Genomic DNA, 52,032 nt, shown 5'->3' on the forward strand with positions numbered 1-52,032 from the left:
CTGCAACCGGGCGCCCTCGCCGCCGCCGCTGCGCCTGCCTTGGCTCTCCAGCCCACCCCTGGGCGGCGCTTCCGCCGCGCTCCGCCTCTCCTCCCGCCGGCCCGGCCCGGCCCAGCCCAGCCCGGGTTCTGCAGGGCTGCGAGGAGGCGAGGCGGAGCGGGCAGCGGCCCTTCCCGGAGACCGAGCGCCCGGCGGCGGCGGCGGCGGCGGCGGCGGGTCCTTTGCGCCCGCGGGATGGGCGAGCCCAGCTGAGCTGCTCTTCGCGGGCGCCGCCGCCGCCGCTGCCGGCCTCGCCTTTGTCTGCCCACCGCCGGATGGAGCCTGCGGGGGCCGGGCCGGAGGGGAGCCCTGAGCCGCCGCGCGAGGGCCCCGCCCGGACCCTCGGCAGGCCCCGCAGGATGCCGCCGACGCCGCCGCCCCTCGGCTGAGAGGAGCCGCTCCCAGGTGGGTCTCCGGCGGGCGGGCGGGGGGGCTGCGGGGCGGGCGGAACCGGGGCGGGGGGCGCTGCGGGGGTGGAGCGGGGGCTCAACCAAACGAAGGGGGGCGGCGGGGGACGGGCTGGCCGCGCCGGGAGTGGGATGCGCAAAGGCGGCGCGGCGGGGCTGGCCGGGCGCCCGAGCACTGGCGCCGTCCTCCCGCTTCTCCCCCGGCCCGGGGGACTCGCCGCCCCGCGCCCCGGCTCCCTTCGGCCGCCCCCACCCCGATGCTGCCGGCAGGGCTGAAGCGCCTCGCAGGGCGCCGGTGGCGGATTTCCCCCCGCCGCCCCCGAGCGAGCCGAGAGGCAGCCCCCCCGAGGTTGCACGTCCCCCCACTCCGCGCCCCGTCCTCGCCGCTGGGCGTTGGGTGCGGATTGCCTGGGCCAGGAGGGCCCCGTTGGGGGAACGGCTGGGCAGAGGAGGGTTGCCTCCCCCGGTCCAATCGCCCCCAATATCTGCCTCTGCAGCTTCTGGCGTCCCTGCGGCTCCCGAGCAGAATTGCAGCGGGGGGATCTGCTGGTGCTGCTTCCCCCTCCCCGCCTGTGCTCCCTCGCTCGTTCTCTCTCTCTCTCTGCCCTCCCCCGTGGCTGTCCAGGCTTTCGGAGAAGGGGGGTCGCTCCTCTCCCCAAGACCTGACCCCTCCTCTGGAAAGCCCCTTTCCCCCTCCCGGGCCCTACTGACACTGGCACTGCCAAACGCCGGGCGGGCACAGCACACAAGGAGGCACGTCTGCAGCGCCGCGTTTGCTTTCCCGTCCCCCCCTCCACACACACACACACGCAGCCGGGGAAACACACTCAGCCGCACCACAACATGGGCAGGCTATGAAGAGACCCCGGGATGGGTCCGGATTTATGCCTGTGGGCTGTGCTGCCTCGGGAGGGGAGGGGAGGGGAAGGGAGGGGCCTCCCCCAGCCCCTTTGACAGGAAAGGGGGGAAGGCCAGGGACGCCCAGAGCCCCCCCTCCCAGTCGTGAAATGGAGAGCCCACCACAGCTGGGGTTCTGTGCAGACCCCGGCTCCTCCTCCGGCGGCAGTGTCCCCCCTCCCCCTCCCCTAAGCTGAGGCTCAACCCCCATTCCTCCTGGGTTGTTCCTGCCTGGGGGGGCTGCTGCTATTACCTGTCCGTTTACCTGGCCAAGCCCCCTGATGCAGCGTTGAGCCTTTCCGATTAAATTTACCCTCCCACAGGAATAACGGTGGCTGATCTCCCATGGACCTGGTTGCAATCTTTTGCCACACAGGGACACTCTGGGAGTTGTTTACTCACAAGTAAAATCCCACTGGCCACCTATGGTTTGCTCTTCTAATTTGTAGCTCTCCAGACCAGAGGTTTCAACCTCAGCAACTTTAAGATGGGTGGACTTCAACTCCCAGAATTCCCCAGACGGCTCTCTTAAACTTGACCAGGTTAAAAAAAAAAAAATTCCACTCCAGACCAATTTTTCACCTGGAAGATTTGTGGGGAGCAATAAAGTCCCAGTCATTTGGAGAGAGGCCCAACCCTATTGTAGCTATACTCAGGTGTAACACTATGCCAGGATTTTAAACCATCACCTATTGACAACCCACAATAGCCCGCATATAAGTCCAGACCCAAACAAATTGCAATGTGCATTTAACATAAAATACTTTTCCTTTCTGTTTTCTTCTCCTTTTGCTGGTATGCTCTTCAGGGTGGTGAGTGACAATGAAAGCCACTAGAAAGCTCCTAGGATAATTTGAAAGAAAGTGTTTTCATACCCCTGAGATAAAAAGAGAGTAGCCTCTTTCGCAAACATGGATGTAATAAAAGAAAACAGCTATATTACATCCAAGGAATGAGGGTTTTTCCTAAAACGGCTCCAGGGAAAACGGGCAGTGGAGAAGAGGGAGGGAAGGAAGGGAGGAAGGAAGGGAGGACTGAAAGGGGATGGAGGAGGAAGGTGGAAAGAGAGGGAAGAAAGGAGGAAGGGAGGAGGAAGGAAAAGGGAAGGAATGAAAAAGGAAGAAAGGGAGGACTGAAAGGGGAAGGGAATGGAGGGAGGGAGGAGGAAGGGGGAAAAAAAGGGGGGAAAGGAAGAAGGAAAATAGGGAAAGGGAAGGGAGGGGGAAAGGAGGAAAGAAGGAATTTCCTTTCTGGTAGCAAAAGACCATCAGCCTGATTTCCTGTGGCAGAGAGTTCCACAGACAGGGCACTACCAAGGCCTTGGCTTGCCTTGCCACCCTGCCAGGCCAGCTAGTAAGACCAAGGGCCGCCTTGACCCCTGGGCCGGGTCTCCTCTGGATTCCAGGGCCCCGTCCTGGGCAGAGGAAGGCACGCCCGCTCTCCTTCGCCCTCCTCCTTCCCCACACTCAGCAGCTCGTGTTGCACGCTGGAGGGATGCCATGGTGGGGGTGATCAGGCCAGGCAGGGGCTGTTGTGCCCACTTGCAGGTGCCATCCTTGTGCCAGGTGTGGGGAGAGCCACCCGTCAGCATCAGGCCAGGAACAGAAATACAGTCAGTCCTCAACTTACAACCATTTGTGTGCTGACAGTTCAGAGTCCTAACGGCCCTGAGAAGAGAGGCTCACGACCGTTTTTCACAGCATCCCCAGGGCCGTGTGGCCACAATTTGGAAGCTTGGCAACTGGCATGTACTTAGGGCGGTTGCCCTGACCCTGAGTCCTATCATCCTCAGTTGAGACCTTCCCAGCCAGCTTCCAAGACGCCAACGGGGAAGCTAGATTCACTTAACGACCGTATGAATCATTTCACAGCTGTAGTGATTCTCTTAGGTGGCAAAACAGCTTGTAAAATAGGGCAAAAGTCGGTTAACCACGACCTTCTGTTACCTAGCAGTGGACATTTTGGACACAGTTGTGATAAGTTGAGGACTTAACAACTTGCATTTAACACAGTTGCCTCGGTCAGTTTGCTCAGAAGCCGGTGGCCAGGATGCCTGTTGGGCTCTGATAAAAAGGAGGCAGCTCCTGATGGTCCATGGAGTCCTTGGTGCTCTCGGAGCAGGGTGGTTTTCTTGCAGACGTTTTGTGACTCAACTAGGGAACATCATCAGTGCTAGAAGGGGGTGGGGTTAGTGGGGAGGAGGAAGAGGACTGTGGGGTCCTTTGTGCTCTCTGAGTGGGTGATTTTCTTGCGGATCTTCCATGACCCACGTAGGGATGTTGCTCCTCCTCACAGGGGTCTGGTGGGCTCTTTGCCTCCTCCTCCTCCAACCTCCAGATGGGCCCAGGGGGCGAATATCTCAACCCTGGGGAGGAGAGGAGGGCCCTGAGGGGCTTCTATGCCTGCTAGGGAGTGCTGCTGTCGTCCGCCTGCCCGAAAAAGCGATCTCCTGCAGCAAATGCCTCGGTCCTCAATCTGCTCTGCTCGCTCAGGAGAGGCTGACCTAAAGGGGGGCAGGGAGAGAGGGGGAGGCTCGGCTCTTCCGGCATCTGCTGGTCAAGAAGCAGCTGTTTTGTGGCAGAATTGGGGCAGGCAGGTAGCTGCAGGAAGGCTCCTCTGTCCATTCTCTCCTCTCCCTGGTTATTCCCTCCCCCCACCCCCCCACCCGCCCCTCTGGAGCCGCTACAGACAGTTTCGTGGGGAATTCTCTGCCAGTGTTTGGACAGGCGGCCCTGTCTTCCCTTCCACTTGAGCCCCCAATTCCCTCCCCTGTCGAGCGCCTGGGAGCAGCAGCAGCAGCAGCAGCCAGGTGTGTCCAGGATTAGAGCCCCGAGGGAGTTTTCTCCTGCAACCTCTTGTCAGCCTGGGCAGGAGATGCTTTGGGGGAGGAATGGGGAGGGGGGCAAGGCCCACGTTGGGCACAAGGCAGTGAAGGCTCCGTTGGACGGGCGCTTCCTCTGGGGAGAGAAGAGAGCAGCGTCCCCGTTGGAGACCTAGAGAGCCAAGGGGTCAAACGGAACCGCTTTGCACATCGTGCGTTGATTGAAATGTTTCTCCATATTTGATCTTTGGGGCTGGTTTGGGGAATCGCCTCGGCTTACAGCCCCCCATGAGATCAAAACCTCAACGATCGCCAGCCACACAACTCGGGCTCTGGAGCCGCCAATGAAATTCAATGTAGAGAAGAGTCAAGTCCTGCACTTAGGCGAGAAAAACCCAAAGGACACATATATAGACTGGGTGAAACCAGGCTCAATAGCAGGAACTGGGAGGGGGGTCTTGGTGGACAACCAGCTCAATAGGAGCCAGCCGTGGGCAGCAGCAGCCAAAGTCAATGCAATCCTAAATTGCATTCACAGAGGGATACAATTGAGATCAAGGGAGGTATAATACCACTCTACAAAGCCTTAGTAAGCCACACCTAGAGTCCTGCATCCAGTTTTGGTCACCACACTATAAAAAAAGAGGTTGAGACTCTAGAAAGAGCGCAGAGAAGAGCAACCAGGATGATGAGGGGGCTGGAGGCTAAAACGTACAATGGATGGTTGCAGGAACTGGGCCTGGCTAGTCTAGGGAAGAGAAGGACCAGGGGAGACAGGATAGTGGTCTTCCAATAGTTGAGGGGCTGCCCCAGAGAGGAGGAGGGGGTCAAGTTATTATCTAAAGCACCCGAACAAGGAATAATGCATGGAAAGTGAACAAGGAGAGATTCAACCTGGAAACAAGGAGAAACTTTCTGACAGTGAGAACAATCTGCTTCCGGGCCTCTGATCTGCAGAAAAATCCCTGGGTTGGGGGTTTACACACAGACACACACAGACACACACACACAGACACACACACACACAGAGACACTTCCCCAGAATTGCCACAAAGCTGCCAAGGGCTGGATGCAGTTCTGGGGTACCTGCCTTCTGCTGTTTAACCAAAGGCAGAAGGCTCTTCATGGACCCCAGATTCTGGCAACCCCCAAAGCTTGGATTTGGGTTTGCAGAGCCCGCCAGACCTTCACCTGAGCTAACAAAATACAAGGTAGTCCTTGACTTAACAACCATTCATTTGGTGACAGTTCCAAGTTGCAATGAAACTGGGAAAAAGTGACTTTTCATCGTTTTTCACACTTACAAACTTTGAGCGCCTCCAGAGTCTGGACACCTGGCAACTAGGTCATATTTTGAGAAATTTGGCTCTCGATTGGGGTCATGGTCGAGGACTTTCCCGTGTAGCTGCTGAGCCTGTAAGGGACATGGTGGCTTATTGCAGGGGGTCCCCAAACTTGGCCCCTTTAAGACGTGTGGACTTCAACTCCCAGAATCCCCCAGCACCAGCAGAGTTTACTCTCTTGCAATCCCTTCCTCTGCAATCTCTCCTCTTTGGGGGAGAGGAGAAAAAGAAAGAGACACGGCTGGCTGGCTGGGGAATTCTGGGAGTTGAAGTCCACAAGTCTTAAAGTGGCCAAATTGCCTAGACAGCAGTTACAGACAGTCCTTGACTTATAACCTGGTCACCACGGGGAGAGGGTGGTCGAAGGTCTTCCTGGATGGGTGAGAGGTGGGACTTCGATGGAATGGCCACCTTTGTTGGACCACACCCTGGTCCCCTGGATGGGGAGGGCGGGTCCTGCCAGGCCAGAGCGGTGGGGCGGGGAATCGTGGCCCTAGCAGCCCAGCCAAGGATCTGCGGGGTGTGGAGCGTCAGAGTGGGCAGGAGTGGGAGTGGGCTCAGAACTGCCCTCCCGCTGCCCTTTCTGACCACTCTGCCACCCCCCTCCCCAGCTGCAGAGGGGGGCTTCCAGGTGAGGGTCTCTCTCTTCCTTTCACCTTAAACTTGGGGTGGGACCCAACTGTAATTCTCTGGGCTTTGAGGGCTTTCCCCCCTCTTACTCCAGAGAGGATCCACTCGCTTTCTTTTAACAAGGAAACCTCTTGCGTTCCCAGGCCGAGGCCACGTTTTCTGCCGTTAAATGGGATTGGATATCCCCTGGGCATGACGGAGCCACGGGCCAGCCAACCTGACCTCCTGAGCAGGGAAACCCTTCCTTCCTTCCTTCCTTCCTTCATTCCTTTCCTTCCTCCTTTCCCTTCCTCCTTCCTTCCCTTCCTCCTCCCTTCCCTTCCTTCCTTCCTTCCTTTCCCTCCCTTCCTTCCTTTCCTCCCTCCCTCCCTCCCTTCCTTCCTTTTTCCCTTCCTTCCTTTCCTTCTTCCTTCCTTTTCCTTCCTTCCTTCCTTCCTTCCTTCCTTCCTTCCTTCCTTCCTTTCCTTTCCTCCCTCCCTCCCTCCCTCCCTCCCTCCCTCCCTTCCTTCCTTCCTTCCTTCCTTCCTTTCCTCCTTTCCCTTCCTTCCTTTCCTTCCTTCCTTCCTTCCTTCCTTCCTTCCTTCCTTCCTTCCTTCCTTCCTTTTCCTCCTTTCCCTTCCTTCCTTTCCTTCCTTCCTTCCTTCCTTCCTTTCCTTCCTTCCTTCCTTCCTTCCTTCCTTCCTTCCTTCCTTTCCTTCCTTCCTTCCTTCCTTCCTTCCTTCCTTCCTTCCTTCCTTCCTTCCTTCCTTCCTTCCTTCCTTCCTTCCCTTCCTTCCTTCCTGCCTGCCTCTCTCCCTCCCTCCCTTCCTTTCCTATTCTCCCTCCCTCCCTGGGCAGAGTGTTTGAGGAGCAGCCCCCCCGCATGCCATCCTGGACTGACCGTCCATCCTGCCATTGGCAGGCGACCAAGGCCTGTTCCTGAGCGGAGAGCAGTCAACCTGGCACAGCTTGGCAGCCCCTCACCTGATGGAGGCCTTTATGGCACTGGAGACAGTGCCATAAATATGAAGCGGAGGAGAGCCAACAAACCCCCCCACCCACCCGGCCTTTGCCTTTCAGGGGGGCTCTGCTCCCCCCTTCCCGGCTGGAGGCTCCTGGCTTTAAGGAAGGCAGAGAAATGCGGGTGTGACCCTCCCTGCTCTCCCCCACCCGGTGACTGAGCAGCTGGGAGGCAGCCCAGGGAAAGGGGGGAGGTCTTCTTGGACCCCTCCTCCTCCTCCCAAGAGTGGTTCCGCAGCTGCTCTCCTTGGGTCCTCCCTTCCCTTCCGAGGCTGCCTGCCTTCCAGACCCTTCCCTGGATTTTTTTTGGGGGGGAGGGGGGGCCTTGCACAGGGAGGCTTCCAGACACGTGAGCTGCAGTTGTGCAAGGCGTGCAAGTTAACCCCCAAGAGGCTGCCAACGCTGCTTACTGGCCTCCCTGGGGGCCCTGGGGTTGCTCTTGCAAGTCCTCCTTCCCGGGTCCTGCTGGGAGGGTGGGCCCTGGGAAGCCCCAGCTGCGCGTGGTTGGGGGGCCTGCAGAAGCTGAGATGGGGTGGGGGTGGCCTCCATTTTCCTCCCCACCCGTGCCCATCCACCCACGCAGAGAGAGCTCCAGCCCCCCCAAGGCAAACGCCCCGTGCCTAGCAGAGGCTACTCAGAGCAAGCGGAGGCCTTGGATCAGCAGCAGCCGAGCTGGGCAGCTGCAGACATAAATCAGGGCTGGAGACCAACTCGGAGCAAAGAGACGGCCTCGCTCGCCTCGGGGCCCCCTTGAGCGCTGCAAGGCCCCCCGGGAGGGGAGGGGGGCCCACAGGAGGGTCCGCCTTGCTCGGTAGCCCCAGGAGCCGGAGGAGGAGGAGGAGGCTGAGAGAACCTTGGGGGGGGGGCGGAGAAGACACAAAGGTGTTTTTCAAAACCAGATTTTCTTTGTGTCTCCTTGAGGATGTTTCGCTCCTCATCCGAGAAGCTTCTTCAGTTCTGACTGAACGGTGGTGGAGGATGGAAGGGTTTATATTCCTTGCGGTCGCCTGGTCGTCTAGCTCTCTCTCTCTCTCTCTCTCTCTCCCCGAGTCCTTGAGGCTGCTTGGCGGCTTCTCTAGGCCCTTCGGGTCACCTGGATGGGGCCATCGACGTGGGGGGGGCAGGGGGCGGGGGGAGACCTGGGCCACTCGGACTGCTGGGGGTGGGCGGGGAATTTGTATTTCTGAATCCCGCCTTATCGCCTTACATGAACGGAGAAGAAAAGGAGGGAAATTCAGGCGACGTAGGTCACGGGTTCTCCTTGGCATAACGCCGTTGTTTCCAAAGTGGTCAACCGGAGGGAAGATTTGCAGCTCTGGGCTGAACCGTGGGCTCCTTGGCGCGCTCTGAGCTGGGTGGTTTTCTTGCAGACGTCTCGTGACCCAACTAGGGAACCTCATCAGTGCTAGAAAGGAGGAGGGTTTGCAAAGGAGAAGGGGGTGGGAGGAGGAGGAGGAGGAGGAGGAGCCATCTTGGCTGGAGAATTCTGGGAGTTGAAGTCCACAGACCTTAGAGTTGCCAAGGTTGGACCACCAATCTTTCTCTCCTGGCCCAGATGCGGGTTGCCCCTGATCTGTAGGGCTCCCCAAATGCAAATTGATATATATATATATATATCAATTTGCATTTAATCCACCAAGCTTGCTTTCCTTTGCCTGGCAGTTTCCAGAGGTGTTTGGGAGTCTAGGCCAACCTTTCCAGGATGGGCACCTTGCCAGCTGCAGCCCCTCCCCCTCCCCAAATATCCGGAGGGCCCCAGGTTGGCAAACATCTGTTTTATTTAAGCAGGGAAGGCAGGGAAGGAAGGAGCTGAGTCGGGGGCCTTGGATGGGAAGCACATTTCCCATTGCCTCTGCTCTTATCAATCGCTTCCCAAAGAATTCCATTTGAATTTCTCCTTGGGGGGTTTTAAACAGGTACGTTGGCAAAGAAACCAGGGGGGCTTTTGATATTTGGCATTCGGTTTACTGCATTTGAGCTAGATTTTGAAAGTCTTTTCTAGGTTGAGTCAGGAAGGGGCACGGATGAAGCATGTTAATAGGTGTAAATGTATTTGTAAATGCCAGGTAGCTAGTTATCTGTGCTTTAAAGAACAGAGATAAACATACATTCATCATCCAGCTAGAATACACAAAAATTGCTTTTGTTGGTATTGTCATCGGTGACACCAGGGAGGAGGGTTGGGGTTATTTATCCATGAGTTTTACTTCCCCAGTGAGGAATAAAATCTTCCTAGTTCCACCCTTTCGTTTTCCTTTCTGGTGCTGTAATTTTGCACATCTCTTGGTTTAATGCTCTGTGCAAATGCTAATTTGTAGGGTTTGTGTGCACTTATTTATGATTATTTATCACATTTATTTGCCGCTCATCCTGCTACGAGGTGACTATTTTTGTCCAAGGGAAAGATCACAACAAGCTTTTTGCTAAAATCGGGTTTTGTAAGAGGGATTCTGGATCTCGAGTAGTGCTGAGTTCCAGCCTTCCTTCCCCGCTCTCTGAGACTGACGATACCAGCCTACCTCACAGGGGTGTCCTGAAGATAGGTGGATAGGGTCAAAGCCCCCGAGGGCAGGAAAAGAAGCCACGGGTGGAAACTCACCAAGGAGAGGAGCAACCTGGAACTAAGGAGAAACTTCATGGCAGCGGGGACAGTTAACCAGTGGAACAGCCTGCCACCAGAAGTTGGGAATGCTCCAACACGGGAGGTTTTTAAGAAGAGACTAGAGAGCCACTTGTCTGAAATGGTGTATATTGGAGTCTCGTGCCTGGGCAGGGGCTGGACTAGAAGACCTCCAAGGCCCCTTCCCACTCTGCTATTCCACTCTGTTTATAGCTAGGAAGCCCTTTGCTCCTCTCCAGCCTTCTCTCCCGGGTGGTTCCCCCTCCGGCATCTTGTGTGGAGGAAGACCAACTGAAGGGGTTTCTTCTTTAAATCCTTCTTAAAATTGGATTTCTGCCTCTTTCCCACCTTTAATCTGCTCTCCGCCCCCTGCAAGGAAAGAGAGAGGCCAGAATAAATAGCGGATGAGGAGAATGGAAGGGTTGCCTTGGGGGGGGAGGGGGGGGCTCTTTGATTGATGCTTTGAGTAACTAGGGGAGCCTTTGATTGGCGCTTCGAGTTCTCCAGGCGGAATCTGGGTTCTGATATAAGATATATATATATATATGATAGTTGGTTCTAACTTGCCAAAGACTGAAAAAAGGCGGTATGGAAATTTGAACCGGTAACTTGCAAACTCATGCCAGGCGGTCACAATTACAACCACAATTGAGCCCAACATTTCCGTTGCTAAACGAGACAGTTGAGTGAAGTTTGCCTGAATTTTAACGGCCTTTCTGGCCACGGTTGTTAAGTGGGTCACTGTACTCTGTTAAATTAGTGATCAAGTTGTTCAGTGAATCCGGCTTACCAGTTGACTTGGCTGTGCCAGAAGGTCGCAAAGGGAGATCCCATCACCTGCAACCGTCGTAAGTGTGAGTCAGTTGCCAAGCGTCTGAATTTGGGCCATGGGACCACGGGGGAATGCTGCAACGGGTGTAAAGGTGAAGAACGGTCACGTCACTATTTTCATTGTCACTTTGAACGGTCACTAAACGAGCTGTCGTAAATCGAGGACTACATTATAATATTAAAAAAACCCAGGCCGCCTGAATAGTTGAAGTCCAGGCCTCTTAGAGTTGAGAAGCACCCGTTTCATGAAAGAGAGAAGAATTTGGGAAGATCTAGCTCCAAAGTTGGCCGCTTTAAGACTTGTGGACTTCAACTCCCAGAATTCTCCAGCCAGCAAAGCTAGCTGACCATAGAGCCCTGGGGTTAGAAGGGACCTTGGAGGTCTTCTAGTCCAACCCTTTGCTCAAGCAGAGCTGGCTGGGGAATTCTGGGAGTTGAAGGCCACATGTCTTAAAGTGGCCACGGTTGGGGATCCCTGATCTAGGGAGTCGCTTTTCAATTCAGTTCAGACGTGCTGAGCTTGGGTCAGAGGATTTGCACCAGGGCCGATGAGCTCTTGTTAATGCCTCACCCAGAGAACATTATGGGATGCTGGGAAGGGTAGCCCGTCATGTGGATTGTGTCGACCGTTGGTCAAATCGTGTCAAACCAAGTCCGGTACCCCAACAATTCCAAGCTGGCTGGGGGGATTCTGGGAGTTGAAGTCCAGGCCTCTTACAGTTGCCAAAATTACTGCTCTAAGTGTTAATCTCCTGCCCCTCGGGGGGGGGGGCTACCCCCTCCATCCCCGTGAGATCAGCAGGACATGCTCCTTTCCAGCAAGACCTCCCCCCAGCCCCAGAGATCTCCCTGCTTGGCAGCCCAGCAACATGGGCTCACGAACACCGGCCTGGGGGGAAATCCTTACACTTCGGTGGGCGATATAACCTTCCCCCTCCCCCTCCTTCGCCGTTCCCCAGGCGGGGGGAGGGGGGAACAGAGATGGGAAGAGCAGGGCTCGTGCATCAGAGAGCTGCCAGCCTTGGGGTGGGGTAGGGGCTACCTTTCCTCTCCCCCCACCCTGTGGGGCGGCCGGCTCGCGTCGGCTTAGCGTCGCCCTCGCCGACCAGGGAGTTCATTAATCCCAGGGCGAAAGGATGTGGTTTTAGGGAAGAGCCCTCGCTGGCCGGGCGGAGGGTGCTGTATTCGGGGTGTGCCTGGCCGGGAAGCGTTAGGGGCGGGTTGCAAACAGCATGAAATAATCAGGAAGCGGCTAGGAAAGGCCACCCGCCAGTCGCAACGCACGGAGGTGCACTAATTAGGAGGACTCAGCGGCCTCCGGGTTTTTCTCTCCTCTGTCCTGCCCCCCAAACACATCTGTGCTGGGGACCCCGAATCCACCCCCGGGAAAGACCCCCTTCTGCAAGGCTCCAAACCCTAGTGGGTGGGTGGGGGATGAGCCAAGGTCGTTCGGCATCTGTTTGCAGCATCATGGATTTGACTCAGGCGCGTGACCAGGCAGCCAGGCGGCTCCTTCCCACCAACTCGGAAGAGGAGGCCCCCCTCCGCCTGTGTGGCCTCTTCCCGGGTTGTGTGACTGTCGCACAACAAGTGGGGCGCGTGGGGTGCCTCTCTTGCATGGCACGGGTGCCCTTGCCCCGCCCAGGGGCCGAGCCAAAGAGGGCGTAGAGCTGCAAATTGCAAGCCCTGGCCCCCTCCTCTCTCGTTCGCCCCTTCCCCCTCTCCCACCCTCCTCTCTTCCTCTCCCTCTCCTTTCCTCTGTCTCCTTCCTTTCCCTCTTCCTCTCTTCTTCCTCTCTCTACCTCCTCCTCTCTCTTCCTCTCCTTCCTCTCTTCCTCTCCCTCTCCTTTCCTCTGTCTCCTTCCTTTTCCTCTTCCCCTCTTCTTCCCTCTCTCTACCTCCTCCTCTCTCTTCCTCTCCTTCCCCCTTCTCTTCCTCTCCCTCTTTCTCTTTTACGCTGCCTCCTTCCCTTCCCCTCTCCTTCTCTACTTCCCTGCCTCTTTCTGATGTGGGTCAGTGTTGAGGTGTAATCCGGACGGGCTTTCTGGTTTTCTTGGGGTGCAGGACGCACAGCAGGGCCTGGGACTGAGAAACGGATTGGCTGAAGATGACGCTTGTCAGATGTTCCAGATTTTGACTTCTCTCTCTCTCTCTCTCTCTCTCTCTCTCTCTCTCTCTCTCTCTCTCACACACACACACACACACACACACACACACACACAGTGGTGGCCAGATTCCCCCCCTCGATCTGTCTGTTGTTCTGCTAAGAGGTTAGAAGCTGGAAGGAGCGCTGTAATTACCTCTAACAGGAAAATAGCCGGTCTCGCCACTAATGTCAGCTCTCCGCCGGCTCTTCTCGGAGAAGGACCGTCCGCAGGGGCGGCTCAGGGCCAAGGGGGTGGCCGGGTCCTCCGTGCCCCTTGCTTCAGTCGGTGACAGCCCCCCCCCCAAGGAGCCCCCCCCCCTCTCTGACAAGCTCTCCCCCAGCACCGACTTTTCAGGCCAGGCCTAGAGGCCAAAATCTCTTGGCACTTACGAGGTTTTCCGGAGGGGCTTGGGCTAAATGGGTCGGGGCAAGGGTCTCCAACCTGGGCCTCTTTAAGCCCGGCAGGCTTCAGAATTCTGGGCCTTAAAGTCCCCGGAGCTTGAAGTGGCCCCGGTTGGAGAGCCCTGGGTTCGGGGGCAATTTTTAATTCTCCGTTCTCCCCCTGCGGGTGGTCTTCGCGGGTTTGGGTGGAGGTTTCTTCTTCCTCATATTTTCCATCTAGGGCAGGAGACCTCAGGGGCCGACAAAAGCCAGGGGGGCACCTAGGCGTTGGTTCCCACGCCTAAGGCGGGACTAGAACTCCCGGCCTCCTGGCTCCTCCTCTGGTAGCCAGTTCAAAATGGCCTCCTCCTTTTTTTAAGGCAGGGTCTCCAACCTTGGCGCTGAGCCTGGAGGACTTCAACTCCCAGAATTCCCAGCCAGCTTTGGAATTCTGGGAGTTGAAGTCCTCCAGGCTTCAAGCGGCCAAGGTTGGAGACCCCTACTTACGGGATACAATGTCCTTATCAACTTTGTGGGGGGCACAAAGGGTGATCTTGTATCCAGCCAGATGTTCTGAGTTTGTGTTAATTGGTACTTTTTAACTCAACTATTGATTGGCAGCCTTTGATTTTGGCTATTATAGGCTCTTGCGTCCCAGAAGCTGGGAAGGGCTGACTTTCCTCCCCACTTCCAAGGGCAAAGCCCCCCCCCCGGGCTGCCTCCAGACAACCAAGGCAGGCTGGGTCTCCCCCCCAAGGGCCACCCCAGGGTGCAAGCCATCCTTGTGGGGGGACGGGACCCTTTTGGGATCACGGGGTGGTTTCTGGCTTCTGGATGCGTCCCCCCTCAAGCGGGGGGTGGGTGGGATCTGAGCCTGGCTGATAAGGCGGCACGGAGGCGTCTCTGCTGCCAGCGGCTCAGGGCTGGCATGGAAATGGACGTCGCCGGCCAGACAGGCGGTCAGCGAGATAGCCTTTCGCCCGCCCGGCTGCTGTGGTGGACGGGCAGGAGATGGGGCGGTGGAGCAGACCGTAAATCTGAGCAGCCGGTGGTCAAGATAAGGCCAGCAGAGGCAGGCAGCCCCCTCTCGCCCAGCCCCCCTGGCCAGAGACCATCATGGCTTGCAAGCAAAGGGGGGCTTGTGCGGGTGGGGGGGGGGAACGCGGTCCTGAAAAGGGAAGACAGGGAGTCCTTAAGTTACAACTACCAGAGAGCCAGGCATTTCCATCAGTAAGAGCGAGGCTCCTTGGAGTGAGATTTGTCCCATTTTACGACCTTTCCTGCCACCGTTGTTAAGTGAATCCCTGCAGTCGTTAAACTAGTTATCCGGTCGTTAAGTGAATCTGGCTTCCCTGTTGGCTTTTCGGAAGGTTGCAAAAGGGGATCACGTGACCCCAAGGGGACGCTGCGACCTTCGTAAATATGAGTCAGTTGCCAGGCGTCTGAATTCTGATCACCTGGCCAAGGGGATGCTGCTGCAATGGTCAGAAGTGTGAAACACGGTCGTATAAGTCCCTTGTTTCAGCGCCATTGTAACTGCAAACAGTCACTAAATGAACCATTGTAAGTTGAGGACTAGCTGTACAGAAAGTCCTCGACAAAGGAGCCGAATGAAGCCCAATGTTTTTTTTCTAAGCAAGCAGTCCTCACCTTACAGCGGTTCACTTAGTGACCATACAGAGTTGCAACAGCACAGAAAAAAGGGACTGGGGACCGTTTTTCACCCTTACGACCATTGCAGCCTCCTTGTGGTTATACGTGATCAAAACACAGGCTCTTGGCCACCGGCTCGTGCTTATGACGGTCGCTATGTCCCCTGGGGGCCACGTGATCTCCTTTTGCGACCATCCGACAAGCCAAGTCAATGGGGAAACCGGATTCACTTAACGACCGTCTTAATAACTTAACATCTGCAGGGATTCAAGAAAGGTTGTAAAATGGCACAAACCTTGTTTAACAACTGTTTCATTTAGCAGTGGAAATTATGGTCGGAAGGGAGAGAGGAAGGGAGAGAAGGAAGGAAGGAGAAAAGGGAGGGAGGGAGGGAGAGAAGGAAGGAAGGAGAAAAAGAAGGGAGGGAGGGAGGGAGAGAAAGGGGGGGGAGGAGAAAAAGAAGGGAGGGAGGGAGGGAGAGAAGGGAGGAAGGAGAAGAAGAAGGGAGGGAGGGAGGGAGGAGAGAGATACAGGACTACCTCTATCTTGTCTTGCCAAGGTTGGCCGGCCGTGGTTGCAGTGAAACCCGCCCTGCCAGCCACCAAACTCGGAGAGCACCACAGCCGTCCAACCAGAGTTGGGTCAATTCTCTCCCCTTGCCCCCTTTTCAGGCTCTGAACTGGCCCTGGGTGCCAAAATCTAACACCGGCGGTGCGCTTGGCATCCCCCGATGGTGCCCAGGAATCCGTTGGCATCTCACGTGTCCATCAGCTGCGTCTTCGGAGGCCTCGCAGGTGGCACGGCTGGGCTCGGCCACTTCACACCTGCGCTTCCATCCCTGGTGGCCGTTGTGGGTCTGACACACTCTGCCTCCCGACGGAGCGCAGGGGCTTTTCGGTGGGCCTGGGCTGGCGAGTGCCAGGGCCCCCTCTGTTTGGGACCGGCCTTCCCCCGGCCTCTCCCTCCGCTGCAGCTGCTGCACCCAGGCGGCTCGTGATGTGCCGGGTGAGCCTGCCAGGCCCCCGCATGGTTATCACGGCCTGTTCCCTCCCTGGCTGCACGCCGGCAGGAGCAGCCGCCACAGCCTTCCAGCCGGAGCAGAGCTGCGGATCGATGGGGCACCTGTCCCTGGTGGAGCTGCCATAGAGACGGAGGTGGGGAGTGGGCGGGCAGCAAAAGGGGGCAGTGGGATGCGGGGCAGCCAGGAAATGGGGTCTTCTTCTGCTCTGCTGCAGACACACAACACTTCATTTAGTGCAGGGGTCCCCAAACTCGGCCACTTTAAGACGTGTGGACTTCAAACTCCCAGAATCCCCCAGCCGGCAGAGCTTACTCTCTTGCGATCCCTTCCTCTGCAATCTCTCTCCACTTTAGGAGATTGAGAGAGAGAGAAAAGCAGGCCTGGCTGGCTGGGGAATTCTGGGAGTTGAAGTCCGCAAGTCTTAAATGTGGCCAAGTTTGGGGACCTCCGGTGTAGGGTCTCCTGCTTGAGCAAGGGGTTGGACTAGAAGACCTCCAAGGTCCCTTCTAACCCCATGGTTCTATGTTCTTATGGTCTATGTCCAACCGCCTGCTCAAACAGGAGACCCTAGACCAGAGGTCCCCAAACTGGGCCGCTTCAAGACTGCCGGACTTCAACTCCCACAATCCCCCAGCACCAGCAAAGCTTACTCTCTTGCGATCCCTTCCTCTGCAATCTCTCTCCACTTTAGGAGATTGAGGGAGAGAGAAAGAAACAGACGCAGCTGGCTGGGGAATTCTGGGAGTTGAAGTCCACCAGTCTTAAAGCGGCCAAGTTTGGGGATCTCTGATTTAGTGAAACGGCCCAGGAAAAAGGGACTCAGGACCCTTTTTCACACTTACGACCATTGCAACATCCCCACCGTCACGTGATCAGAATTCAGATGCTCGGCCACGGATTCATATTTATGACGGTTGCAGCATCCTGGGGGGGGGGGATCACGTGATCCCCTTTTACGACCTTCTGAGCAGCAAAGTCAAGGAGGAATTGTGGTCATAAGTTGAGGACTATCGGTACGGTGGGGGGAGGAGGGGGGGCTGCACTGGGCAAGAGGGGAACCCGGGGGATTCCTGATCATCCCCTACCACAGGTATGCGAGCTGTAGTAGGGGGTGAGTATTCGGGAAACGGGGGGGTGGTGGGGGTGTCCCTCTTTCTCACGGTATGAAAATAGCAAATCTTGCAGTGGTTGGAAAAGCTCAGATTGCAACCCCAGGAAAAGATGGCCGGGGATGATGGGAGCTGCAGCTGGGCAACCCTCCGAGGGCCACTGGGAGCTGCCTTCCGCTTTGGCCAGTAAAGGAGGTCCTCAACTTACGACCGCCATTGAGCCCCAAATCCCCGGCGCTAAGTGGCTCGGTGGCTTTTGCACAACCTTTCTTGGCCACCCGCGGTTCAGTGAATCCCAGCAGTCGTTTAATGAGTCACATGGTTGTTAAGTGAACCAGCCTTCCCCCATTGACTTGACGTAGCAGAAGGTGGCAAAAGGGGAATCCCATAACCCAGGGACCATCGTAAATAGGAGTCACCTTCTGAATTGGGGTCTCATGACCGCAAGGAAGCCACAACCGTCGTAAGTGTGAAGAAGGATCCTGAGTCCCTTTTTCCAGCGCTGTGGCAGCTTTGAACGGTCCGCTGTAAGTCTCGGGTGACCTGTGAGCGATGACTTGACTGGAGCCACTTCCAGGAGAGCAGAGTTTTGGAACAGGGGGGCAACCCCCCCACCCCCCGCCCCGCTCCAGTTGGCCAAGGGGGCCTTGGCTCCTGCCTGAAGATCTCCCGGCTTGGGTGCTGCCTTCCGGTTTGCTCCTCCTCCTTTCCCGGGTGGCCCCAGGTGGGTTTTGCTCTTTGGGGTAACCGGCTTTGTTGACACGAGTTCTTAGAGGCCGACGGAATAGAGGCTGCAACCGACGCGGGGAAAGCAAAGGGGAGATGGGATGGACAATACGGAAGCAGGATCGGAAAGGAGGGCCTGGCCACTCCGGATAAGAGGAACACACCTAACGCCGGAGATGAGTGGCTGGACGGCGGGAGGGGGAAGGTTTGGAAAGAGGGAGGGAGGGAGGGAGGGAGGCCCGGAAGAAGTGGGGATATGAACTCTGCAACAGGTGGGCAGATTTCTGGATTAAGTAGCGTTTTCTTTCTCCTTCCCTTCCTCATCTGTTTCCTTCTGCCTCCCCTTCATTCTTCCTCCCTCTCTCCAGGTACTCCTTCCTTCATTCCTTCTTTCCTCCCTCCATCTCTTCCCTTCCTTCTTTTCATCGTCTCCTTCCTTCCTTCCTTTCTTCTTCCTTCCTTCTTCCTTCCTTCCTTCCTTCTTTCCTCCCTCCATCTCTTCCCCTTCCTTCTTTCATCGCCTCCTTCCTTCCTTTCTTCTTTCCTTCCTTCTTTCTTCCTTCCTCTTCCTCCCTCCATCTCTTCCCTTCCTTCTTTTCATCGCTTCTTCCTTCCTTCCTTTCTTCTTCCTCCTCATCTCTTCCTTCCTTCTTTCATTCTTCCTCCTTTCTTCCTCCTTCCTTCCTTCCTTCTTCCTCCCTCCTTCATTTCCTTCCTAGTTCTTTTCATCATCTGCCTGCCTGCCTGTCTCCCTTCTCTTCCCTTTTGTTTTGCAATTACAAATTCCATTAATGGGTTCTGGATCTTGCAGGCAATTCCTAACATTGCAAATGCTTACGAGTATAGCCAAGGACAGGAGGGACAGTTTAGGAGCGTCCTTCCATGCCAGACCACTGGAAACCATTCTCCCCAGTAGGCCCTCCAACCTTGGCAAAGGAAAACCTTGGGGACTGCGGGGAGGGTCCGGCCTCCCTCCTTTCTGGATGCTCCTGGGGGGACGTCCTTGGGCCAGAGAGGCCGCAGGGGCAAAGGGGACCCGGCTGGGAAGGATGCCAGCCAGGGTCCCCTCCCCTCCCAGTTGTGGGGGGGGGGGCCGGTCGGGGAAAAGACGCGGCTGACAATTTACGGGGACTGCAGCACAAAGGATGCTTGAAGAGGCTGCACTGAGCCAACCAACCAACCAAGCGGCCGTAATTATCTGTGATAATGGAGGACATTATTCAATTCCGTGCCAGAGAAAGTTCAGCGGTTGGCAGAGGACGCGGGAGAAGTTTTCAAGAAGCCACGGTGCCCTTTAGCTGTTGTTCAGCCATAGGGGTGAGCTAGGTGTGAGGGGGGCGGCGGGGGGAAGCAGCAGTGGCTCTTCCTGCAGAAAACCAGAATAAACAGGGAAAGGAGTGTGGCATTCACACGGACACAGACACAACGCGCACACGTGAAGGGGGAGCAGCGTTTGGCACAAGAGCCAGACCGTGTTTGGGAACGGAGGGAGGAGTGCAGAAAAGGGCAGAGGTCCCCTTTTGGGGGGGGGGGTCTTCTGCACAGAACTCTGACCCTCAGTGGGGCTGCTTCAGAGACCCCCTGGGAGCCTCCAGCGTAGGAGGGCAGAAACTGGGGGGGTGGGGGGCTTCCCTTTAGATCCGACTCAGTGGACACCCCACCGCTGCCCTCAGCAGCCTTTCCTCTGGTGGGAAAAGCCAAACGCTGGGAGGAGGAGGAGGAGAGGAGGAGGGGCGGGAAACCAGGGCTGGGCTGCCTCTGAATCACAGGATCCCAGGACTGAAAGGGACCTTGGAGGTCGTCTAGTCCAACCCCCCGTGCAAGTCAAGGGATCTTGCGTCATCCTGGGCAAATGGTTGTCCATTCTTTTCTTGAAATTGAGCGGCTTCGGAGGAGGGGGAGGAGGAGGAGGAGGAGGTACGGCAGTGGATGGGGCTGTCCCACAATTCCTACCTCCTCCAGCAGTCTCGTGGCCAGCAGGGATGATGGGCATTGGAACCAGGCAGCTTTGTGGGGCCTGGGGTCCTGCTCCGACCCTCAGGACCCCCAGGAGCAGGGCAGAGAGGTTTCTGGGCAGGTGGGCAATTTTGAGAGGCACTTGGGGGGTCCCGTTTTCAAAGGGCTGCCCTGACGAACACAGCCAGTCCAAAGCCCCCCCCCCACCTGAAGCCAGCAGACCCAATGAGATCTGCCCCCCACCATGTTCATAGCCCCCCACTCTTCTGGGCACACAACGTTCCAGACAGGGCTGAGCATAAAACGGCTCCCCCTCCCCAATCTCCCCCGCACCAACCTTTTTAATCTAAGGATGTCTGGGAAGTGAGTTGATGTTTCATTTCATCTCTGGGGTCTCACTGAAGATGAGTGAATTCCGCTACATCAAGAGTCGGGTGAGCAAAAGGGGGGGTGAGGGGGCTGGAGCTTGCAGGCCCCTTGGTGGGAGACCCTCCTCGTCTTTCTCCGCCAGATCTTGGCCCCTCCGAAGAAGCCTGAACTCGTTCTGTCTGAGGCTCCTTTGCCAACCGGCAACCTTTCCTTCTTGCAAGTCTCGGAGGAGAAAAGTTATTTTTAGGGATTTTTAACAGCCCTTTTTGGTGTCTTGTTTATTTATTTGCTCAAAGGAGGGTGCGAAAGCGTGCTGCATTCCTGGGGGGAGGTTGTTGCCTTTGAAAAGCGCTGCTGTTGCCGCTTGGCGTTTCTCTGGGGAGGGGGCACACAGGAACACCCCAACCCTTCCAAGTTGGCATCCTTGCCCTGCGGGGCGAGTACCCCCAGGGACCGCGCAATCTGGCCACCAGGCTTGTAAACCAGGGTTAATGTCTCCGGGCTGTGGGGACGGGCCTGCCAGTTTGTGGCGAGTCAGTCAACGGGGTTTGGAAAACCAGGGCTTAAGCGCGGTGTGTGAACTCAGTTACTCCGCTGGGTGCAGCCTGGCGCCCGGTGGGGCTATGTCTCCCAACTCCTGGGAAGGAGAGAGAGGCCTCGTGGAGACACAGCAGGCACTTGCAGGTGGCTTTTGGGCTTTGTAGTGTGGAGGGGACTGGCTGGCTGCCATCCAGGGATTCTCTGAGAAACAGGAGAACCCAGCAGAACCAGGCGCTTCTGGTCACCTGCAGAAAAGGTGCCCGCTTCTGCCAGGAGTCGGCAAGGCAAGCGGCCAGCCTGCCAGTCGCCTTGGGAAGAGAGACAGCTTTTCAGCTGCCTGGTTTAGGACAGGGGTCTCCAACCGTGGCCCCTTGAAGCTTTGCTGGCTGGGGGATTCTGGGAGTTGAAGTCCACCAGGCTTCAAGTAGCCAAGGCTGAAGAACCCTGGTTTAGAATACAGGTAGTCCTTACTTACAAAATTCACTTACTTACTTACTTACACTTACTGACCGAAGTTACAATGGCACTGAAAAAAGCAACCGTTACGACCGTTTTCCACAATTATAACTGCTGCAGCATCCCCTTGGTCACGTGATCAACGTTCAGACACTCAGCTGCCGGTTCACACTTACGGTGGCTGCCGTGTCCCTGCGGGTTGCCTGGTCCCCTTTTGCGACCTTTTGATAAGCAAACTCAACGGGGAAACCAGATTCACTGAACCACCGCGGGACCAACAGAACAGCTGCAGCGATTCACTCAACTTGGGGAAAGGAAAGGGAGGGGCAAGACTGGTGTCTTGCTTAGCAACGGAAACGTTGGGCTGGGTTGCGGTCATAAGTCAAGGACCAGCTACGGCTGTGCGAACGCGGATCGTGGCCTTCAGACTGATGAAGCTCATTTTTAGAAGGGGGGGGAGAGAAATGTGCCGCTCCTTCGGGGGGCTTTTCGTTTGTTTGATCTTTGCCACTGTCTCTGGGCTGATTTAATCTCCTTTAATGGATGTATTTTTAACTTGTTCGGCTTCTTGTGCTGTAAATTACCCAGAGAACCTGGAGGCGTAAAAATACTTCAGCTAGATTAATAATATAATATGAAAAATGATGAGTGGCGAAGGGCTGGCGTTTTGAAGGATACAGGTGGGGATGAAGTTGTTTTTTCCCCCCCGGTGGGGCTACTCCTGCCTGGCTGAAGGTTGTTGGACCCTCCTAGTGGGGGGGCATGTTTGGCCCCTGCCTTAGAGGGGTCTGGGGGGGTGTTGGGGCCCCAGAGGGTCCCAGTGAAGTCAGCAGCAGCCAATCTCCGCTGAGGCTGCAGCTGGAAACAGCTGCAGAAAAAGAGATGGGAGGCCACAGGCCTAGGAAAGGACCCCCAAAGCGGCTGCCCCCCAGGAACAGAGAAACTGAGAGGGGACCCCAAAAAGAAGCAGGAAGAAATGTGATTGGTGTGATGTGCGTTTCTCCACCTTGGCAACATTCAGATGCATGGACTTCGACTCCCAGAATCCCCCAGCCAGCAGAGGTAGAAATCCACACATCTGGCCAAGATTGAGAAATGCTGATTCAGCCCCCAACATCTGTCTGTCCCCGGTATGTTTCTCTGTATAAGTAACATGAGGAAATGCATAAAATTTCCCCTGCATAACAACCTATTCTGATTTAACAGACTTTTGCTTTTAACAGACACCCTTTCCTCACTATTGGTCCGTGAAATCAGAAGGTTACCGTAACTCAGGGGAGGCTGCTTTCTGTCCTTTGCAGAATCGGGCAATGAACTTTCCGTCTCTGGGCTCTGAACCCTCATTGGAGGAATATTTTTTCTTCCACCACCCAGCGGCTCTTTTGCGAGGAATCAAATTATATCTGCTCTCTCCCTCCCACTCCTGCACACGCATACACCAGTCTTATTGCTGATGCCAGGTATCTGGGCAGCCCCCAGCCTCTGCTTTGCCTGTCACGCTCTCCCCACCCCGCCAATCTAACCCCAAACTCTGACTTAAACACACGCACTCCTGCCACGTTGCCTCCCCTTTGCCCAGTTGCTGGGCAGACTTAAAGCCAGAAAAGCATTTTTGCATCTCACGCTGCAAAGAGTCGATGCCGGCGCCTTCTCCCCCCCACCTTCCCTTTAAGAGGATGGAGATCAGTTGGGAGACAAGAAGAGAGAAATTGTGCTCGATTGCAAGACATGGAAATGACGCCGAGACACACTCAGACGGGCGTGGCGGGAAAGAGAGGATGGAGACGCAGCGGCTGCTGCTGCTGCTGCTGCTCGGAAGTTCTTCCCCTTTGCTCTTCCCGCAACATCTGCCGGGCATCCCCAGAGCCCCATCTGGGGACAAGTAACATTGGGGGAGAAGCCACGGGAAGAACCTGGCTGAGTCTGGGGAGCATTTCCATTGCTAAGCAAGGCCGTTGTTAAGCGAGCCGCCTCTCATTTTACATCCCGTGAGAGGCAACTCCCTGAAAAGCCGCCTCACTTAGCGACGGAAATGTTGGACTCAGTCGTGGTCGTAATTTGAAGACTGCCTGTAGCACAACGAAGGAACAATCCGGGCCGAGGTTGACGTCCTTTTGGGAGGGTTCTGGCCTGGGGGGGGGGGTTTGCGAGCGGCCCAAAATTCTGCAGCATCCTCTGATGGGGTCCCTTCTGGATGCTCTGGACGATGCAGGACCAAACGAAGCTCTCCAGACCGCTGGACCAGCCAAGCCCAATTGGAGGCAGAAAGGAGGCGTGTGAGTCACTCTGTCGCGCCAAGCCATGGTTTGATCCGGCTAGTCAAGTCTGCCTTCAGGAAGGCTGAGCGGAGGTTCTGGAACCTCCGGGGAATAGTCAGTCTAAATAGAGCTGGAAGTGCTAATTATTCCCCATTGGGAGGCGTGGGGGCGGGGGCACCAGGCCTCCTGCCCCGTCTGGCACCCACTTGGCATGGTTCGCGTCCCTGGGGCTCACGACTCCTTCCTTCCTTGGGCATCTGGGCCCATCTGGGGACCACAGGTGTGGCAGCTGTGCCAGGGCCGGCCTGGAGGATTGGAGGCCCGGGGTGCCCGTCAGCCTCTCGGGCAGGGGGACAGCCTGGGCTTCTGGCCTGCCTGGCCTCCGGTTGGCCCAGGCTGCTCTGTCACTTGGGGGCCCGGAATTGGAGCCCCCCCCTCTCGGTTCCTGATCGGGCGCTTTATCTTTGTAGGCAGAGGGGCAGAGTCGGCACGTGGGCTGGTGGGCACAAGGTTGGCAAAGGCTCACACTCGGGTTCGAATCCCCTCCCTGCCCCAAGAAGTCCCTGGAGCTGGAAGGTCCACCGGGAACCGCCCTGTGCTCAGGGGACCCCCCCTCCTCGCTCTTGGGGCCCGCTTGCTTCCTTTTCCCCATTGCTTCCTGGGAGAGGGGGGGGCTTTAAAAACGATGCCCAGCGGTCAGCCCATGCGGGAGAAAACCCCGCAAGGCTCTTGGAGCAGCCGCTGAGCCGGCTCACCGCGATTGGACGCCTGCCCGGGGGCTGGGGAGCTGTCCGGTGCTGAAGGGGGGGTCTTTGGGGTCCTGACTCCACCCCTCCCAGGAACACCGGTTGGGTGGGGCTCTTCCCGCAAGCTCCGGCTTTAATCCGGCGCGTACTGAATGCGGCTCTTGGCTGGGGGATCCCCGCTTTAAGCCTTGCGCTTTTCCACTCGCTTTACGCCAAGAGTGTAGCGGGGCTAAGCCGCTCAGCGTCTCTCTGGATTGCAGCAGCTGGGAAAACCTACATCCCGGGGAGGGGGCTCGATCCGGCTCCCTAATTCTCAGCCAGGGGCCCGCGGGTGGAGGGGCAGCCCAGTCCGGGTTACCTGCGGTTTGCAGGGTGCAAAGTTGTACATCTTGGTCGACTAATTCTGCAGTTTACCCAACCCTTCCGATCTTCCTGGGTTCGGGCAATTCCTCCAGCTTCAAGGAACGGAGGCATCCGCAGCAGGGCCAGAAAGTCCAGAGGGATGCAGTCCAGGGTCCCTGGTCTTGTCCCGAGTTCAGATTGAGCAGTTGCGGTTATACCTGCCATCCTCTTTTGCTTCCTAGTTGGGCCTTGAAACTTCTGCAAGGAAACCTCCCAGCTCAGAGATCATCACAGACCCCACCATCCTTTTGGGGTGATATGCTGATGAGCCCAAATGGTGCCAGTCCTAGGAGTATTGAGAGGTTTCTAGCAATAAGGGGAGGGGGAGGAGGAATTGCCTGGTCTGGGGCTCAGTCGATCTCCTTGGAAGGGGGACCCCGGGGCTCATGGCCGCAGGCGTGAAAACACCAAGCTAGTGCCGGCAATTGCACGACAGTCATTTCCCCTGGTGTGCGGTTCCCCTGGCGACAGAGTTTCGTTTGCATAGTTTGGGCTGTTAAAAGAAACGTCCCCCTCTTTGCAACCTTTCAAAATCATTTTGAAAAGCTATTTATTCTCGGGAGCCCTCTCCTCAAGATTTTACGGCGCCCCTTAGTCAAAACCACCTTTTTAACTTCAAAGTTTGGTTTGATTTAAGCGTAATTTGTCTTTTATTAGTTATTAAGTTGTTAATATATTAGGAAGACGATCAGCTGTCTGGAGAAGGCTTTTCCTTTCTCTGAGCACGGTTAAATAAGCCTAATCATTACCCTCCTCGCTTTCTTCCTCCCTTCCGTCATTAGCTTCGAAAACGCCTCTTTTAATAGCCCTGGGATCTAGTCTTCTAAATTCCTTCATTAGCCGTACCTGGAGGATGTCAAAAAAAAAAAAAAGAAAAAATCGGCTCAGCAGAATGGAGAAGAAGCAAATTCTTGTTAAAGTCCAATAAAAAATCCTGCTGTGTAAAAATCTTGGGAAAATACCTGGTATTTAGTGCTTCACTGCTGCAAAGGAAATCATTTTTGAAAATATCACTTGATTGGGTCCGATTCTTCTTCTCTTTTTAAAAAAAAGGGGGGGTATGGGTTGATTTCTTGGTGACAATGAACAGAAGGACCTAAAGTTTCCTTAAAACGAATTCCAGGTATGGATCTCAATCAGGCGGCTTTTGACCCGGCCGTGTGTGTCCTCTCTGTAGCTGTCTGTCCGTCGGTCGGTTGTCGGTTTGACAGCTGCTACCTAGTTGTCAGTCAGGGATGGGTGGCGCCCGTGTTGAGGTGGCGCCAGGGGCCACTGCATGACCTCGGGGACCCGGCCTCCAGATGAACGGTGCCTTCCATCCCATAATCCCCGGCCGCCTGGCCTAGTGCTTTGCTTGGGGTCAGAGACCCACACGGGTGTGCAAGAAAGCTAATGGCCACCTGCCACGCTTGCTCTCCAGCAACAAACACACTCCAGGAAGTCCTCAGCTTATGACCACAACTGAGCGCAAAATGTCTGTTGCTAAGTGAGACAGCGGTTGAGTGAAGTTTTGCCCCATCTTGTGACTTTTCTTGACACTGTTGTTAAGTGAATCGCTGCAGTTGTCAAGTTAGTAAGATGGTTGTTAAGTGAACCTGGCTTCCCCATTGACTTTGCTCGTCAGAAGGTCAGGGAAGGGGATCACATGACCCCAAGGGGACACTGCGACCGTCGTAAGTACGTGCCAATTGCCAAGCGGCTGGATTTGGATCACGTGACCACGGGGATGCTGCAACGGTTGTAATCATGAGAAACCGTCATAAATCACTTGTTTCCAGTGCCGTTGTAACTTCAAATAGTCACTAAATAAATAGTTGTAAGCCTTTTTCATACAACGGCAGGTAGAGGTCCCACAGGTAGACCAGTGTGCCTGTGTCAGGCGTGAAAGACCAGGTCCGCAAGGGAAGGTGCAGTTCAGCTACTCTATTGCCAAAGGGCTTTGCGCAGGAATCTTCTCCGTTCAGGGTCAGCCTCTGCTTAGAATTTGATGAGTCCACTTGTGGCTACGTGGGGGTTCTAGGCCGATCCCTCTTTTGTCTCCGCCCCCCCCCAGGTCCTTCCACACCTTCTCCTACAGTCTAATCCCCCTTTGAAAGCCTTCCGGTGCTCTGGCGCTCCTACGGGGAGCACCAAATTCCCTACCCTTAGGGCTAAGGCGGGCTGGCTCTCATTTGATCCCTGATCCTTTGAAGTCGGGGCCAGCTCTGAGACCGGGGTCCTGGGGAGAGGTGCAGTCGAAGCGCCTTTCTAATCTTTTGCTGCTTCGTTTTGTCTGCCCAGGGCCTCCCCAGGTACGGTGCGTGCCAGTATCATGGAAAAGCTTTTCTTGCCTCTTTTGATGCTTGGCACCATGGCGAAAGCTCAGCACTGCCCCGGCCGCTGCATCTGCCAGAACATCTCCCCGACGTTGACCATGCTGTGCGCCAAGACGGGCCTCCTCTTCGTGCCAGCCACCATCGACCGGCGCACGGTGGAGCTGCGCCTGACGGACAACTTCATCACCGTCATCCGCCGGAAGGACTTCTCCAACATGACCAACTTGGTGCACCTCACCCTCTCGCGCAACACCATCAGCCAGATCCTGCCCTTTGCCTTCGCCGACCTGCGTGCCTTACGGGCCCTGCACATGAACAGCAACCGGCTGGCCCTCCTGAAGCAGGAGCACTTCCGGGGACTGACCAACCTCCGGCACCTCATCCTGGGGAACAACCAGATCAGCCACATCGAGGCCTCCTGCTTCGACGAGTTCCTCTCCACCGTGGAAGACCTGGACCTCTCCTACAACAACCTGGAGGCCCTGCCGTGGGAGGCCATCGGCCAGATGGTCAGCCTCAACACCCTCACCCTGGACCACAACCTCATCGACCACATCGCGGAGGGCACCTTCTCCCAGCTCCAGAAGCTGGTCAGGCTGGACATGACCTCCAACCGGCTGCAGAAGCTGCCTCCGGACAACCTCTTCCTGAGGGCTGAAGTGCTGGCCAACGTCCGCGGGACTCACCCATCCACCTTGACCATCAGCTTTGGGGGCAACCCGCTGCACTGCAACTGCGAGCTGCTGTGGCTGCGGAGGCTCACGCGGGAGGACGACCTGGAGACCTGCGCCTCCCCAGAGCACCTGATGGATAAGTACTTTTGGTCGATCCCCGAGGAGGAGTTCATCTGCGAGCCGCCCCTCATCACCCGCCAGTATTCCAGCAAGGCCTTCATCATGGAGGGCCAGGGGGTCAGCCTGAAGTGCAAGGCTGTGGGGGACCCGGAACCTTCCATCCACTGGATCGCGCCCGACGGCAAACTCATCCACAACACCACCCGGGCCACCGTCTACGAGAACGGCACACTGGACATCTTCATCACCACCTTGAAGGACAACGGCGTCTTCACCTGCATCGCCTCCAACGCGGCCGGGGAAGCCACGGCCCACGTGGACGTCTGCATCGTCCCTCTGCCCCTGCTGGTCAACAACACCGGCCACATGAAGGAGCCGGACCCGGGCTCCTCCGACATCACCACCTCCGCCAAATCGGGCTCCAACGAAACCAAGAACCACCAGGACAGGAAGATCGTAGCGGCGGAACTGACCTCTACTTCCGTGGTCATCCACTGGCCGTCCGAACGGCACATCCCAGGTATCCGGATGTACCAGATCCAGTACAACAGCTCCTTGGATGACTCGCTGGTCTACAGGTGAGTAGGATGGTCCTTGACTTACGACCACAATTGAGCCCGGAATGTCCATTTGCTAATCAGGTTGTTAAGTGAGTTTTGCCACAGTTGTTAAGGGAATCCCTGCAATTGTTCCGTTGGTCCTACAGTTGTTAAGTGAATCTGGCTTCCCCGTTGACTTGGGTGGTCAGAAGGTCTCAAAAGGGGATCACGTGACCCCCCCAAGGGGACGCTGCGGCCGTCATAAGTACGAGTCAGTTGCCAAGCATCTGGCTGTGGGGATGCGGCAGTGGCCATACGTGTGAAACACAGTCACAAGTCCTTTTTTTCAGTGCCGTTGTAACTTAGGTGCTGGGCACCAGGCCCTACGGCTTCCTGTCTCGCCCTCCCCCACTGGATGGGGGGAGGGTGAGCAAGGGTGGGGGGAGGCCCAGCTTTGCACGTCTTCCAGGTAAATCTCAGCCCTGCCAGGCGAAGAGTGGGGGAGGGGGAGTTTCTGTTTGTGGTCTCAGGTGGGAGATGGAGAGAAAGGGGCACGGAAGGGAGGGGGAAGAGGGGGAGGGGGAGGGGCTGCACGTGTGGAAGGAAGGAGCGGGAATTCCTGCCGGACCCTGCAGGGGAGGGGGAGGAGGCTGGCAGGGAGGGAGGGAGGGAGCAGCAGCTCCCAGATTCAGGGGTCCTTCGTGAGGGTCCCTCTCTCAGCCCCAGATATGGGGGAGGATTCCAGCTGCCAATGGCTTTGGGGAGGGGGCTGGGCAAAGCCGCTGTGTTGGGACCAGCCCAGCAGTGTTGCAACCCCTCAGAGGAGGCATTCTCCCTCCCTCCCTTCCTCCCCTCTTTCCTTCCCTTCCCCCTCCTCTTCCTTCCTTCCCCTCTCCCCCTCCCTCCCTCCTTCCCTCCTCCCCTCTCTTTCCTTCCCTCCTTCCCCTCTCTTTCCTTCCTCCTTCCCCTCTTTCCTTCCCTTCCTTTCCTTTCCTTCCCTCCTTCCTCCTCTCCTTCCCCTCTCTTTCTTCCTTCCCTCTCCTTCCTCTCTTTTCCTTCCCCCCTCTCTTTCCTTCCCTCTCTTTCCTTCCTCTTTCCTCTCTCCTTCCTCCCCTCCTCTCTTTCTTCCCTCCTTCCCCTCTCTTTCCTTCCCTCCCCTCTCTTTCCTTCCTCCTTCCCCTCTCTTTCCTTCCTTCTTTCCTCTCTCTTCCTTCCCTCCTTCCCCCTCTTTCCTTCCCTCCTTCCCCTCTCTTTCCTTCCCTCCTTCCCCTCTCTTTTCCTTCCCCTCCCTCTCTCCCTTCCCTCTCCCCTCTCTTTCCTTCCTCCTTCCCCTCTCTTTCCTTCCCTTTCCCCCTCTCTTTCCTTCCCTCTTTCCTCTCTCTTTCCTTCCCTCCCCTCTCTTTCCTTCCTCCTTCCTCCTTCCCCCTCTCTTCCTTCCCTCCTTCCCCTCTCTTTCCTTCCCTCCTTCCCCCTCTCTTTCCTTCCTTCTTTCCTCTCTCTTTCCTTCCTCTTCCCCTTCCTTCCCTCCTTCCCCTTCCCCTCTTTCCTTCCTCCTTCCCCCTCTTCCTTCCCTCCTTCCCTCTCTTTCCTTCCTTCTTTCCTCTCTCTTTCCTTCCCTCCTTCCCCTCTTTCCTCCTCCTTCCCCTCTCTCTTCCTCCTTCCCTCTCTTTCCTTCCCTCCTCTCTCTTTCCTTCCTCTTTCCCCTCTCTTTCCTTCCTCCTTCCCCTCTTTCCTTTCCTTCTTTCCTCTCTCTTTTTCCCTCCTTCTCTCTTTCCTTCCTCCTTCCCTCTCTTTCCTTCCTCCCTCCCTCTCTTTCCTTCCTCCTTCCCTCTCTTTTCTTCCCTCCCTCCCCTCTCTTTCCTTCCCTCCTTCCCCCTCTTTCCTTCCCTTCTTTCCTCTCTTTCCTTCCCTCCTTCCCCTCTCTCTTTCCTTCCCTCCCTCCCCTCTCTTTCCTTCCCTCCTTCCCCCTCTCTTTCCTTCCCTCCCTCCCCTCTCTTTCCTTCCCTCCCTCCCCTCTCTCTTTCTCTGCCCCTCCCTCCCTCTTTCCTTTCCACCCCTCCCTCCCTCGCTCTCTCTTTCTCCTTTCTGCCCTTGAAAAGTCCACCCCTTTCGCGCTTCCTGCCAGCTGCAACAGAGACGTGTCTCAAATGGGGGTGGGGCTTGCCCACCCTGAGAGCAATGGCTTATGTGGAAGCGAAGACCCTTGAGGAGCCCTGGGTTCAAGGCCACTCAGTCGGAAAAGGAAGGGCCACGACCAGCCTGGGGGGGGCAAGGAGAGACGCGAGAGGAAGAGAACCATTGGCCGTAGCTGCAGTGCCCCATCCACCCGGCCCCCAACTGGCCCTCTGCCCTCCCCATCCGCCCCGCCACGCCCTCCACGCCCCGTGCCCTTCCCCTTGCTCCAGAGCAGGAAGTGGGTGCCGGGTGAGGTGGGGCCTGGGGGGGCCTCGCCTTCCTTCCAGTCACAGTGGCTGCCCATCCTGGAGGCCACCAGGGCAGCTTCCACGGTCTTTCCTCCGCGTTGACCCTGCCCACCCCCAAGATTGCCTCCTGCTGCCCCTCCCCCATTTGCTAACTGACTGCCCTGCTGAAGTGCCGTCCTCTCCCCCCGGGGGCACCACGACCCCCCCACCCCACCCAGCTCTGCTTCTGGGCCCCAGATCTTCTCCTGGACGGTCCACATCTGGGCATCTGTTGGGGCGCTGGGCATCTCTGCCAGGAGGGGCTCTGAGGCAGAAGGGGAGAAGGGATCTCTGGGGGGGGGGGGATTCCTGCAAGGGGTGGGGCCTCCCTAGGAGGCAGGTGGGAAGGGAGGCCAGAAAGGGGCCTGGACTTCGGCTCTTCTCCTGTCCTGTCCTTCTTCTGCCCCAGAGCACAACTGCGTTGGCGGCGGAGGAGACAGATGTCCCCTCTCTGTCTGTCTGTCTGTCTGTCTCTGGACGTCCACCAATCCATCCACCCATCTACCTAACTAATCTATCATCTGCCTGTCTGTCTGTCTTATCTATCTATCCGTCTAACTATCATCCATTCCTCCACCTGTCCAACCTACCACCCATCCATCATTATCAAATCTATCAAATTTAGACACTGCCCACCTCACTATCCAAGTGGGCAATTTACAAATACAAACGATAATAACTCTACAACAAGAAACAGGATTAAAATCAGAATTAAAACTCTGCAAAATAAAAAAAAGACCAAAGCTAATAGGGAAGTCAAGAAGATTTCTTTTAAAAAAACAGAAGGAGCACCCACAAATCCCCCCCCGAGTTATGTGCCACTCTCCGACACACACACACCCAGGCTAGTTGAGGGCACAGCCTGGTCTCTGCTGCCTTCCGGAGACCCAAGAGGGGATGACAATGGGAGAACCAAGCGACCCTGGGTTGCAAGTTTCTAGACCTTGGGAGGAGCCATCGGCTCTCTGGTCCGGAAGGAAGTCAGCTGACCTTCCAAGGACCGGAAGCTCCTAAGACCCTCCCCGTTTCCCTTGTCAAAATCCAGGGGTCCCCCACAGGGCTGGGGAAGGGGGGATCTGTTCTCACAGGCACATCGCCAGAAAGCAGAGGTTGATGAAGGCTGGCCGGAGAGCCCGAGGGATGGCTGGCACGGAGGGGGACCCCAGATGTCTGGCCTCCTTCCCTGGGGGGTTTAGGAGGCTTAGGATGCGTGGGTCAGGATTCCAGCAATCGCTCTAATTAAATCATGGATTAAGTCGTAAATCAGCCAAACGTCCATCAACTTCATCAGAGGCGACATCCTGGCCCTGCCCTGCATGAAGCCGACTCTGGCCCAGGTCATTTACAGGCCCCTGTGACCCCGTTTCCCCCCCTCCCCCCCGGGTGTGTCATAAATCACGTTCTGAGCACCGTCACGGGCTGGGTGTCATCTCCCATTAAATATGTTGGCGGGCAAAAGCTCTGGTAGTTGAGTTACAGTCTTTTAAAGACAAAGAGTTGGAAGGTACTTCCGCTTGCAAACTGCTCTTCCAGATTCCCTTCTCCCCGACCATTTTTTAATTTTTATGGCAACTACTAAAACAGACACAGGAATGTGTGATGAGTTGACGTGTCCTCCCGGTGGTCTCACTCCCCTTCTCTGCCCCCCCCCCCACGGATGATCCCTTCATCCAGCAAGACCTTCTTGGTGAACGACTTGGCCGCCGGCCGGGAATACGACCTGTGCGTCTTGGCAGTGTACGACGACGGCGTGACCTCCCTGACGGCGACTCGGGTAGTGGGCTGCGTGCAATTCACCACCGAGGGGGAGAGCGCCCAGTGCCACTCGCTCCACACCCAGTTCCTGGGGGGCACCATGATCATCATCCTGGGGGGCATCATCGTGGCCTCGGTGCTGGTCTTCATCATCATCCTCATGATCCGCTACAAGGTCTACAGCGGGCAGGAGGAGCAGAAGAAGGCGGCCAGGGTCAGCAACGTCTACTCGCAGACCAACGGCAGCCACCCGCAGCCCAGCACCAGCACGCTGCCCCCCTCGGCCTCCAAAATCGGGGAGGACAAGTACGAGACCCTCCAGGAGGTTGCTTCCAAGGACCCCCGGCTGGGCGGGGGCAGCAGGGGCGATGCCCCCCATGGGCCAGACGTCCCCTTGACCGAGCTGGAGAAGAGGGCGGCAGCGCAGAGGAGCCCCGATCTCCAAACCGTGGCGGTCCTGACTTCGGAAGAAGGACAGCGGGAGGTCAGGAGGGCCGGCTCCTCGGTCTCCCTGTGCCTCCTCAGAGACCCCGGGGGCACCCCCCAGCTCCGGGCCAAACCGGGCAGCAGCGAGTCGGGGTCTTTCCCCCGCGCGCTCTCCAGGACTCGGCACCACCGCCATTCCTTCGACGGGGATTACGCGCTCTTCCAGAGTCACAGCTACCCCCGCCGCACACGGACAAAGCGCCACATGTCCACCTCTCAGTTGAACTCGGCGGAGTCTCCCTTGAGTCACAGGCGGGTTACTTTCGGCAGCACGGAGTGGATGCTGGAAAGCACAGTCTGAGGGGGGGTGGGGGGTGGGGCGAGGAGGTGGCACAGGGGCTGCCAGACGCACAGGTTTGGGGTGCAGCAACCCGGGAAGGAGAGAAGGGGGGAGAGGAAAGGCCAGGCGAAGGGGTCTCTTTCCTGGGCAACGGCCGGTGGGCAGACTTTCGGCAGCGGTGCCTTAGCCGAGCCCCTCCCCAGCAGAAGAGCAGGCAAGGAGGGGAGTGAGCGAGAAGAGGTGGGGTGGGGGGGTTGCAGCGCCCAGAGGGAAGGGCTGGGGTGGGGTGGAGCCAAGGAGAGGCGCATATGCACAGAGGAGGTTTAAACAAAAGGCTTATGCATTCGTCCCTGTTCCAGTGAAAAAGGCCAGGACAAGCCGAGATCCAGAGGGAAAAGAGCACAAGGCAGGGGTGGCGTTAGGGTGGCGGGAGGGGGAGGAGGAGGAGGAGGAGGAGTGTGGGGGGGTCTCCCCAACGCCCTGCCCAGGATCTGGGGGTGAAACCCACCCGGTCGCTCTATTTATTGTATCTGGCTGGTCTAGATCAACAAAAAAGATACGTGTTTGATGTGTTCATTATCAGAAAAGTCATTTGAACTCTTGGACCCCCCCGCCCCCCCCTTCCTGTCCTGGTTTCCTCTTGTGGACCCCTCCCCTTCCCCCCCCCCAAACTCTGCTCCCCCAGAACTCCACAGGGGTCCCTTCATTGGCCTCCCTGCCCCGAAATACGGATAATCCCGGATCCCCGGCCCCCTCCATCCGCCCCCTCAAAGAGAGCTTCTCCCCCCTCTGATGCTTCCTGAACCCCCAAAGTATTTCCCAGCACAAGAACCCCCCTTCTCTTTGACGCCCCTCCCCAATTCACCCCACCACCCCCGCCTCCTCCTACAAAACCCCGAGGTTCCTCAAGGCCCAAATCTTCGACCATTGAACGTTCGTTTTTCATGAACCGCCTATACCGGCGACCCCGACCCGTTCCTGTTGCCCCCCCACCCCCCTTGTCTACCCCTCCCAGTTTTTCCCAGCACCCCCCAGTTCCCCCTCCCTCCATCACAGAGTGAGGCTGCTTTTTGGAGGTGATTAAATCTTTTGTGTGTGACCTGCAGCCGTCTCATTATGCTTCTTCCTGGGGGGGGTCCAGGGAGGGAAATTGAGGTGGGGGGGCCTGGACTGGCTTGGAGGTGGGGGAGGGGCGACCAGAAGGGAAGCGCCAACGTGGCTGTAGGAAAAAAAAACCTGAAAACTGTTTTCATTGGAATGCAGCAAAATAATGAGGTGTGTTTTAGAATAGTCTTGAATAGTGTTTTCGAACCCATATTTCTCCACCTTGGCTACTCTATGATGGTGGACTTCCCAGAATTCCCCATGGATGGATGGATGGGGAATTCTAGGAGTCGAAGTCTATCCATCTCACTTGCCCAGGTTGAGAAACACTGACATATCCCACCCCCCCTCTCTCTTTATATATATAGATGTATGTATATATGTGTGTGTGTATGTATGTATGTATGTACAATGTATGTATGTATATATATATATGCGTGTGTGTGTGTGTGTGTGTGTGCATGTGTGTGTATAATCTCTCTATTTATTATCTATTTCTATCCATCCATCCATCATCTCTCTATCATCTCTATATTTATCATCCATCCATCCATCTATCCAGCCATCTATTGGGTTTCCCCTCCTTGGTTGCTCTACGGTGGGGGGGGCTTCAACTCCCAGCTGTGCTGGTTGGGGAATTATGGGAGTTGAAGTCCCCCCACCGTAGAGCAGCCAAGGAGGGGAAACCCTGCTCTAAGCCCTCGAAATAATGAAGGGAGCTCGCTGATTGTGGATGCGCAGAGGACACCCTCATTTGCACGCAGGCCATCGGTCAACCGGAGGGATATTTGTGCAGGCTATCCATCAATGTCCAGGCCGTCATTACTCCCCCCCCACCCCCCAGGCCCCGATCAGATCCAGCCTGCGTGTTGCCGGCCCCTTGACCCAGCCGTCTCCAGGACGGAGGGTGAAGAGGAAGAGGAGGGGCTCTGCCTCCTTCGGCCTGGTGGGTGTGGGGCAGAGCTCTCCTTCCGCAGCTCGGGGGCTCCCTGAATCCTTAAGAGGCAGCCCTGCGGCAAGAGCCGGCTGACGGGGTCTCTCTCCCTCTCTGGGCGACCCCGATCTTGCAGGGGGCTCAGAGCGGCGGCTTCGTGCGCGAGAGCCGGGCAATAAAAGGGGGCCGAATATTTGGATGTGAAGCTTTCGCAGCGCAGCATTTCTGTCGCTCAGCCAGCCGGAGGTTAAGTCAGTTTGGCCCAGATTTTACTGTTAAGTGAATCTGCACGGTCGTTCAGTGAATCACACGGCCCTTAAGCAAATCCGACTTCGCTTGTTGGAAGCCGGCTGGGAAGGTCGCAAAGGGTGACGGTGGGGAGGCTGCAGCGGTCGTAAGAGCGAAAAGCCGTGAAATCCCTGGGCTGTTGTAGCTTCAAACCATCACTAAACGGATGGCCGTAAGTCGAGGACCGCCAGCACAGAGAGGCCTTCCACTGGGCGGAGGGTGGAGCCCCCCGCTTTCCTTGGCCAAAGGGCTCGGCTGCACCTGCTCTCCTCCTCCGCATTGCTGGGGGGTGTTTGGGAGCTGCTAATTGCTCCCCCCCCCCATCCCAGGGAGCCCGGAGAGCAAAGACGGGAGGGGGCACTGCAGGAGGCATTCATCCTTGGAGAAAAGGGGGGGTCCTTGCCCTTCTCGGGGTCTCCAGCAGCTTCTTCAGGGCTGGAGGCAGAGAGCAGGGTGAGCCCAAAGGGGTTTGCTGTGTCCCTTTTGGAGTGGGGGGGGGGTGCAATTCAGAAGGAGGGAATTCCCCCCCCTTCTGCTTCCCCCCTTTTTTCTAACCACTAGTGGCTAGCTAGGGGGGGGGCTTCTTTGCAAGCTTGCAGTTGTCACACTTGCTGCACAAAATGAGATGGTGACCCTAGAAAGCCCCCCAGCCCCTCCCTCCAGGTTCTGGCAAACCCCTCGGGAGGAGGGGGCAAAGGGAGGGTCCTGCCTCAGTTACCCCCCTCTCCCTGCAGCTGGTAGCCCCTTGGGCAGGTCTGCCTCGAGGATCTGAAGCCCCCACCCCACCAGCTGCCTCATCTGAGGGGAGACACACACACACACACACACACACACACGCCTTCTCTCAGCCTGGTTGGCTTCTGCACCCACCAGCAAAGGCTGTGTGGCTGTGTGGTTGTGTGTCTGCCTGTGTGTACAGTTGATTAACATCCTTTGTAAAGAGACAAGGGGGGAGCATTGTGGAGGTTTCCGCCCTGCCCTCCGCTCAGTGCTGGTAGTCCTCCACTTAACAACCATTCATTTAGTGTCCATTCTCTCTCTCTCTCTCTCTCTTGTCATTCAGCCCAAAGCTCCTCACGGGGTTGTTGTGGTGGAGAAAACAGCAGGAGGAAGGTGTGTGTTGGATGTATCTGCTACCTGGAGTTATTTGCAAACCTAATCAAAGTGAGATGCCATCGAACACGAGACAAATGAACCACCAAATAGGAATCGTGGGCCCATCTCCAGCCGGATGCCTTTCAAATACGAGAGGCAGGGAGAATCCAACCCACAGCCCTGTGAGGCAGGCCGGGAGGAAAGCAGGCAGGCCCACAACAGCAAGAGAATAAAAAAGAAACCCAGTTCCGCCTTCCAGTGTGGGACTCTTACTAAGCCTTACAACCACCTTGCAATCCGCTTCGAGTTGGGCACCCCATGATCCAGCCCCCGCACCCCCACCCCCACCCCCAGGAGAGCCGTTTGGGGGAGGGCCAATCGTGGCTTCCTCAAGACCAATTGCAGAGTGGGATGGTCCCCACTTGACCTTTGGCCTTCAAATGAGTTAATTGGCATGCTAATGAGGTCCCATAATAAGCTGGCGGTGTCGGCAATTTGCTTATTGTTATTCTGATGAGCAAGCAGAAAGAGTCCCTTGTTAGAGCAATTAGCTCCTTATGGCACAAAGCCTCATTATTATGCTAATGACAGCGTGCAGTAATTAACTTATACTAGCAAGTTTGTTATTATAATTATTACGCCGATTATTATTATTATCATTACTGTTGCTTTAGTATGCCACTTTTGGACCCTCGCTGTTGGCAAGTTGGTTCATCAGGGGGCAGGGATGGGGTGAAAGAAGGCCTGGAATCTGCTCCTGGCCAGGGTCTCCGAGCATGTGCAGAGTGCCTTCCGTGCTGAGCCCTGAGTCTCAACCCAGGGAATGACTTCGAGTTGAGCTCCAGGGTCTCAAAGGGGCCAAGCTGGAGAAGGCCTCCTGGAGGCCTCTGGAGATTCTCAACCGGAATCCAGTCATGGCGGTTGTGCCAAAGGCGCTTTTCCCAAAAGGCAACTCAGGGGTGACATGACAGCCGTCTTCCAGTGTTTGGGGGCTGAGCAGGGCTCTCCCACCTTGGCCACTTCAACTCCCAGAATTCCCCAGCCAGCTTGGAAGTCCTCCGGGCTTCGAGGGGCCACGGTGGGAGGGCCCTGCTCCAGAGCCCCCAACGGTGAGGTAAAAAGCAACGGATGGAAACGAACTCAGGAGCAACCTGGAACGGAGGAAGAATCTCTTTCATTGTGAGAACACTGACTGGAGGTTTTGAAGAAGAGCTTGGAGAACAACCTGTCTGGAATGGCCACGGGTCTCCTGCCTGAGCTGGGGTTGGACTAGAAGGCCTCTAAGGCGCCTTCCAGCTCTGCTATTCCGTCATTCTTTCTGGGTGTTGTCTTTGCAAACGTTTCGCTTCTCGTCCAAGAAGGGTCCCCTGAAGAAGCAGCGACCGAAACTTCTGCAAAAAGCTCCTAGGGCAAGAAGCGAAACGTCTTCACAGAAAGCCTGACTTCCTTTTCCAAATGGGAAACCCCCTTTGGGACCCGGCTCCGATCTCCTCGGCCAGACCAACTCCTCTTCTGGGTGCTTTCTGAAGGTCCGTTGCTCGGGGTCTCTTTGGGCCAGGAGATCTTCTCAAATTCCATCCTGAGCCAGAAGAACCCCTACCCCATCATCCACTCCTGCTAATGGTCTCCGGAGAGACCCTGCCTGGGCTGAGCAATCATTCGCCTTCCAAACTCTCCTCCCCCCCACCTCCTGTTCTCCGGAACCTTCCTCTGTGTGTGTGTGTGTGTGTGTGTCTGTGTGTGTGTGTGTGTGTAGGGGGGGGGCTTTCGCGATTTACTGCAAATGATCCCTTGCTTGAGCAGCTTTCAATTTCCACTCGGCTGAGGGTCTCGTGAGCGAGGAAGAAAAACAAGGAGGAAGGAAGGAGGGAGGAGTGACACTTAGAAGAACAAAGTCAATCCATTTGCAGGCAATGCGCAACACGCCACATGCTCCGTGCATCTCCAGCAGTTGGAACATGCAGCCCGTGGGGAGGGGGGCCTTGGGGGGGGGAGGCTGAGGAAAGGGTGTCCCAAGCCAGTCCCCAGGAGCCTCCCAGTTCCTCCAGTGCAGGGAAACACAGAATTCCCCATTTGACACGGATGATTCCGGGAAGACCTCGTTTTTTTTAATCATTGCTGTTGCCTCATGCTCAGCCTGAGAACATCTGCAGCCGAGTAGAGCTTTTGAGTTCTTCTTCCCAACCAGGAAGTCGGGTTTGTCTGCATCGCATCTGGGCTGGGTGTGTTGAGGGCGGCTCACCCTGGTCCCCGTGGGGGTTTCTCGGCATAAACGTTGGGTGGCCCCGATTTCTCTTCCCACCTTCTAAAGTGACCCGGGAGCCCTTCTCACGTTGGGTGGCCTCCTTCGGTTCTGCCAACCCTGCCCCCCCCACTGCCCGAGGTCGCGCCTGGATTGCAGTTCCCATCAGCCACAGCCGGGATGGTTACGCCCAACTCATCTGGGTGAACTTGGGGGGGGGCTGGAGAGCTTGGGGAGGTGACTGGGGCCTCCGCCTGCTCTCGAAGCCGCTGCCCCCTTCAAGGAGACCCCATTGGGGCACCCTCTATTGTCCACCCAGCCAGGAGACCCCAAAGGAGGTTCAGGCAGGAATGACGAATACTTGGAAATGCTGCCTTTGGCACAGAGAGAGGCTCATCCACCCTTTTTGGGTGGGGGGTTCTGGAAACGTTGGTTAGCCGTAGCAGAAAACGGTCTTTGCAACCTTCTCCTGGTTCTCCACAAAGGGAAGGCCGGGGGGGGGGAGGACGCCTCTTTGGGGGCTCTTAGCAGCCCCCAGGCTGGGACCCCATCATCACGGAGATACGTGTGAACCCCACAGGGCGCAAAATGGCAAAGCTGCCCGGTGCCCAGAGCCAAAACGGCGGCACCCAGAGAGCCCCCAAGCTGCTGCCCAAGCCTTTCTGCCATGATGGGGCGAGTGGCGAAAGACACCAGGGAGGGAGCCAGCTCGCTCCTCAGCTTGAATTAAATGCCGTTGCGGAGGGAGAACCAGATTTAGGCCTCGTCCTGGGCCCATCCCTGACTTGGGGAGGGTCCCCAGCAAGACCGCAAAGCCCAGGAGAAGCCCAGAAAATCTCTGCCCCCGACCCCGCCAGCTCTTTTCAAAACCCAGCAGTTTTCCTGGGAGGAAAGTGGCGTCAGCCCATGTACCCCCTCGGCCCCCTGCAATCCAGACCCCACCCCCCAGCCCTGTCAGGTAGACTGAGTCATGACCGTTTTGCAAAAAGAAAGAGAGAGAGAGAGGGAGAGAAAAAATGAAAATTAAACCCAAGGACCCTTTTCTAGCCTAGACTCTGAAACCCTGTAATTTACGAATTATTACAGCTTATTTTCTTGTCTCGATGAGGCCTGGCCTTGGCGTGTCAGGTTTTTCTCTCTAAGTGCCGCTATTAGCCAGGTCAGGTGAAAATGAGAAGGCGCCTTTCCTTCTCCCCTCCTCTCCCCACCCCCCAAATGCAAGGCCTTCCTTGTGGTATCTGCCCGGAGAGGGGAGGGGGCCGCCTCGGGCTCCTGCCTTCCTCGGGGAGGGCCTGAAATGCAGGGGTTGCCAGGCGCTGCAGCTGTGCGTGCCAGTCTGCCCTACAAACCCTCACCAGCCTCGCTGGAGTTCGAAAGGGAGCCGTATTGCTATGGTAACCTTGGGCAGGCAGCCAGAGACGGAGCCCAGGCGTTTTCCTAGCCTGGTAGGGCAGGGCAGGAGACGGGCAAAGAAGGAGACAGCTAGCCCCCCCCCCCCAGTGGCCAGGGCACAAAGGGGCAATGCCAGCTGCGAACACAAACGTTGCGGCTCTGGAAAGAGTGCAGAGAAGAGCAGCAAAGAGGATTAGGAGGCTGGAGGTGAAAAGATACAAGGATGGTTGCAGTGCTAGCCCAGCGCAGAGAAGGACTCGGGGGGACGTGAGAGCTGTCTTCCAATAGTTGAGGGGCTGCCACGAAGAAGGGGGGCTCAAATTATTCTCCAAAGCCCCTGGAGGCGGGGCAGGAAGCCATGGATGGAAACTAACCAACCAAAGAGAGAAGCAACCAAGAACTAAGGAAGAATTTCCTGAAAGGGAGACCAATTAACCGGTGGAACTGGAGGAACTGGTGGACAGCTAATTTCCCAGAATGGCCAGCGGAGTCCAACCTTGGCCGCTTTAAGACTTGTGGACTTTATTTCCCAGAATTGGGAGACTACAACTCCCACGCAGCCCAGGGAATTCTGGGAGTTGAAGTCCACAGGTCTTAAAGTGGTTGCCCAACCTCTCTTCTTAAAAGCCTCCAGGGACGGAGCACCCCAAATTCTGGAGAGAGGCCCTTCCAATTGTCCTCCCCGTCAGGGACTTCCAGGTTGCTTCTCCCCTTGATCAGGCTCCCTTCTCCGGACCTGGGGAAGCTAATGGGGCTCAGACCAGAGGTGGGAGACAATTGCTCACTGAGCTTGCCCTGTTTTACGACCTTTCCTGCCACAGCTGGTGTGAATCACTGCAGTTTTTAAGTGAGTTAACCCGGTCGTTAAATGAATCTGGCTTCCCCGCCCCCCATTGAAGGTCACAAAAGGGGATCACGTGACACCCCCCCCCCAGGATGCTGCGACCATCATAAATGTCAGTCAGTTGCCAAGAGTCAGAAGTTCAGTCACGTGACCGTGGGGATTCTGCAGCGGTCATAAGTGTGAAAAACGGCCATAGGTCGCTCTTGTCAGTGCCGTTGTAATGTTGAACAGTCGCTAAACAGTCGTAAGTCTCCATATTCACGCCACTAATCATGCTCTCGCCACTGAGCATCATCCCCAGAGATTTTGGGGTCCCCAACTCTTACGTGGGCTCCAGAGCCCCATGGAGAGAAGAGGGTCAGCGATGGGCAGCGGGGGGTGGGTGGTCCTGCCTTGGCCCCTTCCAAAGCCCCCCGGGAACCGCTGGGGGGGCCGAGTCGGACTCTGCGCGTTCATTCATCAGCCCCAAGGTCTCTGCAGCCGATGCCACCCCAGTCTTGAGCCTTTCTGCCACTCCCACATCCAGGGCTCACCTGGCTCAGGGCTAATTAATTATGGATTTGTTCCGGCTAAAATAGCCAGCCAATCAATGGTGTAAAAAAGCTGGGAAATGGAGGCCTTTTTCTCTTCCTCTCCTCAAAGAGTTTTGGGAAGAGCCACAAAAGCTTTCGTGGTGATGGGGAGACAACAACTTGGTCCTCAACACCAAGAAGACCAAGGAGATGACAGTGGACTACCGGAGGGACAGATCGGACCTCCAGCCCTGGCTTATCCAGGGAGACCGAGGGGAGCAAGCGGCCAGTTTTAAGTTTCTGGGTGTTACCCTAAAAAAGGACCTGATCTGGGGTGCCCCCATTGCAGCCCTGGTCAAAAGGGCCCAGCAGAGATTAGACTACCTGAGATTATGCCACCTGAGGCTTCTCAGGAAACAACAACTGAATGGAAAAATGCTGGTGACCTTCCACCGCTGCACCCTAGAGAGCATTTTAACTTACTGCACCTCTGTATGGTTTGCCAATTGCACCGGGGCAGATAGGATGGCACTCCAGAGGGTGAAGGTCATTGCCCCTCAGAGGATCCTGGGTTGCCCTCTCCCCTCTTTGGAAGAGCTTTATAAATCCTGCTTCCTTAAGAAAGTTCAAAACATCCTCAAAGATCCATCTCATCCTGGGCAGCCTTTTTTTTTTTTTTTGAACTATTACCATCTGGCAGGCGGTACAGAATAATAATAAAAACAAAGACAAATAGGCTGAAAAACAGCTTCTATCCCAGGGCAGGAGCTCTGCTGAATTCTGCTGTAGAGTGAAGCGTTGGTGTGGTGTCAGCGGGTTTTCGGTTCAATGTGTGGAGGGTGAAGGATGTGTATTTGTGTTTATTTTCATGGTCCTGATGTGCACTGAAGGTGCAATGACAGTAAAGTAAACTAACTAACTAAAAGCAGAAGTGCCACCTCTGGCTTTGCTATGGAGCTGGATTAGTTTGTCCCTCAGGGGTTTGCGGGGCTGAGTTTCCCGCCTCTCAGCCTCAGAGTTTCAAGACTGAATGTGGCCAACAGGTCCTGAGTGGATTAAAAAAAGGGGGGGGGCTCCTCTAAACCAGGCGTGTCCAACTTCAGTAACTTTAAGACTTGCGAACTTCAACTCCCAGAAGTCCCCACCCAGCAGAACCACTTTCAGACATTTTATGACCCAGTTAGATAACATCATCAATGCTAGAAGGGAGTGGGGTTTGCTCCCTTCTGGCACTGATGATGTTACCGAGTTGGGTAATGAAACGCCCGCAAAAAACAACAACCAGAGAGCACCAAGGACCCCAAACTCCTCCTCCTCCTCCTCCTCCTCCTCCCTGCAGAAAGCAACCAAGATCAGAGGGTGTGAAGGACCATTCAGGGCTATAGAGGTGACAGAGAAAGAGATGTTTAAAATCCACAATTATTTGCTTCAGAAACTGCACCTACATATCAATTGGCATCCTGGCAGGAGGTTGTGAGGAGATGTTTTTAGTAGACACAAAGAAGAGCGGCTCAAATTATTCTCCAAAGCCCCCGAAGGCAGGACAAGAAGCAACAGATGGAAACTGATCAAGGAGAGAAGCAACCTAGAACTAAGGAGAAATTTGCTGACAGTTAGCACAATTAATCAGTGGAACAGCTGGCCACCAGAAATTGTGGGTGCTTCATCACCGGAGGTTTTGAAGAAGAGGCTGGACAGCCACTTGTCTGAAATGGTCTAGGGTCTCCTGCTTGAGCAGGGGGCTGGACTAGAGGACCTCCAAGGTCCCTTCCAGCTCATTCATTCTATTCCTTTCTCACTAACCTGCATATGCCCAGCCCAGAATTGTGACCACCCAGACAATGAAACACACATCTTCCTGGTCTGTTGACCTGCCTTGGCCGACAGCGCTGCCTAGTGGCGAGTCTGGGGAAGTGGCTGGGGCTCCAGAGGTGGGTGGGCGACGTCTATATAAAAGGAATCCAGCTTTCTGCGGTTTTGACCTTTTTTTAATAACTTGTATTGATTTGCCAAATTGCAAATTGTAGTTCTATGTTTTATTTATTTTTATGTTTGCTTTGAAGGCACATTTTTTAATATGAATTTGCTGCAGGGGCATTTTTAGTTATGGATCTTGGCCCATTCCAAAGGCCGTTTTAGGGAGCAAATGAGCTTTTTCAAGATAAAAGAGGCGATGCCGCCAGGAGGGGACTCGAAATGTATCGTGCGTATTTGTTTAAAAGCCATCAGCTTCAACATTCGGTGTCTTGTTTCACTTTTAAAGCAGTGTTTTCCAAATTCAGTAACCTGAAGAAGTGTGGACTTCAACTCCCAGAATTCCCCAGCCAGCAAAGTTGGCTGGGGAATTCTGGGAATTGAAGTCCACTTAGCTTAACGCCGCCAACTTTGAAAAACTGTGAGCTAAGGAAGTGTTGCAAAGGGCAAACTCAGCCTTAATTGCATTCTTTTGAGTGACAGGTTAGTCCTTGACTTATGGGCACAACTGAGTCCAAAATGTATGTTGCTAAGTGAGACAGTTTGCTAAGCGATTTTGCCTCGTGTTAGCGCCCTTTCTTCCCACACTTGTTATGGGAATCGTTGCCGTTCTTAAGTTAGTAACACGGTTGTTAAGCGAGCCTGGCTTCCCCGCAGTTGCCTCTGCTTGTCAGACGGTCATAAAAGGGGATCGCGGGACCTCAGGATAAATAGGAACCAGTTGCCAAGCGATCCCAAGTGTGAAAAACAGTCATAAAAGCTGCTCTTTTAACTTCAAACAATCACTAAATGAACTGCTGTACGTGGAGGACTCTGCGTGTTTTGCGTTGAGCATTTCCGGCACCCATTTTCATAAAGCCTGAAAGCCTTTTTCCTTGTTTCCGGTCCCTGCCCGGCCCTTTGCAAGTGAACCCTCCTAAAGACTGACTTGCGGGGTCCGTTCCATCCATGCAGCCTCGGGGGGCACTTCCCACCCCCCCACCCCCCACGTTTTTCTCTCCTTCACGGAGGCTTTTCTGGAGAGGGAAAAAAAGAAAAAAGAAAAGGAATTCGGAGGGGCCGCGGGGTGACCAAACTCTCGTGGGGAGAGCCTCCTTTGCAAGCCCTGGGAGCCGAGATCTAGTTCTGATTAATTTATTCCAAAGGAGGCTTTGATTGCACTCTCGGCCTGCCTCAAAGATGCCGCTCGGTGAGAGGTCCAGCTGGCAACAGCAGCCACTTCTCAGCCGCCCGGATTCCAGAATTTGCCTTTTTTTTTTTTTCCCCTCCCCAAATCTTATTTACAACCCAATAAAAGCCCGGAATGGCGCTTTACTGCGGCCTGCATTCCTGGACCATCTGGACACAGCGGGGCCTAGGAGGCTCCGCCAAGATGCGCCTGCTAAGAAGCCAGGCCTGCCCGGTCAGAAGGGGGTCTGGTTCTCACTAGAGGAGGAGGAGGAGGGGGAGCCTTTCCTGCCTGGTAGGGGTGAAAACCAAGTTGCAACTGTCCAAGGATGGAAGCGAGAAGGAAACAATTCCTCTGCCCTTCGATTTGCAGAGCCCCCTCGAGCTGTGGCTTCCTCAGCCACGTCACACGCTCAGCTTTTCCAACGGAGGGTGGGGGTTGCCTGGGACCAGCTCAGAAGAGGCCTGGAAGGATTCTCTTCCTTGTAAACGTGTGTAGAGTTGTCGGGTGTGATATTTTTCCAGAGGAGGGAGATTTATTCCAGGAGGGCTTTCTGGTACACGCCAAGGGCCTGAACTAAAGGAAAACAAGGCCTCCCTTAGGAAGGCATATTTCTCCTGGCGTTCCCCTCCCCTGCCTCGGCAGTGCGGAGAAGGAAGACGGAAGGGAAGGAGAATCGTGGAAGAGAAAGGCAGAAAAGCAGAGGGGTGGGCAGAGAAAAAAGAGGGAAGGAGGGAAGGGAAGAGAAGAGGAGAAGAGAGGAAAGGAAAGAAGAACTAAAATCAAAACACACGCTTGCCTCTATGTGCCGACATCTGCAAAGTAAAGATATCACTTTTTATGCTCGCCCAAAATGAGAAACACCAACGCAAGGAAGAAAAGCTCCAGAGCAGCCTCTGAACCAGACGGATCGATGAACGTGGTTCCCTCCATTATGGCTTTGCTTCTGCTGCACCTCTTGAGGCCGCCGCTCACTCGGAAGACCCCCATGGGAAGAGGGTCAGCAGCCGGCCTCCCTCCTCCCCCCTCTTCACGGGACTAACCCAGGCCAAGGTCCTTCACGCGGCCCTTGGTGCTTGGTTGCAGTCCTGCACGGAGCCACTAGAGGGCCCCCCCACCCTGGGATCTGCTTCCAGATGGGGCCCCCTAAGAAAAAATTACATTTATTTTGCAACATCTGAGCTGGACATTTATTCCTGTTCGGGCCAGGAAGGGAAGCACTGGTTCGATTCCAAACTGGCCCCTGGTTCTGCCACAAATGGTTCCGCCGGGGCTCACGAGGGGGATGAGGGCTTGCAAATGGCCCTGGACCACAGCAAGAGGCCGAGGGGCGGCGAGGGTGCGTGTTGTGGGCTCTTGTGCCTTCCTGGTTGTACTTCAAGGCAGGGGTCACCCACCTTGGCCACTTGTGGACTTCGACTCCCAGAATTCCCCAAAGCTGGCTGGGGAATTCTGGGAGTTGAAGTCCACAAGGGGTCAAATTTGGGCACCCTTGCTTTAAAAGATAAGATTTCAGGCTTGTTGTACTTTCCATCTGCCTGCCGCCTTAAAGATGCCAAGGACAGACGGGCACCAGGAAAGGACGCTCTGCCAGGCATCCCTGGCTCCCTGCAGGCAACGCACAGATGGGCCAGATCCAAATTGAAAGCGACAGGCCGGAGGCCCCTGGGACCGAGAGTTTCTGACAGCCGCCAATCAATCAAGAGAACCACTTGGAAATCCTTGGCGTGCAGCCTCTCCGTGTCTCCTGGAATCGATGGCCTCCTAATTAAGATCCCGTATCATCCATCTTCATCGGCCGGCCGTCTGACACGCCAGCACAGGTGAGCAGCTTCCGGCCATCAAGGCCTAATTTGCAGGAAGTGATGGCCAGGCTGAAGCCTCCCCTGAAGCCTCCCCGGGGCCTCCTTGAATCCTGGCCTCCCCTGGGTCAGCGCTAGCAGCCCCCCACCCTTTGCCCCAGGACAGCCTGGCACCACTGCTGGGGGTGCAAGTGCCCCCCAGTCCACACTAGAAGAGGCTGTGGTGAGGGCCCTCCCCCACTCAGGCCCGGCCGGCATGGTGGGCAAGAGGGAGGGGAAGTGCTGGGAAAATTTTGTTCTAACTCTCCAGCTTCTTAATCTTGGTGACCTTAAGAGGGCTGTCATTTATTAAATTTGTATGTATGCATTGAATTTATAGTCTGTGCTATCAGGTGATTTGATATTTCCAGGAAGGATCCTTCCTTCTTTTCGTAGCTTTTCTTTCTTTCCTTCCTTCCTTCCTCCCTCCCCTCCCTCCTTCCTTGCACAGAGCTGATTCCAACCTTCCCTCCCACTCAAAGCCAGAATTCAGGTCTGGAAGGTCCTGCTGCATTTCCAGCCTGTTTCATTTCCTGGCACCGGTGCCCCCCTGGCATCCATGCTGGGCTCCCCCCACCCACTCTAGGCTTGCAACCTCTGCCCCCCGCCCCCCCCCCCATACAAAGAAGGAGCCGGATGAATCCCGCCAGCCTGGCACCCGGCCCAGCCTGCTGGGCTTTGCCAGAAGGGAAGGGACCCGGCGGGCACCTGAAAGGCAGATCGGGGGGGGGGCTCCCATTGCCGAAGCTGGCAGTGACCCCCCTTCACCCTGGGAATCCGTGTCAGGCGTTGTGCCAGTCAGAACATGCCCGTCACTCTTTACACGTGAGAGACAGGAGTGGGGAGGGGGGGGGCAGCTTTTTCCCTGGCCTGCAAGAGCCAGGGGAGCTGAGAATCCCACCCCTGGCCCCTCCTGCCCCAAAGGCCGCCCCCCCCCAGGCTCTTCCTAAATCCATGCCCCCCCAAAGCCGCTTCCGGTTCCCTTGGCCAAAGCTCCCTGGCAAAAGGGAAGGGGGAGCCGTTACCTAGGGAGCCTCCTGTTGCCAGGCAACCACAACCGGCTCTCTCTCTCTCTCTCTTCCCCTCTCCGGGAAGGCCTGCAGGGCCGCCTTCCTTGGGGGCGATAAGGACCCCCGCCTCCTGGGAAACCAGCCCTTCCCCAATCCCTGACCTCCCCCAGCTCCAGGAGGAGGAAGAGGAGGGGAGGACCCATGTCTATCTTACAAGACAGAGGTTGGGGGAGGGTGGGGGAGGGCCAGATCTCCTAGCTGTGTGGGGAGGAGAACCCCCAATCTGAAGCCACGAAGAAAAGACAGAGGAGCCGGGCAAGTCAAGGGAAAGCTCCGGAGCACGTGCAGAGTGCGTTGACGCTCCATGGTCTCCCAGGCTGCAAGGCCAGCTCCCCTCCTGGCATCCCCCCTCCCCAGCCACCAGCTGTGCCAGGGGTCACCCCTCCTCGGCCTGGGGGAGCAGCTGGGGGGGTCAGCAAGGGGACGTGGGGCTGCCCGACAGCCAGCCGGCTGGGCCTCCTCACCTTCCCAGGCCCTAAACCATCAGCCGCCTCCGCCGATATTTTTATCGGGGTCGCCATGGTAACCGCATCCACATCTTCCCCAGCTCTGCGGCTCCTCCCCCCTCCCCCTTCGGGAACACAAGCTGATGGGGGGGAGGGGAGGGGGGGCAGCAGAAGGGAGCCTGGAATTTGGGTGGGGGAACCTTTGGGAGTGCATTTGGGGGGGGGGGGGCCTCCCCGGGCTTTCTGACCCATGCTGGACATTTCTTTCCATGGGGATCGAATGCCCCGAGTTCAAATCCTGTCATCATTTGGGCTTCCCGTCTTCCTCCTGTCTAAACCAGGCTCAAGGGCCTTTATCGTTTGCAAGGAGGCGCTTTGGAGGCAGCCAAATAAATTCCCATCACGGCAACGAATTCCAAAGCAGACGATTTCTCAAGCTTGGCCGCTTTAAGAGAGTGGACTTCAACTCCCAGAATTCCCGAGGAGCTGCCAAGACAGAGAAACGTAGAAAACGGACAGCAGAAAAAGACAAGAGTGCCCACTGAGTGGCCCTTTTGAGTTTGCTTCCTTTTTTGTTAATTAATTTTTTTGTTTTATAATTATTTTTTTACTTTTAATACTTTGATTTTTTTTTTCAGGGGGTATGGCATTCAACCAGTTTTTTGTTACCTTTAATTATTAATATTTATTGTTAAATATATTTTTTTTGTCAGATGGGGGGATGGGATGCAGCCCCTTTATTTGTTATTTTTGATTATTACTGTTTATTTTATTTCATTTTATTTTTGCCAGATGTGGGGGATGAGATCCAATCACTCTGGGGCAAAAGGCCCACATAAGTGCAGCTGCCTGGTATTGGGGGAGGGGGTCTTGCCACTGCCCCCCTTCCGTTCTTTGAGCTTCTCTTGTATTTGCAGAGGATTTGAAGCCAGAGGGAACCGCAGCACAGCAGGAATAATTGCAGCCAAGGCTCCCCACACCCCCGCAGCCCTTTCCCTGCTGGGAAACGCATCCCACAGTGGAGAGAGGGACCCCCACACACTCTCACCCCCCCACACACACACACCCAGCGTCTGAGGCCCCGAACAGCTTTGCCCCACAGCTCCTGGCTTCAACGTTGCTGGCTTCCCATAGAGACACACACACACACACACACCAGCCACCCTTGGCTGCCTGCTGTCATGCTCCCCCCCTTTCTCCAAGGGGGCTGATGATTTATTCAAGCCTGTTATCCATTTTGCAGAGGATGCAGCCAAGCAAATGCCATGGAGCTCAGCTAAACTGATGCGTGCACACACACACACACACCCATGTCTCCTCTCCGTCTTGTCTGCATTTCCAGCAGCCTGGAAGAGATTCCCTTGACAATTCCAGACTCCCACCAGCGCCTCAAAGCTTCTGGGGTGCTCCCCTGGGCCGGAGAGGGGTGAAGAAGGAAGTTAGCCCACCCCCCACCCCCCACCCCGAGAGAATGGCTCCTTTGGGGTGTCTTGGGGGAGCCTGCGAACGGTTCTTTCCCCTACACTTGGTTCCATAACGAGAGGGGAGCACTTGAAGAGCATCCAGATGTTCCTCCCCTTTGAGGCATCTGGTCTGCACTGCAATTGCAAAGAACCAAAACTTTAAGATGGGTGGACTTCAACTCCCAGAATTCCACAGCTGGCTGGGGGGAATTCTGGGAGTTGAAGTCCACCCGTCTTAAAGCAGCCAAGGTTGGGAAACGCTGACCCAGCCAGCATCGAACGCAGATGAGGCACTTCCACCACCACCAGCATCTCCTCCCTGGGGACCCTCAGTGCCCCGTGTCCCTTTGATGTCCTCCACACCTCCTGGCCATCGAAGGGCCACCCAGGACCAACCGTCCCCACGGACAGGGAGTTCTTGACTTTTCAAAGTGGCCCTTCGATGTCACCAGGGCACTGAGAAGAAGTGTCTTGGGGCCGCTTTTCACACTTACAACCGTCACAGTTTCCCCCCTTGCGACATTCTGACAAGCAAGGAAGCCAGGTTGGCTTAACCCTGTTACTAACTTCACAACCTGCAGTGATTCCCTTGACAAGTATGGCAAGACAAGTCGTAAAACAGGGCAAAACTCATTTGGCAACTGTCTTGCTTAGCGACAGAAATGTGGGGCTCAATTGTCGTCGTACGTCGAGGACCAGCTGTACCCCACCGAGGGTCTTCCCAGGAAGAGCCGCTAACGGCTGGCTCTTGTGCTGCTGCTGACGACACTCTTCTGCACCCGCGTCTTTCACCCCTGCCTTTGCACGCCCTGCCCTGTCACTCAAGGCCGTGTCTCTCCCGTCTCTGGAGAGGCCGATTTACGGGTGGCCTCACTCACTCAGATCCCAGCAAGGTCCCCGGAGAAATGTCGCATTTTCCACATGTTGCCGTGACGGCCTCCTGCGAGCGCAGCCGTGCGATGCCCGCAGCTCCCTATTCAGCCAAACCGGGGCCGCGGCATCCAGCGGTCCGGCTCCTGCCATCCTCCACAGCCAGTGGGAGGGCTCGGGAGCCGAGCTCTGCTGGGAGCCGACGTCTTGCATTCAGGAAACCAGCCCCTCCCTGCCTCCCCGAATTAGGCCCCGCAGCTGCTGAACTCCAGTTGCCATTTGCAAAAGGAGGTCAGCAGCCCTCCCGGCCAGATGCCAGCTGTCTGCGCCAGCTGCTGTAGAGTGACCTGAATTTTAATGGCCGAGGTTGGGTGGAGAGCGGCTGAATAGGAGGCAGCCAACGACGGTTAGCAGAATCCTAGATTCCTAGGGCTGGAAGGAGGGGCCTTGGAGGTGTTCTAGTCCAGCCCCCCTGCCTAAGATAGGAGTCCTTCCACGGCCTTGAATCCTTCCTTGAAAACCTCCAGCAGTGGAGAACCCACAGCTGCAGCAGGCCAGCTGTTCCGCTGCTTAATAATCAGGGCATTCCTCCGTAGCTCCCTCCGAGCCGCTTCCATCGCTGCGGGACCAGAAGCAACAACGGGTGAAAACTAACCAAGGAGAGAAGCAACCTGGCATTTCCTGACGGGGAGACAATAAACCAGGATCTCCATCACTGGCGGTTTCAAGAAGAGACTGGACCGTACAGGGTCTCCTGCTTCAGCTGGGGGTTGGACTAGAAGACCTCCAGGGTCCCTTCCAACTCTGCTCTTCTGCTTCTTGGCCTGCCCCCTAGTGCTACGGAGAATACACCTGTGCTGCCTTCCCTGTGGGGGCCCTTTAAGTCCTGGAAGATGCTGTCAGGCCTCGTAAACCTTCTCCTAGGCTAAACATGGCTTAGTCCCAGTGGAAAAGAAGATTGACAGCTCGGGGTAGAAATGAGGGGTCCTTGGTGGTCTCTGAGCTTGGCTGTTTTCTTGCAGATGTTTCATGACCAAACTAGCTAACATAAGCAATGCACCGACAACCAAGCTCAGAGCGCACTGATGATGTTACCTACTTTGGTCATGAAACGTCTGCAAGAAAACAGCCAAGCTCAGAGACACCAAGGACCCCTCATATCCCCCTTCCCTCCTCAACCCACCGACCTGCTTTCCAGCTCCGTTCTCCTGTGCAGGGCAACCAAAGGAGACCCCGACGATCAGCTGGGACTCAATGGGAGGCAGAGAAGAGGTGGGGATGGCCGGTTCTCTAAACTGCTCAAAATTTCTGCTCCCGGTTCTCCAGAACCGGCTGAATCCCACCTCTGACCAGCGACCCTGCGGGAGGTGTGAGGCCTTGGGCGGCTGATCAGGGGAAACGGCCCCTGGCAGAGACGGACGTGTCTCAAGGCCCTCCGGAGAAGGCCCGGGTTTCTTCGATCCGTCGGGATCTGAAGGAGGCCCCTTCCCTGTTTCATCTCTGCCTCCCCTGCAGCCAAGGTCTGCAGGGTTTACTAACCGGGGGCTGCCCTTGAAGGCTGTTCAAGACCTCTGGGCGTTGCAAACTGCAGAAGGCCAGGACTCTGATGAATCTCCGAGGCCGCCACGAAAGCCTGACCTTTGTTTTCCTGGTGAAAAAGAGAACGGAAGCATCGCGGCAGAGGGGGGGGGGATGTTCACATAATAACGCATCAAAGGACGTGCAAAGCGCAGCCAAGGGAGGGGCTTGTATTGAGGGGGGAGCCGAGGCTCAAGAACCTGGGCGGCAGCTGGCAAACACGGCCCCGG

The 52,032-nt window shown here is 56.1% G+C and overlaps 1 protein-coding gene across 2 annotated transcripts; it reads left to right on the forward strand.

The window, feature by feature from the left end:
- Positions 1–325: 325 nt before the first annotated feature.
- On the forward strand, positions 326–33,113 carry LOC113454854 (leucine-rich repeat and fibronectin type III domain-containing protein 1-like). 2 transcript variants are annotated; one of them, XM_087939339.1, is made up of 2 exons: positions 326–444; positions 26,631–28,041. In XM_087939339.1, the coding sequence occupies exon 2, from the start codon at positions 26,662–26,664 to the stop codon at positions 28,039–28,041; it is 1,380 nt and encodes a 459-aa protein (XP_087795465.1). In that variant the 5' UTR covers positions 326–444; positions 26,631–26,661. The 2 variants fall into 2 exon arrangements, with proteins under 2 accessions (XP_087795465.1, XP_087795466.1); XM_087939340.1 differs by lacking the exon at positions 326–444 and adding an exon at positions 32,115–33,113 and having other exon boundaries at positions 26,632–28,035.
- Positions 33,114–52,032: the final 18,919 nt, after the last annotated feature.

Source organism: Pseudonaja textilis, chromosome 10 (genome assembly GCF_049901715.1).
Source record: "Pseudonaja textilis isolate UNSWEBS1 chromosome 10, rPseTex1.2, whole genome shotgun sequence".
Taxonomy (NCBI): Eukaryota; Metazoa; Chordata; class Lepidosauria; order Squamata; family Elapidae; genus Pseudonaja; species Pseudonaja textilis.

Bases quoted from the DNA above. Each gene is read 5' to 3' on its own strand.
- LOC113454854 (XM_087939340.1), top strand. From the start codon at position 26,662: ATGGAAAAGCTTTTCTTGCCTCTTTTGATGCTTGGCACCATGGCGAAA. The intron at 28,036-32,114 runs AGGTGAGTAGGA...CCCCCCCCCCCA, and splicing joins TGGATGACTCGCTGGTCTAC to CGGATGATCCCTTCATCCAG.